Here is a 64,081-nt window from a genome sequence, read left to right as displayed (position 1 = left end):
GGCTTGGTCTGCAGGCCCTTGACCATATGAGTGGCCCTTCTCTGGACCCTCTCCAGGTTATCCGCATCCTTCTTGAAGTGTGGCGCCCAGAATTGCACGCAGTACTCCAACTGCGGTCTGACCAGCGCCCTATAGAGGGGAAGTATCACCTCCCTGGACCTATTCGTCATGCATCTGCTGATGCACGATAAAGTGCCATTGGCTTTTCTGATGGCTTCGTCACACTGCCGGCTCATGTTCATCTTGGAGTCCACTAGGACTCCAAGATCCCTTTCCACCTCTGTGCCACCCAGCAGGTCATTCCCTAGGCTGTAGGTGTGCTGGACATTTTTCCTCCCTAGGTGCAGCACTTTGCATTTCTCCTTGTTGAACTGCATCCTGTTGTTTTCTGCCCACTTGTGCAACCTATCCAGGTCTGCCTGCAGCTGTTCCCTGCCCTCCGGCGTGTCCACTTCTCCCCATAGCTTTGTGTCATCTGCAAACTTGGACAGAGTACATTTGACTCCCTCGTCCAAGTCACTGATGAAGACATTAAAGAGTATCGGTCCAAGGACCGAGCCCTGCGGGACCCTGCCCACACCCTTCCAGGTCGAGACCGACCCATCCACCACGACTCTTTGGTTGCGACCCTCCAGCCAATTCGCCACCCACCGGACTGTGTACTCATCCGCATCACAGCCTCTTAACTTGTTCACCAGTATGGGGTGGGATACCGTATTGAAGGCCTTCCTGAAGTCTAAGTATACGACATCCACCCCTCCTCCTGTGTCCAGGCGTTTCGTAACCTGGTCATAGAAAGAGACTAGATTGGTCAGGCACGATCTGCCTGCCACAAACCCGTGCTGGTTTCCCCTCAGCATAATTTGCCCTGACGGGCTCTCACAAATGTGAGCCTTGATAATTTTTTCAAAGACTTTACCAAGGATGGAGGTGAGACTGACTCAAAGACTTTACCGAGGATGGAGGTATTTTGACAAGGTATCCCATACCATCCTTGTAAATAAGCTGTGGGGATTTGCCTTGGATGATTATATGGTAGAATGGGTAGCAAATTGGCTCAAGGGTTGTGCTCAGAGGGTGGTAGTGGATGGGTCAGTGTCAACCTGTGGGCAGTGGAGTCCCTCAGGGCTCAGTTCTGGGTTCAGTGCTGTTCAACATCTTCATTAGTGATCTGGATGAATAGGTGGGAAGCACCCTGTCCAAATTCGCAGACGACACAAAATTATGGGGTGCAGCTAACACCCTGGAGAGGAGGAACCAGATCCAAGCTGACCTAGACAGGCTGGGGAAGTGGGCAGAGAGTAACAGGATGCGATTCAATAAGGACAAGTGCAAGGTGCTGCATCTAGGGAGGAAGAACTACCATCATACCTACAGGCTGGGGGGCGACCTTCTCAGCTTCACTGAGGCAGAAAAAGATCTTGGAGTCACTGTTGACTCCAGGATGAACATGAGTCACCAGTGTGATGAAGCAGTTGGCAGAGCCAATCACACCTTGTCGTACATCAGTAGGTGCTTCACAAACAGGTCCAGGGAAGTGATCCTCCCCCTCTATGCAGCACTGGTCAGACCACAGCTGGAGTACTGTGTCCAGTTCTGGACACTGCAGTTCAAGCGGGATGCGGACAACCTGGAGAGGGTCCAAAGAAGGGCCACTCGCCTGATTAGAGGCCTGCATGGAAGGCCCTATGAGAAAAAGTCAAGGGATCTTAACCTCTTCAGCCTCTCCAAGAGAAGGCTGAGAGAGGACCTTGTGGCAGCATACAAATTCATAAGGGGAGAGCAACAAGTAGGCAATGATCTGTTCACCAGGGCACTCCCTGGAATGACAAGGAACAATGGCCATAAGTTACTAGACAGAAGGTTTAGGTTGGACATTAGGAGAAAGCTCTTCATGGTCAGGGTTGCCAGAATCTGGAATGGGCTCCCAAGGGTGCTCACCCCATCCTTGGGGGTCTTCAAGAGGAGACTGGACAGGCACCTGGCTGGGATCACATGACCCCAGGGTTGGTGACTCTTTTCTTGCATGCTAGGAGCAGGGGGTCGGACTAGATGGCCCACTGGGGTCCGTTCCGACTCTATGAATCTATATCGGTTGCCAAATTTGGGGCCAGAGTACATGGACTGTGAGGGTTTTTGCCTTTCTCTGTAGTGTGGGGCATAGTCCCTTTCCTAGGATCTTCTGAGCATATATTAACCAGCTACTTTCCTGTGGCTGGAGCAGCAGGACATTTCCCCTGCTTTCCCCAAGGGTATGTCCAAGGGTGTTCTTGGCATTCCAGCTACTGTTGCTTGCAGTTGTGGGTGAGGGTTTGCCATGGGGATTTTGAGGACACTTTTGGTTAACAACTGACTACACATGGAAGGAACTTGATGGTCAAGGAGGCCCCTTCCAGTTCTATGTTCCCATACTGCTGAGAAGTGCTGGGGGTAGGGTGCAGTGGGAGGCTGGCACTGTGACTAACATGTGGCCCACCCTTTTGCACAGTTGACCCCAACAAGGAGCGTCGTGAGGCTGTGAAGAGAAAGATCACACAGTACCTCAAACGTGCTGAGGAGATTTTCAACTGCCACCTCCAACGAACCCTGGGGAATGGGAGCCCCAATGCCACGGTGAGGAGCTGGGGCCTGAGAAATGGCTTCCCAAGGGCTCACCGCATGCCTTGGCTGGATCTTCAGGGTGCAACACATACAGTATACGCGGTGCTGTCAATCCTCGAGAGCAACTCTATAAGCAAGGTTGACTGGGATGAGTGTGAGGCAGGCAGGCTGGGGATGGGACAGAAAATGCAGCAGATTTCAAGTCCTGAGAATACAGACACCTGTAGGATGTTATCACTGCCTTTCTGATCAGGGAAGATATACAAGGCCTGCTGGTGGGGGAGATCAGAGACTAGTCAACCTAAGCAAACATCAGATGTGGGCCACCTTGGGTACTGCATTGGGACGAGGTTTAGTGAAACGCTTTCTCAGCACCTTAAGCAACTGCTTCCTGGGATAGCCATTTCTGGAGTGCTCCAAAGGAGTGGCTGTTCCTCCTCACTCCTGCAGTCTGCAGCAATAAACTCAAGGAATAGCTGCAGTTGAGTTAAGTAAAAGGTCTTGTCTAAACTGCCCTACCATTGCAGTATCTCAGGTGCAGCATCTCCATCCGTGGGATGACAGCTGTGTGAATGGAGGTCTGGGCTGTGCCTCTGTCAGGCATGAAGCTAGACAGAAAAGATCATTATTATGTTGCTAGCCAGGAAAGCGGGGGAGAAGTTTAGCAGCACAGCTGACTCAGGACAAGGTTCTGCAAGGAGATTGCCCATGAAACCTCCGTATTGAGTTCCCAGAGCCCTGCAGGTTCTCCACTCAGCCTGGAACCAAAGGCTTCTGTTGAACAAGGCTAGACATCAGGAAGCACTATTTCACTGTCAGGGCAGCTAGGACCTGGAACCAACTTCCAAAAGAAGTGGTGCTGGCTCCTACCCTGGGGGTCTTTCAAAGGAGGCTGGACGAACATCTGGCCGGGGTTGTTTGACCCCAGTACTCTTTCCTGCCACGGCAGGGGGGTCGGACTAGATGATCTCCTCAGGTCCCTTCCGACCCTACCAACTATGAAACTATGAACAAGCCCAAACTAAGCCTGAATCCAGTGCCAGCTCAGAATATTGTTGGCATCTTGGAGAGAGAGAGAGAGAGAGATGGTGGCTGAAATAGATTTGATCTCATCCAGCTTCAGAGGTAAGGATCTGAACTGGTTGAGACTGACTGTGTCATTAGCAAGGCACTCTGCATTTTAGGTGCTTTAGTTTAAACCTGGATTTTATCTTGATTTTTTTGTCACGACTGAAAATGGCTGCAGTTGCCTGTGGTTCTCAATATGACTGAAACCACAGGGTGCCCTTACTTAAGATGACTGGCCCTAGTAAGTACAGGCTGTATTCTTCATTGTTCCCAAAGGAATTGAAGCTAAGCTTCACTAAGCTAAAACAGTGATCCCCATCTCTTTTTGTGAACCAGATGAAAGGCAGAGTCAACTGGGAAATGTGTACAAGCAGGAAATGAAACTACAGGGCTGTAGGATCGTGGGGATGAGAGGAGAAGAAAGGTCAGGGGGATGTGAAGAGCAAAGGGACTGGGACAGGGCAGTGTGAGGAGGATGTGGGGAGTGTATGGGGTAGAACAGCAGTTGGCAAGAGTTTTGGAGCTGCAGGCTGTACCAGCCTAGCTCAGACCCCAGGTGGGTCAGTGCTTCTGACCTAGCCTGCTGCTGCCACTGCTGCTTCTGTCAGCTGCCTGGCCATGGTGTGGGCAAAGCCTCTCTGCTGCCTGGCCATGCGAGTGTGCAAAGTGCCCTGCTGCCCACCTGCAGCCTACCCTGCCTGGCTGCACTGGTGTGGTGCAACACAGGCAAAGCTCCCTCTCCACCCTGCTCAGTTCATAGGCTGAATCTAATGACTCCATGGGCCATATCCTTCCTCTGGGCCATATGTAGCTGACCCCTGGGATAAAGCAAACTAGAGTGCATAGAACAGGAAGAGTTGGAAGTTCTGTGCAAACTAAAGTACAGAGACCAGGGAAAGCAGAAGACTGTGGGGGAAGTGGGGAAGGAGAGCTTGGCAGGATTTTGGGTAGGACAGTCTGATAGCTTAGGCTGGGGCAGGAGAGAGAGAGAGGAAGAGCTGGGTAGATGGGGATGTGAGGTACCATCTTACCCCAACCTGCTATTTTGTGTGTGCATAACAGGTTGCCTTTACTTCTCCTGGGATGTGGGAGTCTTGTTCCTCAGGGTTTTTGATCTCCGAAAACATCTCCCAGTTCCTCATTCATCTTTCTTATTGGCTCTCAGGGTTACAGCAGCCTTCGCTTTCGGCCAATCAGGACACTCAGCTCACCAGTGGAGAACCTGAGGCGCTGTAAGGTTCTGGGAGTGATTGAAAAGGTAATGAAGTGCCTGAGCCAGGATCAGCAGGTCCCCACAGGTCCTGTCAGCCAGGACCATTGGAGACTACAAGCATCTCACATTGTGCCTACCAAGTTGGGTTGGTGCAATTTGCCCACAGTCCTCCCATCATAGAAACCCTAGTGCTAAGATGGGGGTGACTCTGTGAGAGGGGGGTGTCCCTGAGTAGTACTGGAGGGCAGTGTGCTCTGCACAATAACAGTGATGATTTGGCTGAGTGCATGCTCTCCTTTGGGCTAGTGCTGAGCCCTAGTGCAGACGTGACGGAGGCTGTGTTGCTAGGAGCTCTGGCTGTTAGCTGAAAGGTCATGCTGGTGTCTCAGTGACTTGTGGTTGTTAGGAGACCTAAGATATTTACAAACCAGGCAGTCAGTTGCCCTAATTCCAACCTGGCATTTCACTTCCATCAACTGAAGCCAGGGCACCTGGATGATACCTGTTAGCTACCAGAGATGGCAGTAGAAGTCCCTCTCATGGGAAGATGGAGCTAATTAGTTCCTTGCACCCTCAGCAAGTCATCCTCTTCCCACCCTGAGTGCTAGAATTTGGGGTGATGGGTTTTGCTCCTTTCTGCCTGCTCCTCATCCTACTGCAGTAGGGTGAGGACATTCCTCTCAGCCTCCCAAGGCCCAGACCTTGGATGGAGAGTGCAAGGGAGTCCAGAATGAGGAATGTCAATAATGATTGATAAGTGGAACATGCTGTGGGATTCACTTTGTAATCTCTGGTTCATGACACTGTATCTGAAACCACTGGTCAGCAGTATAAGTACAGGGGCTGGAAGAACACCAAACTGGTGCAAAAAGAGACAACTTCGAGACTCAAATGACTCTTTAAATGTCTGTCTGAGCTGTTTGGGTGTGGGTGACAGAGGTCTGATCTGTATTGTCTTGAATTGCTTGCAGGTGCAGCTAGTTCAGGATCCAGCCACTGGTGGAACTTTTATACTTAAGGTGGGTGTTTCCTGCTCATCCCTCTCCCTGCCTTTAGGGAAATCCTCTGGTAGGGGATAATCCAGGATAAACCTGACCTGAAGGATTCATGGGAAATGCTTTTCAGTACTTTGTTTGGGGCTTTTCATCAGAAATGAATTATATAAACATGACCAATGAACTTTCTCTGAAGTCTCTCCCATGCTCCGGCATGACCCCCACCCCCACCCCCCTGTCCTCCACTCCCACATCATCTGCAGTGAGAGGGGAATTCATCCTCTTTCTTAAAACTATCCTTGTCATGGAACTCAATTTGGAGCTGAGGGGGCAGGGGTTATGTGGATTTGGATTGAAACACGGAATGGATTACAAATGCCATGAGCCCAGGGCATTTAAACAGGACAGTTGGGAATGATTGTCAGCAACTGCCCATTAAGAGCCCAGGACTGTAGTAAGAGGGGGTATAGAAGCAGGGGAAAAGTGAGAGGTATCAGCCAGAGCAGAGAAGGTGGAGAGGACTAGAGTAGCAGAAAGATTTCAGAATCAGCTTGAGGTAGATGGGCAGAAGTTCGGCAGGGGCCGGTACTGGAATAGCAATGGGGGTTACAGACCAAGAATAATATGTGTTGTCAGAGCTTTGTGGTAACCCAGGCATGGATAGGAAGGGGTATCCTGGGTATTGGACAGAGGACTATGAAGCTCAGCAGATGGAGAGCTCCATTCTGTATGATGGTGGTCATCAGTCCATGAGGCAGAAACAGGGCATTTGTCAGAATGGGAGGGATCAGTCTCTCCAATCTGGTCTCCTGTCTTGGCGAGGAGCCACTCTCCAGGGAGGCAGTGATATTTCTGAGCTGTAAAATTCCCAGCTCTGTGTTCTCCTCCAGAGCCTCCCCAAGTCCCACGTGGAGACCCGCGAGCGGCAGACAATCATTCCACATGGTGTCCCTTTCATGGTCAAACTACTGCGCTACTACATGAGTGAGGATTCCATCTTCCTCCACCTGGAGCATGTGCAGGGTGAGTGCAAGAGCCAGTGTCCTGCACTGTCTCCATCCCCCCCATGTCCTTGACCCTATATCCACCAACCACCTCCCCTCTGTTGAGCTAATCTAAGCTTCTCTGTTTGTCTGGGGTTATTTTCTGCAGTGACTATAAAGTATAGCTTTCCCTTCGCAAGGGTGATGACCACAGGACTCAGAGAACCTACAGCATGAACCACTGAGCATCACCAGCAGCTTGAGAAAGGGGCTGCTGAGATCCATGTGGCTGGGGAAATAGGATAGGGATAGGTCCATGGAACATGTGTGAGGATGGGTCAATATGTAGTAGCAGCAGGGTTGTTGGGATCATGGAGTCCAGGGGAGGGAGTGGAAATGGTCAAAGGGCTCATGGAAACACAGAAATGTTTGGAATAGAGCAGACCATTGATGTTCTAGTGTCTGTTGTCCCACTGTGGCATGGGAGACTGGACACACGATGGGGACAAACTAGCAGGATGCCTGTAGGGGACAGAATTCCTGGGATGTATCAGCAACATCATGATGAGGAAAAGAGAACTAAGTGAGGCACGTTATGCAGATTAAAAAAAAAAAAGCTTTGACAGTCTTACAACAGTTTGTTAAGAAAGATCATGGGAAGACGGGCAGAGTTCTGTCAGAGACTGGCTAAGTGACAGAAAGTAAAACACCCAGTTTTTGGGAAAAATAAAGTGAAAGGATCCCTCTAATGTACAGTACAGCTGAATGGACCCAGGGATTTACTGATGGTCTGGAAAAGGGGCAAGCAGTGAAGTGGTAACATTCACAGCTAACAAGACTTTATGTAAATGGGTGCAGGAGAAGAACAAGGTCACTCCCAGAGGACCTAGCAGGGAGAATGGGCAACACAATGGCAGATGGAATTTAGTGGTGACAAGCACATTGACACATGTTGGAAGGAATAATCTGAATTACTCCCACATGTTTCTATAGCACCAGTGAACTGAATCTGCACAGTTGCTGGTTAAATAAGAGGTTGCACATTCTTGGTAGAAGATCTGACAGAAGTCTTTTGGCTGGATACCATCCTGGCCTAGTCCGTCCCTAGTATAGTTGACCAGTTTAGTCAAGCATCCCTCCTTTTCAGTCTTCAGTCTTGGACAGTGCCTCTCCTTCATTCTGTAGGGCTGGGAAGGCCGCCTGTGGCAGAGAGCAATGAGGATGCTAGGAGTGTGGACTGAGGAGAGGTGAAGATGGGGTTGGGCTGGGGGATGGAGACAGATTGGGTGAGATGAAGGGAGCCAGGCAGTAGGGATGGAACTGGAACCTCAGATAAAGACACAGGAATGCTGCTACCTAGGGACCAGAGGGAGGAGTAGAGAGGAGTACTTTGGGATGGTGAGGTCAGGGCATCTTCTGGGTGGATTTGAGCTGCTCAGTATGAACAGCTCAGATTTGAGGCCTGCTGACACTTTGAGCCCTGCAGGCTAGAGGCCAGGCAGGATAGCTAGTGGCTGGAGTCTCAGGATTGGAGGTGTCTGTAGTGGGCACCTGGATTTCTGCTTTGCTCCCTCTCACACTTCCTTCCTTTCACTCTCCAGGTGGGACACTATGGTCCCATCTCCGCTCTCGGTCTCATTTACGGCGAAGTCTCTCCTATGGCTCTGGTCCCCTGCATCCAAAGCCCAGCTCAGCTCTGGGAAGCTACAGTGGAGAAGGGGTGGTAGGAAACATTTGGGGGCCTGGCTCTGGGTCCAGCCAGAGCTCTAACCTTGGCCTTGGGAATGGCACTGACCTCCTGAAGTCTGTGACTCAGGTCCCACTGGAAAACTCTGACCAGGCTCCTGCCCAGGAACAGTCACCTGACCCCTCCGACGCAAGAGCAGGGACCCGCCACATGTTCCATATGGGACCTGCCAGTGGCCCCAGGGTTGTCATGGCAGGGAAGGATTTAAGTGCATCATGCACCCTGCACAGTGACCCCAATCCTGTTGTCATGGTGATGGCCAAAGGACACCGTGCCTTGAACAGTCAGGAGTTGGCCTCCCATCCACATGACTTGCTAACCAGCAGTGAGGGTGTGAGCAGCCCACTGGAAAGAGAAGCTCCCTGGCAGGATCCAAAGCTGCTGGCTAGTGGGAGGCTTCCCCAGATCCCTGCTCAAAACCTGAAGGCTGTGAGAAATGGCAGCCTGGTACAGAAAGAGCCTCTGTATCAGCAAATGTCTAATGGGCCCCAGGCTCAGCCCACATGGTCCCCACGAGCTCCCCCTGGACAGAAACAGGTGCCTGGAACCACCTGGCCCAGCTTCAGTGAGCCCCACAGGCCTGACTCTGGGTGGCAGGAGCCTGTGGGGGGCATCTCAGGAGTTCAAGATGGAAAAGGCCAACACAGGGAGAAGCTAGCATCAGCACAGCAGAGACCTGCAGGCTGCTGGGCCTGCCAAGGGGATAGCCAAAGAGCCTGGGCCGTGAATGAGGAGCAGGTCCAGCTGTGGGCAGCAGAAATGCTCCTGGCTCTGGAAGGACTCCACCAGCAGGGTGTACTCTGCCGAGACCTCAATCCTAGGAACCTACTGCTGGATGCTGCTGGTAGGTGTATTGGCAGGGGAGGTTTGCCCCTCAGCAAGGGGACCTAACTTGAGCCCCCACACAGTCTCTCTCCCCAGTGTTTTGCTCTGTGGAATCTGGACACCTCCAGCTCAGGCCCTGCCTCTGTGCTCTAGACCTTGGATCTTCTAAGAAATATGGACAGCAGGGGCAGAACAAGGTTATGCAGCAACATTGGCCATACAGAACATCGATAGCTCATTTGGGAGATCCCTCAAGAGATCCCTGGGAGGGGATGAGATCAGCTGGCCTGGTTAATCCAGCAGTCCCCAGGGTTGATCAAGAGCTGAAGGCCTGGATTCTGCAGTTCAACCCTCTGCAGCAACCCCCCCTGCTTGATTTATCCACCCGCTCATTGCTCTCCAGGTGCCACTTGGGCCTGGCTTTCCTCAGGAGAGTAGCAGGGCTGTGCCAGTGCCATGGTTGCTTGGATCTCCTCCCACAACACCCTTCCATCAGATGCAGGCCTGTCACACCCACTGCCCCTTTCCCAGAAGTCTGCGCTGAGGGACCTGGCTGCTCTCTATTGCACTGTTGCGGCTTGGAGCACAACTGCCTTGCAGGCCATGGGGGCGGGGCAGGGGTGCTGGTGTCCAGCTGTTCCCCTCCCATTCATAGGGACAGGGTCCAGGAGGGAGGGGTGAGGGCCTATGGTTCCTGCTGCAGTTGCTGGCCTTGCCCAACACTGGTGCTGATTCACAGGTCACATCTGTCTCACTTTCTTTGGGCAATGGACGGAGGTGGAGCCGCAGTGCTGCAGCCAGGCCCTGGAAGAACTGTATAGTGCCCCAGGTAAGGCACCCATCCACTGCCTGCTCCTTCCCCTCCATCAGGCCCTGTGGGAAAGAATCACCAGGAGATTCCCACCAGGATCTTTCCCAAGGGTGGCAGCAGACAGCCCCCATGGGATTTGGATGTGCGTCACTGTCTCTCTCCTTTCATCCTTCGTGGCTTTTGACTCTCTGCAGAAGTGGGTGGGATTTCTGAGCTGACTGAGGCCTGCGACTGGTGGAGCTTTGGGTCACTGCTATATGAGCTGCTGACTGGAATGGTGAGTGGTTTCACGTCCCAGTCCTGGGGCAGGGGCAGGGGTAAGGAAGGGTAGTGAAGTCATAGAATCATAGGAAGTTTGGGTTGGAAGCGACTTCAGGAGGTTGTCTAGTTCAACCCCCTGCTCAAAGCAGGACCATCCCTACCTAGATCATCCCAGCCAAGGCTTTGTGTAGCTGGGTCTTAAAAACCTCCGAGGATGGAGAGTCTGCAACCTCTCTGGGTGACCTGTTTCAGTGCTTTACTACCCTCCTTGTGAGAGAGTTTTTCCTAATATCTAACCTAAACTTCTCTTGCTGCAACTTGAGCCCATTGCCCCTCGTTCTGTCATCTGTCACCATTGGGAACAGTCTGGCTCCATCTTCTTTGGCACCCCACTTCAGGTAGTTGAAGGCTGCTATTAAATCCCCCCTCAGTGTTTTCTTTTCCAGACTAAATAAGCCCAGTTCCCTCAGTCTCTCCTTATAAGTTGTGTGCCCCAGCTCCCTACCCATTTTTTTTTTTTGCCTTCCGCTGGACTGTCTCCAATTTGTTTGCACCCTTTCTGTAGTGGGGGGGCTCAAAACTGAACACAGTACTCCAGATGTGACTTCAGCAGTGTCAAATAGAGGGGAAGAATCGCCTCCCCTGACTTGTTGGCAACACTCCTACTAATGCAGTCCAATATGCTGTTAGCCTTCTTCACAACCAAGGCACAGTGTTGCCTCATATTCAGCTTTTTGTTCACTGTAACTCCCAAGTCCTTTCGTGCAGAGCTGCTGTTAGCCAGTCAGTCCCCAGCCTGTACTGGTGCATAGGACTGCACTTGTCCTTATTGAACCTCATGAGATTTCTTTTGGTTCAAAAGTCTTGAGGGTCTGTAGATCGTGAGGGAGATGGTCCTAGTTTTGGTACTCTGCTCCCCACAGAGCACTCCAAGTGGGTGTCCCATTGCTCTCCTTCTTCTAGTGCCTCTGGGAAGAGGCTTTGGTGCTGAGGGTGGTAAACCTGGAACCTCACAGCCTCCTGCCTACCCAGGATCTCCTCCCACCTGCCTGCTGCTATGGGGAGCGAGTCTATCAAAAGGACTCCTCAGCTCAGCCAGGGAGCCCCAGGATATGGACTGGACTGTGTGTCTTAAGTATGTCACTCCTCCCTGAACCTCAGGAGGGGCTGGCTGAGGGCCTGGATGTTACCCACTGAAGGGGAGTGGCTGTAGGGTCAGGAGGCTGCCAGGTCACTGCAATGGGGATAGGAGCAGTGGCAGGTGAGGCACAGCACCCACCACCTGCTTGCTCAGGACTCTGCTTACTGGCTCCGTCTGCATCCCACAGCCACTGTCCCAGTGCCACCTGTCAGGGATTCATCCTCACACCCAGCTGCACCTGCCTGAGGGGCTCAGCCTGCCTGCTGCATCACTGCTCACTGAGGTGAGGATGCCCAACCTGCTGAGGGGGAGACAAGGGGCAGCAGCTCCCATCCTGGGTGCAAGGTGCCTGGGTGCAGGGGGTACTGGGCCCAAGGCCGGGCTTCTGCACCTCAGCCTATGCCTGCTCCTAACACACGGTCCCTCTCCTTTCCAGCTGCTGCAGTTTGACCCCAAGCGGCGGCTGGGCTCTGGAGGAGATGGTGTTGCCAAGCTCAAGTCCCACCCCTTTTTCAGCTCTCTCCAGTGGAGCACACTGGTAGGCTAGCTGTCATCACCCATGGAGCGGTACACTGAGGATGTCACCACAGACTTGGAACACAGGGTGGCACTAGGACCCCTGGTCCATGGGACTTGTGATCCCAGGCAGTGCCTAGGGGAGGTCCCCTGCTCCTGGGGCTGTTCCTGTGGAGGAGAGTCTGCACTGAGTCTGGTTTTGCAGACTTGATTATTCTCCTCTGCCAGCTTCCCTCTGTGTTTCAGTAGTATCTTCTGGTCTGGTGCCTGAGCTGGGCTGGGGCCTGAGGACGGTCCTGTAACCCATGCCCATGTCTGTTATGGAGAGAATGGGGCAGTAATGTAACCAGGAGTGGACGACCAGGCACCAGTCCCAAGCACCCACTTAGAGGAGGCACAATAAGGGAGCTGCTGCTACTGCAGACCAGCCACTGGAGGTGCCACTGCCCAGGGCACAGCTTGGTACTTCTGCCCCTGGGAAGGAGTACTGGTACTGAGGTCAATAAACCTGGGACCTCAGAGCCTCCTGCCCCCTGGGTAGTGGGCAGGTCCCTCCCTCCACCTGTCTACTGCTATTTGTGGGGAGCCAGTTTATCAATGAGACTCCCCAGTTCATCCAGGGAGCCCAGCTTTGTCCTATGGGGCAGCCCCTGCCAGTATCTAGTTCTCCACTGCCCCATCTGCTCCTGCCTCTGCCTGCCCTCCTCCTGGTGGGTCCACAGCATCCCAATGCCCCACTTGTCCCCACTTCCTCTGCTGCTGCCTTGCATTGCCCCTTGTGGCTTTCCTGTTGCATTTCCAGTGGCCACTGCTAGATGGGGCCTGGGGTCCCATGTTGTGCATTTCGCTGGCTGCACGTGCATTTGCATCACCTGCCATGGCTCTCTGCAGGCACAGGAAGACACTCCTGCTTTTGAGTGCCTCTCTGTGGCTGTCTAACCTCAATAAACTTGCCTTTGTTCACACAAGCTTGTGAGTCTGATTTACTGGGGGGGGAAACGACATGACACTTAGCTCAGAGTCCCAGCCCAGGACAGGATCCTGGAACTGAAGATCTGGTCCTGAGTCACACGCATCCTTGAGAAGCTAAGGGCCAGCAGGACCAGGGTTCATTCCACAGGTGGAAAGTCTCAGGCTTGGCCCTTTCTCTCATAGGTCACAAGGGGGGGCTCCCCTCATCAAAGACTGGGATTGGAAATTGTAATAGAGTTTGCTTAATGCTCAGTGCCTGGGACTTTCCTAGTGCTGCCCCTGGCTGTTGCCTGCCTCTGGTGCCTGCTTCTAATTCAGGCTCTGTAGGACACTGGCTGCAGCGCTGGAGCACATTCCCTCTGTAAAAAAATTGCTACTTCCCTCACTGGAGGCCGTACCTTTTGCCCCAGGCTCCCTACTCAGCTCAACCCTCCTGCTTGCAGCCTTGGCACCAGGATCCATGGTTTTATCCCTCCCAAGCAGCAAGCTTGTTACACTTGGCACCTGTGCTCCCCTTTGGGGGGTCCTGCCCTTCCTTCCTACTGGTCCTAGAGGCTACAGGCAGGAAGAGGTTGATGGGTGCTTCATTGTGGGGGTGGGGGGGAATAGTTTGGGCCTGGACAGGGCCTCAGCTGCTGCTTAATTTTTGAAAAGCTGGCTGGCACTGTGGAGGGCTTTTAACCACTGCATAAGTAAATTCAGTGCAGGAGGGAGCCAACAGGGAGTGGAGTGGCAGGGGCTGTTCCCCTGCTTCGGGTAGCTGTCGTGCTCTGCAGCTTTCTCCACAGTTTGTGCTGAGTGGAGGTAGCCTAGGATAAAGGGAGAGGAACAGGAGGGCCTGAGCCTGGGCAGCAAGTTACCATATGCCCCCTTGGTAGATGTATTTGTTCTGCACTGTCCAAGAGCCTGTGTGGCATTTGGAGAGGGTTGAACCCCTGTTGGGGGTCACAGGCCCAGGGACAGGGGGTTCTTCACTACCATTAGTTGTTCCTAGCAGCCTAGAGGTGGGACTGAGGGATAGCAACAGGTGCTGCTGTGGTAAATGGCAGCTAGTACTGGCTGAGAGCAGAGGCTTGGGCTGGACAATGGAGCAGGTGCTGTTGTCTCCTACCTTTCATACATTTTTTTGTGCTAGCCAAGAGCCCTAGTTGCTTTGGATGAGCTGTTTGCAAGCCTTTCCTTCTGCCATATTCTGAAGCTGTGGCACTGAGGATCCAAAGGGCCCCATGCTTGCCTTGAGAGTCCCTTTTCTTGGCTCTTGGGCACCACCTAATACACACTCAAGTGGCAGCCTAGAGTTAATGGGCACCTGGGCTGCTCCTGCTAATACCCTCACACCTTCCTCCCCTGCATTGGGGCTTGTGTTTCTCAGCCCTCCCTCTCCCAACCAGAACAATTCCTAAATGGGTGGGAGGTGGCACAGGAGGTTAAGGCCTGTAGGTGCCAAAGAAACTGCAGCAGCTAGCTTCCCTGCTCAGAGTATGGCCAACAGCACTAAAGGGTTTGTGGGACTGACTCTCCAGTCTCCATCTGTAACTAGCAAAGCCTCTTTGTATGACTTCATGAAGATACAGCTAGCAGGAGGTTACTAGACTTGTTTTCAAAGCATTTTCTTCTGCTGTGGGGCTGTTGACCAATTAGAGAAACAGATAATTTACAGGCCAGTTTCTAGCATGTGGAAGGCATATTCCATTTGTGGTTGACTTGAGGTGCCTATAACACAAAAGGCAAAGTGCTGAGTATTAGCCACAACTAGTGTTGATATTCTTCTCACTTGCCTGCCAGCCCCAGGGGATTAAATGGAAGTAGAAAACAACGTGGATAAGACACAGGTGATGGCACAAGTTAGATGTGTATAGGTAAGCCAAGGGACTTTATCCTCCAGCCAAGTATTGCCACCCAGCCTCATCTAACTAAGCAATTGCAGCTGCCAGCATACCCTTGCATTCATTTATCCACAATTGGTCAGATACAAGGCCCTTTCTTTCCAAATCAAAACATGACTGCTATGGCTTCCATATTAGTGTAGCATAGTACAGTGTGCATGGGGCTTCGCACAGAAGCCAGAGGAAAACTCCATCAAGTGCAAAAATGGGCCTATGTTGCAAGTTAACATTAGATTCCATCTGCCTGTGGTTAGGAGACAGTGCTGAGCTCAAGAACCACAACAGGAACAGATGAAAGCAGCTGAGTGGAATGAAAAGGTATACAATTTATTCTGGTCATCCACACCTCACCTTGCTCGGAGGCCTGGTTTGTTGAGCCTCCACCTGCAGACAGAGCTAAGATCAGTCTGTTTCCAGGGTCCTTATACACAGGGAGCGCTCTTTTTAGTTTTAACATGTACATACCATGTCAGGCTATGATTCTGGACACATATACAGCATCAGGAAGCAGAGAGTGCTGGTCCATGTTCATTCTCTCCCCCCAAAGCAAGATATCTCAACTTGTGGAAAGGTATTCGCATAAACCGGAGACTTCCTGACTGTAGCCAGGAGCAGGCTCTGGCAGCAGAGCCCTGCAGGCACATCTCCCAAACTCCTTTATTCCTTCTGCATGTTCATAGAATCATAGAAGTAGGGTCGGAAGGGACCTTGTAGATCTTCAAGTCTGTCCCCCTGCCTGGGCAGGAGCGAAACTGGGCTCAAATGACCCCAGCCAGGTTGGCATCGAGCCTCTTCTTAAAGACCCCCAGGGTAGGAGCTAGCACCACTTCCCTTGGAAGTTGGTCTCAGATCCTAGCCGCCCTGTGAAGTAGTTCTTACAGAGGTCTAATCTAAACCTACTCTCCAACAACTTGTGGCCATTATTCCTTGTTATCCGGGGGGGCGCTAGGGGAAACAAGGTCTCCCCCAAACCCTTCTGGTCCCCCCTAGTGAGTTTATAGACAGTCACAAGGTCACCCCTCAGCCTTCTCTTGTGAAGGCTGTACAGGTTCAGGTCCCGTAGCCTCTCATTGTAGGGTCTGCCCTGCTGCCCCCGGATTATGCAGGTGGCCCTCCTCTGGACCCTCTCAATGTTGTCCACATCCCTCTTGAAGTGGGGTGCCCAGAACTGGACACAGTACTCCAGCTGTGGCCTGACCAGTGTCGTGTAGAGGGGGAGGATCACCTCCTTGGCCCTACTTAAGATGCACCTGTGGATGCACGATAAGGTCCAGTTAGCCCTGCCGACTGTGACCTCGCATTGTCGGCCCATGTTCATCTTGGAGTCAGTGATGACTCCAAGATCCCTTTCTGCCTCCGTGCTCTCAAGAAGGGAGTTTCCCATCTTATAAGTGTGCTGCGGTGACTACTGCCCAAGTGCAGCACCCTGCACTTGTTCATATTGAAATGCATCCTGTTTTTGTTAGCCCCCCCCTGCAACCTATCCAGGTCTTTCTGCAGTCTTTCCCTCCCTACTAGCGTGCCCACCTCACCCCAAATTTTGGTATCATCAGCAAATTTGAACGGGTTGCTTTTCACCCTGTCGTCCACATCGCTGGTAAAGAAATTGAACAGTGCGGGCACAAGGACCGAGCCCTGGGGGACTCCGCTGTCCACTTCCCCCCAGGTCAAATATGACCCGTCCACCACCACCCTCCGAGTATGATCCTTCAGCCAATTTGCAATCCATCTGACTGTGTACTTAGTCAGGAGTGACAGGACTCTTTGGTAATAAATGGCTATTCCACACTCATGCCTGTGAAACAGGCAAGTAAATCAATCAAAGGTTAGAGCTGGAAAAACTCCATTAAATCCCATCCAGTCCAGGAACCATTTTCTAATGTTTTGGACATAGGGGTTTCCTTCCTTAGGAGGTACTGCTCCACCTCCAACAGCAGGTTGCACTAGCCAAGGTCAGCTGCTTCCACTTTTAGATTTAATTCTATTTTTCTAGACCTGGTTTTCCTCCTTTGGCAACCCTTAATATTCTTCCACCCCTCCCCCCACCCTCCCAACCAAAATCTCCATCTAGCTGCAGGAAGAACTAACAGTATCCCCAAGCTGCAGAAATTACTTTTTCAAAGCTTCTCCATAGCCAATGACTCCAGCTCCCCCATCTCTTAAGACCTTGCTTTGTCCTCCCCTATTCTAGCAAGGAAATGCCTATGAGCAGCTATCCAGTTACAGCAGTTCCAGTGTCAGAGAGGGGGGGGAATAGGCCCTCCCTGTTTTGTGACAAAAGACCTCTGCATTTGCAGCCAATTTCCATTAACTCACGTCTAGTTACCTAGGGTCTTTTCGATGCGAGACTGCTGCAAGGCCAGGATTAAACAGATGGGAGGTCTCAGCCCCCTATTAATGACCATAATAGAATCAAACCAATTTCCTCCATCCCTCACTCCCATACAGAGAAGGTAAAGCTGTGGCCCTGCCATAGCGAAAAACAAAACAAAAAACCAGGGAAAAATAAGGGCAAATACTTCAAAGAAGGCAGCAAGCAGAACTCAGTGCCTGAAAAAAACCTCAGTGCCTGAGAGGACAGAAGTGACGTAACTTCAACCTAACAGCTAGAGACACCCTCCACCAACAGCAGGGAAGAGGTTTAGTGAACCAGTTCCCTTGAGTGCAGAGTTCAGGCAGGAGAAAAAAAGTTTCAGGCCACAATGGCAGCAGATGTCCAGGGGAGGGCCCACCACAGAGCCCACCCTGAGGACAGCTCTCTTCTGCTCATGCTGTGAGCTGTTCCAGTACCATGGAAGCTCCACCCCAGTGCTGAACTCCTGTTCCTCTCCCCAACCCCAAACACTCCCCACCTTTTCATCACTTCCCACTTATTTCACTTAATCCGTTGAGTTAAATACTTTAATTACAAGTTCTGTGTAGAGGGTAGGAGTAATAGACCCTGCAGGCACTAGCAACCCCCTCACTCACCAATACATGTGCGTGCTATTGGACTAAAGGTATTTCCTCCCCCTTCCCCTCCACCCCCATCCCCCCATCAAACCAGCAGCTTTGGGCTAGGATACGCATTTTTTCTTGGGGACTTGGCCCTGCCCCCGACAGTCTCATGGCACAGGGCAAGCCAGGCCCTTGTACACAGGGAGTCAACAGTTTCATTCATCAATACTGGGCTGTAATCATTCAAGGACAGATGCAAGGGCTGTTTATATAATCAGAACCACTGGTAGGTAGTGGACTGAGGGATGGAGCTACCTGTGCAGGTGGTGGTCACTAGTCCTGGTAGGTATTAAAAGCCCAGGATGGACAGACATCTTGCATCAGAGAGACCAGGCTAGAATACAATGAAGCCTCAGAGGGAGGGGACAGCACAACCAGAGAGGGAACAGGAGCCCAAGTCCTAATGGGTGCCTTTAACCAAGATGGCAAGGCCCCCTGCAAGCACCACAGCATGGCTCCAATCACCAGAGCAGAACAGAAATATGATCCAAACCTGCCTAAGACAGTGTGGGGACCCCACACTGACTTGGCAGGGCAGACCAGTGGGAGATGCTGTGTCCCTGTACATTGTAAAGCAGTAACCTCTTTCCCTTCACTCTCAGTCACTTCAGCACTGAGAAGTAAAGCTGAACCAGCAGAGGGACAGTGAGGAAAGGGCAGCCTAGCACTGCCATCACCAGCAGGTTCTGTTCCCATCTGCTGGGTCAGGCTGGAGGCGATTACGTGGGTGCTGGGGGGGTGGGGGAGACTACAGAAGTGGTACTGGGAAGCTCACGATATTTGGTAGTTTGCTCTCTGTGGCAGCCCTAGCAGGTAGACAAGGAGGTAGGAGCTACACTCAAGGTTCCCTCTAAGATGCCTCCAGCCACAGGGGAGGGAGGGAGACTGGAGAGCCCCTGCCAATCCCTGAATGCCTGTTATTGCCCGTGCTGGTGCTGCGTCCCTGCCCTGCTTGGGTCGTACGGGGGTGCAGCTGCTCTAGAGATCCAGCAGCAGCACACGGGGATCCTCCACTGCTGCCTTGATCTTGCGCAGGAAAGTCACTGCCTCTCTGCCATCAATTAGCCGGTGATCGTACGTCAATGCCACAAACATCATGGGCCGCACCTCGACCTACAGAAGAGAAGTAGGGAGTGAGAGCTCTACCCTCCCTTCGCAGACTTCCAGCACAGAGGGGAAGGAAACTGCTTTTCCTGGGGCATAGCAAGGCACAGGCCTCTCCCAGAGGGGTCAGCCTAGTAGGCAGACATGGCTCAGCACTGCAATCTCTACGATAATTAAGCACTAGGCTCTGGGTGGGTCTGTACAAGACATGGGAGCATGCTGTCCCTCTGTCTCTCTAGGGACCTCAACTCTACCCTGAGATTGCAGCTGCCCTCTCCCTGCAGCATGAGCGGCACACCTGATATCCTTCCAGCAACCCCTGGATACTTCTGCTCCATCTGCTTCCCAGCTCTCCAGCCACAGGGAGAAGAGGGAAGCCATGCACCTATCCTCTGGACATCACTAGATCAGCACTGTTAGCTTCACAAGCAGGAACCCACAAAAGGTCTGAGCACCATTCTTCCCTGCAAGTCAGTACACAACAAGCTTCTGGGAGGAGGACTGCTGCCCAGCTTGCAGCTCATTTTGATACTCATTTTGAGAGGCTGCTGCTGCCAGGGTCCCTCCCACCACAGAACCCTTCACTTCTGCTCAGGTCAAACTTTCCACACAGCTGCACCTACTTTGCCTCCAACAGCAACAGGCCTGTCAACAATGGCATGCATTCCTAGTATGGCAGACTGAGGGGGGTTGATGATGGGTGTCCCAAAGAGCGACCCAAAGACTCCTCCATTACTGATAGTGAAGGTGCCGCCATCCATGTCTTCAATGGCCAGTTCATTTTTTCGGGCCTAAAACAAGAACACAATCTTAGAAAATTGCTTAGACTGAAGTCACACAGGGCAAGGGATGCAGATCTGTCAATATGTTCCCTATGTTCTCAGTCGAGACCTGTTCTCTCTGCATCCTTCTTAATGAGAGACAGATGCAGACATTTGGATGGAATTACTAGAAAACATATCCCTTTAAATTTAAGGGCTAGTGAGAGACACCTGACTTTAGGGCTAATGTTTCACCCCTGTGAAACAGGCAACTGGTTGAGAAGAGGTAACAACAAATTACAATCATCGCTAGTAGAAGAGGAGTCATTATGCAAAGGAGGCACTGAACTGCCAGCTTTCAATATGGTCACAACTGTGATCAGGTCTTGGGTACTCAGGGAGGTGGGGTCCATCTGTACATCAGCTGACTCTGAGCCAAGACTGATGCACTCAAGGGACCGATAGTCACTAACGAGAGCAGAAAATAAACAGGCTCTATCCCCATCTGCACTTACTTGCAGGGAGATCCACCATTTGTTCTGGAGATGGGATTCTCTTCCCTTAATTCAGAGAACCTGCTTTGATTGCAGGCTGGTCTAGGGAATTATGTCCCAGGAGAGGAAAATAGGCCTCAGTCTCAAAGGCAAGGGGAGCAGTGGCTCCGAGGAGTCCAAATCTGTGTTGTTTTAGAAGGGGCTGCCCATAAAGTATGATCAGAGCTAAGGCAGGTACAACACCAGAGGTGTTTAAGTCAAGCAAAAAGTTGAAGGGCCAGAGACCAATCCACATGTATCCACTCAGAAGTCCCTGCCAGAAATTAACTTCCCTCTGGAAGACTGTCAGCTTCTCGTTCCTTTCCTTTTTGTCCTCCTGGCTAAAACTATATACCCAGCACATGCCCTCCAGCCCCAACTCCATCTTTCATTACCTTCTCTCCCAACTCATTGATGGTTCGCTCAATGTCAGCAAAGTTCATAGTTTCTACATTCCTGATGACGGGGACCACGAGACCCTGTGGGGGCAGACAACCTAATTCAGAAAGTCCAATGCAGCAGTGAACACTTTACCTAAGGCTGGGGCCACCTGCTTTTGTGAAAGTAGTCACTACTCTTTGCTTACAGCATAGCAGAATGGAGAATGTAGAGACCCATCTTCTGCCAAAGGCTGGATACCCAGCAATGTAGCCCAGGGCATGAGGCAAGAAGACAAGATGCTGAGTTAAGACAGGCTGGTGGTTTAAACTAGTGACTTATGTGACAGGAGTATGGACACTTCAACCTGCCTGGATCCCAACTTTATCTTCAAAACGAGGGGGGTGAGGTGCAAAGGGGAGCCAACTTCACCTCCTGCCCTCCTGGACAGGAGAGCTGGTAACATGAGGAGAAAGGCAGGGTGCGTACTCATCTCAGATCCTGGGAGAGTCCAGAGCACCCACTGCCACTTTGCTTCCTGATCTATAAAGATGTGCTGCAACATTCTCCATCCTTTCTTTTCATACCTGGGATCTGTGGCATGCCCTGCTCAAGGACAGCTATTTCTGAAGTGACAGCATCTGGGTTTACAGAAGTAGTGATGAAGTACAGTGTGGTGAGGCAGTTTTCTGCCTTTCTCTTGCATCTGAAGGCTCATCTCTAAACATGCAGCCAGAATACAGTTTCTTCTACCTCATGGCCTGGTGGGCCCACTTCAGTGAGGCCAAGGCAGTCTGGCCTCTCCTGTTAACCCACAAGATCTGGGGTGACCTTTAATCTCTCTTCTGGGGATGAGGAGAGTGGCAAATAACATTTCCTAACCCCTACTGTCAGGCCAGGCAGTTTGGTTGGGGCACCAGAGTTTCACTGGAATAGCTAGCACACTAGAGAGCCAGGACTTAGCCATGTAGTTAACTATATCCCCCCAACAGGACCTGGGCTGCAAGCTGGGCCAGGGAAGAGAGCCCCCATTGCCTACCCTAGGAGTTGCCACAGCAACGCTGATATCCACATAGTCCCTGTACACAATCTCTTTGGTTGTGTCATCAATCACTAGGAGAGACAGGAAAGGAGTCAGTGTTACACAGAGAATCTGAGACCCAGAACTCTGCAAGCAAAATAAACCCTGCCACAGACAGATAGCAACTTGCCCATCTCTAGTTCCTATGCTTTAAAATGTAGCTCCAGCAGAGGGGTCCAACCCTTTATAGCAGCACAGAAAAGAAGGTGGCTGGAGACAAAGGGAGCTGCACAGATTTGGTGACCCTCTTATGAAACATGCTTACAAACCCGTGTGTTCCTTGGCCCACAATTCTTTGCCACATATCTCCCCAAGTGCTTGACTGCTGCCAAAGGATGACAGTCATCCCAATGGGATACAGAAGGATTGGGCCTCTGGACAAGCTAAGCGACACATATTAATACACCCTGTTCCCACTCAGTCAGTCCTGAAAGCCCAGGCTGGGATTGTGGTGAAGGGGCCCTCCTAGCACACCAGCAAGATCAGCCTTCAGCCTTCTCCAGTGACCTAACCAGGGTGGGGCAAATGGGGCAACTGCCACAGGCAACGACAGGGGGAAGGGATGAAATCACATGGCTGCTGCTGGCAGCCACATGATCACAACTGCGTGGTAACCAGAAGTCGGCAATGCTCCTGTGTCCTGGGTGCCCAGCTATGTCCCTCCACTACTGGCCTTTTCCTTCTCCATTCCTCACGTGTTTTAAAAACTCTAGAACCTTTTTATCTACCTAGGGGCTTCTGAAGCATATAGCCTGAAGCATAGTATCAGATCTCTGCATGCTACTAGGAGGGGCTGTCACTCACCTGCATTCACAACAGGCTGATCTTGCAGGGCAAAGGCTGTTGCTTTCACAAAGGCTGACATAAAGCCGAGTTTCATGTTGTGCTTCTTCAGGAAGGAGTCTCTGTGCCGGGCTCGCATCTCCTGAATGTTACTGCAAGACCCACCACAAGAACATTACCACCCCTCACTTCTGTGCTGGGAAGAGGAAGTTATTTATGTGCTACACAGCTGCCAGACTTCCTGTGTTACCCGTGGGCCAACAAATCTCCATGGGAGTCTGATAGACCTACAACAGCCCCTCTATTCACAATCTGCTGAAAAATTCTCCCAAGCTCAGTAGACAGGGTTACTTTTGGCTGTTGGAGAGTGTGTGTTAGGAATTGCCCCAGAGCCACAAATCCAATAAGACGGTGAAACAGCTCAGCTCTGCTCAATACCAAGGACACTGTCTGGAAGGGAAGCAAGAACAGGAATATACGATGTTCCAGGTCTGGTGTTGCAGAGACCACTGCTGAGCCCCTAGGGTCACAGCCCCTCTGTCTGATGTTCAGGGCAGCAGTTACAAAGGAGCTATTTGCCTTTTTGCCCAGGACTGCCTTGATATCACTGCAAGAATGGCAGACTAGGCAGCAGAGAAGACTTAAAGCGAGCAGGGCAACAGGAGCTTCAACCCTTGTGTCCTGGGACCCCAGCCAGCATCAGTGTGCCAAGTGTACTGGGACTCAGCACAGGCTTGAGGGCTGCCAGGGTGCAAGTATACAACACTGGGTCCTCCCCACCCCACCTCCCAGATGGTTATGGAGGTGAGCTAAGCAGGTAGCCCAGCATCTGTTCCACTCCATCCAGGATCAGAGAGGAGGAAACAGCCATTCCTGGTATTTTTGTTAGCTGGAATTAAGGCAAGGTGCACAAATTAAACAAAACTGCCTGGCTTTGGCTCTGCCCATTCTGGGACAATACCAGAGGTTGTGGAATTGTATAATTCTGCCCTTCCCCCCACCCTGGCTGGTGCCTTTAATGAGGCAGTTTTAGGAAGGGGAGGGGGCCCAATGGGTTTAGAATGCTTGTTTTCCTGCGCTTAACCTTGTTTAGGGCTAGGATTACGGCCCAGAGACATTAGTGCCTCCCAAGACACAAGGGCTGCAGAAATGAAGAGGAGGTTTGCTGTGAAACCTGCTCATTATAGCTTCCTCCTTTCAGACGCTGACCCCAGTAGGGAGCAAGAGGCTTCAGTGCAGACCCTTGCGAGTCGGCAGCATGGCATACGACTGGATGGGAGATCAATCCAAAACAGATTACTGGCTGCAACGAGAACCCGAGGCCAGCGTAAAGCGACACCTCGATGAGCCTCTGAGAGGAGATAAAGCTGCAGCACTTCCCCTCCAATCAAGACTATTTTGCCAACCTTATTGTTCCGAGACCCAAATATTTACATGTTTTGTCTTAAGGAGCAGAGTAGGATTTCACAGAGCAATTTGATTTGGGCACAATTTCCCTTAATGCACTGTAACATAAGCTGACCACCCTCCAAACCCATTAGTGCACTCAGTCAGTCCATGCAAGCCCTTGAGCCTAGAGACCCTCACAAAAGCAGAGCACAGGGATGGGGGAGGGTTGTTAGACCATCTTAGAAACCTGTGCTGTAAGACAGCCAGAACCATATCATTGTGCAGGGCTCAGTTGGGGGAGGAGGATGGGGGGTGGTATCTAGGCCTGGAGGATGAGCTACCTCATGGACACCACCTGCAGTCAAACAATCACACATCCCTGCCTCCAAGGTAGGCACCTGGAGGGTGAAAACAGAGCTGATGCTGCCTTCAAAATTTCACGACAAGCAAGAACATAAGCTGTTCTAGCTTTTACTGCTATATATCACCAGGTCCCCAACCAAGAACAGCTCTGAAGAACAGACACAATAAAAGTTCTCTATATTGGAGCCTAAGGACTTTTAGCAAGCTATGCACACCTCATGATGGGACAGTAGGATGGCCATGCCTCAAGGGAATTGCACAGATGGGCATGGTTTTGTTACAATGTGCCTGAGCTGCATGGACTTTCTTGCCCAGCTGTGCACTGGGGGCAGGCCCCAACCTGTTTGGGCAGAGGAAAGGGCATGGTCCTCACCTCATATCAATTTCATTAAAGGTGGTCAGCATGGCACAAGTGTTCTGAGCCTCTTTCAGGCGCTGAGCAATGCGCTGACGCATCCTGTTCATTTTCACCTGAAATCAAAGAGACCGTGAGCAAAAGCAGCCTTAGGTTTGGCAGGGAGGACAGAACGAGGGCACTGTGGCTTTCCTGTGCCTGCTAAGTGTAGCAGCCTGTGCTGTGGGCCAAGCTGCCCAAGTGCTGAAGGAAACAACAGGCCTGGAAAGCTGCTGCAAGCTCACTAGAGGCTTCTCAGATCAGGAAATGGTTTGGTTGAAAAACAAAACACTGAAGCGTGTCAAAGGCAGGAGGTGGGTCAGAACCAAACCCCACTTGCAGCTCTGCTGAAGGGAAAGTTCCGAAAGCTGGGCAACGACTGGGCTAGCGTGAGAATAGTCAACTGCTAGGAAAGCCACAGACCAACAATGCTCTTGGGACTGAAATTATTGTGTGGGCTGCTCACCCACATTCCCTTGAGGTTTGGCACCAGTGGACCTGGCTGCAGCAGCCGCACCAGCTTCACTGCTAAGGACTCCTGGATAGCACAAGCAAGCACCCACACTCAGCCATCACCTAGGAGTGAGACACCACATTCTGTCTTCCTGTCCTAGAGCCTGTTCTTCCCTGGGAGCTGCAAGCAGGCTCTTCCCGAGTCCCACTCCTTTATGTGCACAGGCTACATGGAGCACTTGGGTTGTAAAGTTTGTCCACCCACAACAGTCACTGCCTGATTTGTAGGAACAGTCTCCCAATGTACTGGGGTGTAAGCATGTCCAGACTATACTTTATCACTAAGCAATGAAAGCCATTCCAACAGCCGGGTCCCCTGAAGCTTACCCTATGCTCCGATCTGGCACCTTTGCTGGGTCCTGGTTCCACAGCAGGAGCTGCAGTCGGCTTCACTGAAGAAACTGAGACCAAAGAAAATGTGTCAAAGGAATCTGAAGAACAGGTCCTGGCCTATGACAGCTTGATGGAGGCCCTTTGTTCAGTGAGACATGTAGAAGCAAGCCTCGGACTGCTACTGAGGGGAGGTCAGGCGTTGAGCTGAACTAGAAGTCTCATGCTTGGTACATACAGGGCATTAAGGAAGAGAAACCTCTAACTCTACTTCTAAGGTTGGTTTACTGCATTTTAGTTTTCTTCCCTCTTCCACAGGAAGGTAAGGCATACACTAGGAAAGCTGGAGGGGCTGTAGTCTCACCCGGCTTGCTCTCAATGGGCTGGGTTGAAACAGGTGGCACTGGTGGCATTGCAGTAGGGATTGGTGCTGCAGGAGGAGCAACAGCAGCTGCCACAGGTTCAGGTGCAGGGGCTGCAGCAGCAGAAGGGGCTGCTGCTGGTGTGGCCTTGGCAGGAGCAGCTGAAAGACAGGGAGGAATAATGCTTATAAGCGCAAGTTACATGCTGCAACAGCTGAAAGTCTCCATCTCAGGGATCCCCATCCCAGCAAGCTCTCCTCTTCAATGCCCAGCCTAATGGAAAATATCCACATCTATCCTTTGGACTCTCCAAGTGCATTTCAGTAGCACAGAGATGTCCCTGTCAGTCAGTGATACCTGGGGCACAGGGTGAAGCCAAGGCCTCACACATTTAGCTCCCATCCACCAAGGGCAGGCTGTTCCATGGTTTAGTTGTGTTTTTTTATCCTACCCAGATTTGCTTCTTGTACCCTACTTGAATGCTCTGGGCCTTGTTTAAAGATTGGAGGGGGAGGTGACAGAAATACCACTAGGCCCGGAGAATGGAAAAGAAACAATCTGTACTTTATATCCCAGGTCTCCCCCCAACACCAACTCGTGCGCACACATCACAAGAGACTCCCTACACCACAGAGACTCCCTAATCCTGGGTCCTCTCTCTCCATTCTCATTGCTTTATTTCCACTCTCCCCTGCTGGAAGAGACAAGGCAGTTGAGAGAACAACCACTGCATTGTGCAGCACCTTGTTACATTTCAACAGGGACTGCTATACAGTCTTACACTCTTCCTTTGAATGCCAGAGGCGAAGGTATAAATAAGCTCCTACCAAGGAGGCAAGAGGATTTTAAATGCTCTACTCTGTCTCTAGTAGAAGACTGGGGAGAACAGGAAACCCTACCTAATTACATGACCCCTGACATACCTCCAGTTTTCCTGAGTTTGAATAGAGGGGTCCCTCCTTCTACTTTCCCACCATCAGGTACCAGAAGAGCCTCAATCACACCAGCTGCTGGGGCTGGGACCTGCACCGATGTCTGCAGGAAAGAAACAAACAACCTCCCCTTTGACCACTGGAAGCAGAACAGATATTTAAGCAGAAGACCATCTCCTTTCATGGGAGAGAGACAGCATGTGGAGATGCGTCTCAGGCCCCTTTGAAGGTGGGCACCCTCCCCACCCCCAAGTATTTCAAGCTGTTAGAAGCAGCCTGATCCTTCTGCTCAGCTCCAAAGGCACAGCACAGAACAGAGCTGGAACACAAGAAGCTGCCTCCCTACCAATGACACAGGAAACACAGCTCCCACAGACACAGAGAAAGGCAAGATTACTTGATTTCTTTCCGCAGTGTTCTGCAGAGACTGCCAGCTTTGGAACAGAGCTCCAGAGAGAAGGCCTCTGGGATGCTCCAGAAGAGGGGAATAGATAAATCAGGATGGAACACTCCTACCTTGTCTGTTTCAATCTCACACACCACTTCGTCTTCTGTCACTGTGTCTCCAACAGCTGAACAATATAAGAACCACTGTGAGCATAGAGCTGTGCTCTGACCCCATTCCTAACCCACAGCAGTCTCCCAGTAGCCCAGGATTTATATACCCTAGACCTGGGTAAGGCTAAAGAAGCCTGGTTTACATTATATAGCTCTGCCAGTGGAATTGTGTGTTCACCTCACAGCTGCTTTGCAGAAGCAACCCCCTTCTTTCTGCTTGCAGAGTAAAAGGAGAATGCAGCCACCCAGCAAAGGGCATGTGTAGAGACATTCATGCTTTCTGATGTTTGCTGTGGTCCCATAAGCAGCTGATGCCTTTCCAGGGTGCACTTCACCCCTGCCACCACAGCTGCTATGGTGAAGCCACGTGGATATGAAATCGCTGACAGCTTCTGTGGCAACTGTAGCCAGACAGAGGTGCACCAACAGTTCATGCTGCTTGTAGAAGTGTTGTCAGCATGCAGCTGCGTCATGCTCTCAGTCTTAGGGATGTTAAGCAGCAGGACTTCAGCCAACTAGCTCTAACCTGTTCCTAGGACTGCACAATAAAGTGTAGAAAACCAAACCACTAATGGTGTCAAAAACCCAAGAGGAGGGCCACTTCTTACCTTTTTCCCACCTGACATCTCCCTCTGTGACTGACTCTGCAAATGCTGGAGTGTTCACTGTAACCACATCGTTCCCTGTGGGAGAGACATGGATGGAGTGACAAACACAAATGCTGCCCACTAGGATTCCCTAGAACTGGTAATCAAGAGGAGTCAGATGAAGCCAGGAAGCTGGCCAACATGTCTGACAGTCAGGCATAGCAGCAAGCTGCTCCCAGCAGACAGGAAGTTACACAGTTCTACAGGGTAGATTTGATTTAAATCAAGACTTAAATCACAATTTAAATCAATGGTCAGGAAGCTTCAATTTACTCATTGTTTTCTACAAAAAGCACATTCTTGTTTGATAAAACCTTAATACATATTATTCACAACTCAAGAAATAAATGTAGATTTCATTTTTAGAAGGTACATACTATATATTTTAAAACAGTGATTTATTTTGATATTTTTCAGATTAATTTTGAGCTACATAAGAAAACTGAATTATGATTTGGTTGTTTTATTTACCAAAGCTAACTGAAGCACATGTTTGTGAAATCACTGGAAGGTGAACCAACTCTAATTCACTAGATTAATCATGGCTATTTGGGGGATATTGCCACGCCATATTAGGACATCAAATGAGCGCTGCAGTCATATGTTATGAGCTTGGGGCTTTTTTCACTTTCTTCTAGATTTCATCTCATCTTTGATTTCTTTTCTCTTACAGTCTGGCAAGCCTGCTGCCATGATAGGTTTTCCCTTCTATCAAACTCCCTCACTAGATCTCAAATCAATGGAGAGACTATACTTAGAAACGTATCCCTCATGACTTCTGGAATCTTCTGCTCCAAGTGTTTCTCTTTTGTTTCTATTGCCCCTCCCTCCCTGCATTTATATCCAGACTCCTCCTCCTTGCCCAGATCTACTCCACCCCCACCAGTCCTCTTATTCATTTAACTTCTTGAAGCTTTGCACTTTTAGAGAGAGGTAAGGGCTTGACTCTGTACACAAACTTCCAGAGAGACAACAGGGCTGATGGGTAGGTAAACAGGCCTGTTATCTCTCATCTCTTTCTTGTGCAACTGGAGTTACAGCTAGCAAGAGATGTGAAGGGTAACAAGAAGGGTTTCTAGAAGTATGTCACTAGCAAGGGGGGATCACAGAAAGTGACTGGGGGAGGCAACCTTGTAACAGAGAATGCAGGAAAGGCTGAAGTGGCTCAATGCCTTTTTTGCCTCAATTTTTACAGGCAAGGTCCACTCCCAGACTATTGCACTGGGCAGCACAGTTAGGGCTGCTCAACTCCTCCCCGCAGTGGTAAAAGAATAGGTTAGGGACTACAGAGAAAAGATGGACATGTATGGGTCCCTGGGGCCGATGGGATGTACCTGAGGGTGCGGAGGGAGTTGGCTATGTGATTGCAGAGCCGTTGGCCATCATCTTTGAAAACTCATGACAATTAGTAAGGGTGCACCAATAGAGAATTTAGGGGCCGATATGACTCCTTAAAAATCTGCTATCTGTATTGGCCGATCCCAATAGGCAGCCAGACAGCATGGAGAGCAGCGTCCTGCTGGTAAGTTTGTTGTGGGGGAAGGAGCAAGGAAAGGGGTGTGGGGGCAGATCAAGGTCCCTGCAATGAGGGAGTGGGACTGGGGCAGGGACAGACACTGCACAATGGGGGTGGAGTATAGGACAGAGCCATGAGCGGTTCCAGCCACTGCGCACACCCCAGAAGGGCAGGTGGGGGCGTGTGACCCCAGATCTGCACACAGGGCAAGGGCAGACTGCTGCTGCAGGCTGGGGCAGCACTGGGCTTTCCTGGCTGGGGGCTGGGTCAGACTGCACTTGGGATGGCGGCACTGGGAATGGGTCATGGGGTGGGGGGGGCTGCAGCTACCCCAAAATTTACTGTGGTCCCCTTAAGATCTCCTCCCAGTGCTACCACCACCCTTCCCAAGCACAGCCCAAGCCCAACCCCTGCTGGGAAGTACCTGACACCAGCGCCGGGCCCAGCCCAAGCCTACGCCCACAGCAGCAGCCTGCCCTCTCCCTGCATGCAGATTCAGGGGCACATGCCCCCCTCATGCCCTCCTGGGGTGCACACAGTGGCAGAAGCTGTCCCCCCCACCACACAAGCTGCTTGTGGCTCCATCCTGTGCCCCACCCTGTCTGTGCAGTGCCTGCCTCTGCCCCAGCCTCACTCCCTCCCTCACTGCTGGGGCCTCGATCTGCTCCCCCATGCCCCATCCCTCACAACAGACTTACCAGCCAAACCTGGCTGCTCTTCACGCTGTGGGGCTGTGCTCCTGGCTGCCTGTGCGCTGCGCTGCGGTTGCACACATGCATGGGGGATTTACCAGTGACATTATTGGTCACATCAGGCAAAAAAAAGCCAATTCACTCAATTTTCTTTATATCGGTGCCAATCCAATGTGTAGATGTGTACCTCTAGCAATCAGGAGAGGTCCCAGATGATTGGAAAAGGGCAAACATAGTGCCCATATTAAGAAAGGGAAAAAGGAGGATCCAGGGAACTACAGACCAGTCAGCCTCACCTCAGTCCCTAGCAAAATCATGGAGCAGATCCTCAAGGAATCCATTTCTAAGCACTTGCGAGGACAAAAAGGTGATTAGGAACCATCAGCATGGATTCACCAGGAGCAAGTCATGCTTGACCAACCTGATTGCCTTCTATAATGAGATGACTGGCTCTGTGGATGCGGGGAGACCAGTCAATGTAGCATACTTTGATTTTAGCAAGGCTTTTAATACCATCTCCCACAACATTCTCCCAGGCAAGCTAAGGAAGTACGGGCTAGATGAACGGACTGTAAGGTGGATAGAAAACTGTCTGGAGCACTGGGCTCAAAGAGTAGTAATCAATGGCTCAATATGTAGCTGGCAGCCGGTATCAAGTTGAGTGCCCCAAGGGTCAGTCCTGGGGCCAGTTTTGTTCAATATCTTCATCAACGACCTAGAACATGGCATAGAGTGCACCCTCAGCAAGTTTGCAGATGACACCGAGCTGGGGTGGGGGGAGGGGAAGAAATAGTAGATTTGCTATAGGGTAGCGCTAGTGACCTAGACAAATTGGAGGATTGAGCCAAAAGGAATCACATGAGCTTCAACAAGGACAAGTGCAAAGTCCTGCAATTAGGACGGAACAATCCCATGCACTGGTACAGGCTGGGGCTGACTGGCTGGGCAGTGGCTCTGCAAGGAAGGACCTTGGGGTTACAGTGGACAATAAGCTTTTCAACAGCTTTTTAATTATTCCCCTCTCTTCAGCACTGGTGATGCCACATCTGGAGTTCTGCAGCTACGTAAGAAAACTGTTCAGTTTTGGGCCCCCCACTACAGAAAGGATGTGGACAAACTGGAAAGAGTTCAGTGGAGGGCAACAAAAATGGTGAGGGGGCTGGGGAACATGACTTATGAGAAAAGACAGAGGGATCTGGGTTTATTTATTTTAGAGAACAGGAGACTGAGATGGGACTTCAACTACCTGAAGGAAGGTTTGAAAGAGGATGGAGCTAGACTGTTCTCAGCAGTGGCAGATGACAAAACAAGGAACAATGATCTCAAGTTGCAGCAAGGGAAGTTTAGATTAGATAGTAGGAAGAATTTTGTCACTAGGGGGGTAGTAAAAACACTGGAACAGGTTACCCAGGGAGGTGGTGGGAGTTCCATCCATGGAGGTCTTCAAAACCTGGCTAAACAAAGCTTTGGCTGGGGTGATCTAGTTGTGGATGGTCCTGCTTTGAGTAGGGGGTTGGACCAGATGACCTCCTGAGGTCCCTTCCAACCCTAACTTTCTATGATTCTCTTGCCATATACTGGTGGTAACAAGGATTTTATCTCTGGAGACACAAATCCACAGTTCGAAAACTAAACCTCAGCCTCACACAGATTCATAGATGTTAGGGCCAGAAGAGACCCCCATAGATCAACAAGTCCGACCCCCTGCATAGCCAGGAAAGAGTGCTGGGTTCAGATGACCCCAGCCAGATGCCTATCTAACCTCCTCTTGAAGACCCCCAAGGTAGGGGAGAGCACCACCTCCCTTGGCAGCCCATTCCAGATTTTGGCCACTCTAACTGTGAAGAAGTTCTTCCTAATGTCCAGTCTACATCTGTTCTCTGCTAGCTTATGGCCATTATTTCTTGTGACCCCCAGGGGCGCCTTGGTGAGCAGAGCCTCACCAATTCCCTTCTGTGCCCCCAAGATGAATTTATAGGCAGCCACAAGGTCGCCTCCCAACCTTCTCTTGCGGCGGCTGAAGAGGTCCAGGTGCCCTAGTCTCTCCTCATAGGGCTTGCCCTGCGAGCCCTTAACCATATGAGTGGCCTTTCTCTGGCCCCTCTCCAGGTTATCCACATCCCTCTTGAAGTGTGGCACCCAAAACTGCACGCAGCATTCCAACTGCGGTCTGACCAGCGCCGGATAGAGGGGAAGTATCACCTCCTTGGTTCTGTTTGTCATGCATCTGCTGATGCATGATAAAGTGCAGTTAGCTTTGCTGATGACTTCATCACACTGACGGCTCATGTTCATCTTAGACTCCACTAGGACTCCGAGATCCCTTTCCACTTCCGTGCTACCGAGCAGGTCATTTCCTAGGCAGTAGGTGTGCTAGACATTTTTCCTCCCTAGGTGCAGCACTTTGCATTTCTCCTTGTTAAATTGCATTCTATTTAGTAAAGATCTAAACAACAGATGTTATTGTTTTCTGCCCATTAAATTAGTAAAGATTAAAAAAAACCCAAAACCTCTACCCAATGGGATCTTCTAGACTGAGCACTGAGTCCCATTGGGTAGAGTATTTTTTTTTAAATCTTTACTAATCTGTAGAGGAGCCTCTGGGAACCCTATAAGATTGGGCCCATAATATAGTCCGTTGCCTGTTGTGACCTATTCATAAAACTGTTCTAAAAAGGCTATGTGAAAATATTGTCTCAAATAGTGTATCATTAGAAGTTATAATCCTTATTCCTTGATGACATCTTTGATCTTTAACATATCCTAAATTAAAACTATCTTAATATAGGGTTTTTTAAAAAAAACATCTTAACAAAGAAAGTGATTAAATTAAAAAAATCCAATTTAAATAAAAAAATCTGATTTTGTATTTATTATTTTTTTAAATAGTTGATTTTTATCCACCTTGCAATCCTACCACCACCCAACACCAGACCACCACTGATACATGCCAGTAAGGGAGAGCACAGCAGTTAATCCCAGTGGTTCCCAACACATAGCTACTTACTACATGCAGCAGTGGTTCTGAAGTAACGGACAGCGAAGATACTTGAGTTGTTTGCACTGGAGAAAGAGAGAGAACACATAAGGGAATAAATTTGCTCTCTGTGGGTAGCCAACCCACATCTCCCATATAAACTGGACCAGGCACAGACTCTACACTGGCTTGTAAAACTGGTTTGAAGGTTGTTCAGCTGCCAGATGATGCATATACACTAAAGCCAAGGGTCACTTTCAAGCTAGTCTATGTGGTATAGATCTTATGGAGGTACCCAAAGGGAATTCAACAGCCAACTATACTTGGAGAACTCAGCAGCATTCTTCATAACACCCTGTAGTTCCTGGACCACAAAAGCTGGGGTGCCCATATTTCGCTGAAGCCAGTTCTGAGCATCATAAGGATTTAATGACAACAAAGCAGACACCACTAGGTATCAAGGCTAAAGCAGCTCCTCCCTCTGACATGCTGCGGCAGACCTCCACTTTCCCATGGATACTTACACAAACTTCCTACTGTTGGCGCAAGCCAGCCCCTGGCCTCGAGGAACACCTGCAAGGTAGAAACCATTTAAACGAAAAACCTTGTTACCCTCTAAACTACCCAGTCACACCCAGCAGGATAACAAGAGCATATACAGTTGGAAACAACTCAGATAAATGTTTCCAAGCATGTTTCCAAGGAACACCTTCCCCTGCCACACCAGCCCCTTGGGATACAGATCTTTTAAAAAGGAAAGACACAAACCAGCAGCTTCCCCAAAGCCAGAAAAATAAGCAAAGTCAATTAAAGAGAAAAATAAAGCCAAACCAAATTTCCCAACATAGTAACCTGCTGGTATGACCACTGCTTGGGGCTGTTACAGTCTCAAACAGTCCAGTATTAGCAGCAAAAAGTTTCAAATTAGGACACAGCAAGGACCCATTTACTTCCAAGACACTCTCACAGGAAACCCAGGAGCAGCAATAATAGGAAAGGAAACAAATACCATTCCAGCAGTGCAGCAGCATTCCCAAGGAAGCTGCTTTCTGAAATATTTACTGGAAGAGAAATGTGTTCCCTTCCAAAAAACTCCTCAATAATACGCAGTACCAGAAGGCCCTGCTATGCTCATGTTCTCTGATTTGACCCTGGAGACTAGGTGACTTATCCAAATTAAAATTTTGCCCTTTGCCTTTTCAGGGGTTCTGGGCAAGTTTCCAGCTTGATCTTCAATTAGAGAGGCTAGGTATAAGAGTCTGACAACATACAGACTTCCTTAGAGATACACAAGCTCAGGAGGAAGAACCATTTCCAGCTAGGCAATGCTTAAGGAGGTGGATTAAATTTACCCACTGAAGCAGAAAACAAAATTTACTCTCACTAAGCAAATGTCTCCACAGAAATATGCAGCTGGTTTTCCTTCCAATTTAATTTTTAACCTATTGTTTCTTTACCAATTAGCTTTATGGAGGCTTGTCTTCAATTACTCCAGTTTATTGTGACCATCAAATCTGATTAGTTTGTCTTGCTTTGACTATTGTTTGAAATGAAAAACAAAATACAAGTTAATTCCAAGTACAAGACTCACCAGACAGAGAGCATCTTGCCAGAGTGCAGTTTCCCTGTCAGAGAGAAGAGGGACTATCAGCATTGCAAACAACAGGCAGAACCAGCTCCAGAGGGGATTCTGCCATCTCCCATACTCCAGGCTTTGGCCTAGATTAGGAAGTGGAAGGCAGTGTTCACAGGCCTCTATTTCAAGCATATTGCTTCATTGCACAACACAATCTGCAAGGCAGAGGAAGTGGCGAAAGACTTTCAGGTCCCCTTTTCCATCCCCACCCCTCTACTCCAACACTCTTTACCACAGAAAAGCACCTTGGAAGCAAGTGAATTAAACTCTGATCCCTGGCTTTACTTGCAGCTCCTGCTGCTGTGGGAGGGGAATGCCGATATAAAAAGAACACAAGGGACAGTTTTCTGAAAGCCCCACTCACCTTGAGTTTGTCACTGTGCAAGAAGGCCAAGGGTAGTTAGGTTAGGACTGTTGGAAGCAGTAGTTCCACACTGGAGCTGTTGAGTCCCACAGCCTCTGCAGCTCCAATTTGCAGTGTCAATTTTACTTAAAGGCAATTTGGGGGTTTAAAAGAACTGTTGAATGAAAACCTGGCTCTAGTGAAGTCAGTGCAAGACTCCTATTGACTTCAATGGGGCAGAATTTCACCTTTTCTGACCTTCATCTTAATCCTCAAAGTCAAGAGAAGGTTTATAACTCAGTCCAACACTTCAAACCAAAAGCAAAATTTGAGACAGTTATACCAGATCCTCCATCTCACAGGTATCTTACACAACACCTTTTGACCTGGAGGAGCACCAAACAGTTGTAAAAAGTAATATGCTACTCAACACTGCAATAACTCTTTCTGGAGTGGAACATGTTATTTGGCAATTCAAAGTATCACTGTACACGAGTCAATACAGGAAGAAAAAACAATCCTACTTTGGTTAAATCTCAACTTCTGAGGAAAGAGCCTGTATATACAACTTGCCTTCACTTTCAGCCAGAACTAAGAGCTCAGCTGTAGCTGGTATCTTGGACTTATTTGTGAAACACATTGTGTATGTGCTTCTGAAAATTCATGTACATCAGACAAAGGGAACTGTTAGGGATGATGCTAAAGACAGTGCAGGGACACACTATTTAGAATATGGAATGTACACAAAACATTTGACTTTGTGAAAAACTGGAGGAACACAAGGAAACTCAATTTAGGGTTCTGGAGCTCTACTGACTGCGCCTTTTGGGCACTAAAACTCCCAAATGATTTACAGCCACATGTCCTCTGGTTCTTTAGCTATTCATTCAATTGTACAGTAGGGAGCTAATTTCACTTAGCCTTCTGATGCTTTTTTTAGGGTACTTTGTAAAGAGGCAGGGGAAATCCTAGCATACCAGACATCATCTTGCTGGGGAAACAGGATATGCTGTACTAGTTTCTGGAAGGAAAACAGGCTGATATGTTTGTTTGTGGAGCCCCCGCACTGCTAGGATGTGGCTCACTCTGGGAAGCCAACTAATAATGAACGTCTGGGGAAAAATAAACCCACAGAAAAAGCACTTCCTATGGGAGCACAGTCTCTGTGGAGTGCTATAAATCTAAGAGCTGGCATACCAAGAGACTGTTTCATGTAGTCAGACAACCCCAGGGTTGAGAAACTAAAGCCTTACATGAGAGGAAGGTAGAAGAGAAAGCTCTCCTACGTAGTCACACAGTAGAGGAAGGCACAAATAAGATGGTGAGGGTCTCTAAACATATTACTAGCCCTTCCCAGTTTATTTTTAGCATGCAGGAAATGGCACTCATATACATAGCCTTGGTAGAGGAGATGGCAAACATCCCACTTACAGAGCATATCTGCTTATGACCACATCTCTTCCTGGGGACATCTGGCATTAAACCTCAGGAAGTGGTGTGGTTAAGGACCTTCACAGGCTGAAGAAGCAGCAACAGCAGCAGCAGTTTCAGGTCCAGTATGCCAACATGAGCATACTTTAAGAACCATCCTTAACATGGAAAAAGTAGCAACTGACAAAAATTGACCAATACCTCCCTAGAGTTCATTATCAACCTACTACTCCTCCCCCTGCCTCCCATGATTTCTCAAGAGTGTTCAAACATGCTGGAACCAGCCCAAGGTCAAAGTGACCCTAATGCACAGCCTCCAATCTCTACCTGCTTGGGAACTGTCACTCCTTGAAGCACGTTTGAAATCATTCTCTATGGAGACATAACTCCTGAGGTGGGCATGGGCATACTGTCATCATTTGCGAATTTCTACTTCAACCCTAGAAACATAGAATTATAGAAAATTAGGGTCGGAAGGGACCTCAGGTGGTCATCTCATCTAGTCCAACCCCGTGCTCAAAGCAGGACCATCCCAACTAGATCATTCCAGTCAAGGCTTTGTTGGAAACATGGGGCAGTTTGAATAAGAAGATTGAGAGAAGAGAAACATTCAGCATGTAAATTAGTTTTGCAGTCAACAAGTGATGCAGATAATCTAAGGGCTGGACATCATAGGCACTGACATGATGGGGTAGTGATAGGGTGAAGGAACACTAGGGCAAATCAGCCCTGTGGGAAGGGCCAGACTTTGGACTGCTTAGAACAGAAGTCACTGCATTGATAGCCAGGTCCTGAATAACCCACTGCTGCACAAGAGACTCAGTGTATTCATACACCTCATTGGTTTGTACAGCCTGTTTTTTATATGTAACATTGGGTAGGAAAAAAAGACAGGAGTCAGATAGGACTGAGGCAGTAGAGCCAAAGAGATAGAGAACACTGTTAGTTTGCTAGCATGGTAACATCCTTAGCTCCCTTTGATTGCTTCCACTCACTAAACAAATTATACATTAACTTTTCCCTGCCTAGTGAAATCCAAAGGCCTCACTGTCATCCTCCTGCTGTCAACTACATGCCCCTTTTGAAGAGCATCTTGTCTGCAGACTTCTGAAGTCCTACCTGTGCAACCACTTCCTCAGTGGTTGCCTCTCCTAGTCCAAATCGCAAATGTCAGTCCTGTCCTCTTCTGCCCACACACTCACCACTGATGCTCTCCCATGATTCCTAGTTTGATGACTCACAACTCTCTTCCTCCAGGACAGAGTTCTTGAGTTTTAATTCTCTTCTTCATATATGTCATAGCATCATAGTATCATAGTATTTAGGGTTGGAAGGGACCTAAACAGATCATCAGGTCCAAACCCCTGCCCTGGGCAGGAACGGGTGCCAGGATCACATCACCCCAGCCAAATATCTGTCCAGCCTCCTCTTGAAGACCTCCAAGGTAGGACAGAGCACTACCTCACCTGGGAGTCCATTCCAGATCCTGGCAGCCCTAACTGTAAAGTAATGTCTCCTGATGTCCAGCCTGAACAATTTGCTCTAGCAATTTGTGGCTGTTATTCCTAGTAACCCCCAGTAGTGCCTGGGGGAACAGAGCCTCCCCCAGTTTCCACTGGTCCCCCCTGGTGAGTTTGTAAACAGCCACCAGATCCCCCCTCAGCCTTCTCCTGTGGAGGCTGAATAGGTTCAGGCCCTTTAGCCAATCTTCGTAGCGCCTGCCCCGCTACCTCTTGACCATGCGAGTGTCAAAACCCAAGCTTCCCCCTTTCTCCATTCCTGCTGACTTTGCTACCCTCCCAGCTGCCCAAAGCCACAACTCTGAAGTTCACATGCTTGACCTGTTTTCACATCCCGGTATTTCTTTCTCAACCACCTCCAGAAATATCCTCACTTATCATACTTCTTCCCCACTCTCAAAACTCATCATCCATGTTCCAATTCTCTTGTCTAGACCTCTATGACTAGGGTTACCATACATCCTGGATTGGTTGGGACAGTCCCAGATTTCATAGGTTGTCCTGGGTTGGAGAAAATTGAAGTGAAAGTCCTAGATTGGCAGGAACCTGCTTGCATGTGCCCAGCTCCTGATTGATTATTGATTGAGCAAAAGACTGCTCACAGCCCAGCAGAGTTCAGACTACGGAGCAGCTCACTGGCTGGGCTCTCTAGAGAAAACTGAAGCAAAACTCCCAGACTGGTGTGAACCCACCCGCATGTGCCCAGCTTCTGACCGACTCTACTTGGCAAAAGACTCATGGCTTGCAGCTCAATGGATTCAGGACTAGGGAGCAGCCTTCCAGGTGAAGGCGGGGGCTTCTGAGGGGTCCCTCTGCCCTCCCGGCTGCTGGGGACCCATGTTTGGGGGGCGGGGGGATGGCTCTGGGCTCTGTCCTGGGATTGCAGCCCCAGCCTGCTGGGAGGCATTGTGCAGCTGCGCAGCATGGGCTTATGGAGCCCAGGGGGTGCCCCCAGCTGGGTCCAGCCTCTGCAAGAAGGGGATAAAGGCCAAAGGTGGGCTTCCACACCATCCTGCCCAGCCCTGCTCCTGGGAGCCTTGAGGCTGAAGTGGGGGGGGGGGGGTTACACCCCCTATCCCAGACTTCCTTACCCTGTCCATAAAATTATCATGGTCACCCTATCTGTGACCACCTCTCCTTGAACTCCCTACCTGCCTGTCTCTTCCCATTCTGTTATATTCAACATGACAACCAAAATTATCTTCCTAGCCCAATGCATCTCCCTGCATGTAATCAACTGACTTACAGTCTCATTTTATGTACAGTAAAAATACTTTATGCTTGTTCTTCTGGTTTTCACTTCTCTACCTGGGGTCCTACCCACCACTCTGAAGGGTGCATACCAATAAAAAGATACTTAAGAAACTCTTTGATTTTAATATTTTTAAAATATAAGCCTGTCTGAAATTAATTTTGCAAGTTGTGACCACCCACATATTAAGGCCTACACTTATGTTTATCTATTAAAAGAATTTAAGTTGCTTAAAACATCTGAATAGCACATGGCGACTACTGAAGTTGCACCAAGAAACCAAGGACTGGGTGGAAATCACTGCTGAAGCAGGTGGAGGTGGAGTCTGTTAAATAAACCAGTTTGACAGCAAGAGCTGCTTCTGCAGGTGCAGAGAATGCTTTCGTTCCCAAGCAAAGTCAATTCAAGGACTAGCTCGTTTTGAATTGGAAAAAAAATGTTGGGAGATGAGCAGACAGTAAAACAGCCCCTTTGCCAAGCTGTGGGCACCAAGTAATTGACAGGTCAAGATCAACTAGCTCTAAAAATCTTGAGAAACAGGATGCTGCTGCTCCAGCAGCTGCCAGCGCAGCTGGCAGTGCAGCAGGGAGTGAGTCCAGTACAACGAGAACTAGCCTTTGCACTGCTCCAGGCCGGGAAAACTTTAAACACAACTTTTTTCTGGGCGGAGGTGCAGCAGGAGCTTCCCCTGCCCACCCGGCTCCGCTGCCTCCGGCCCCTTCTAGCTCCCGCCTGTTCTTCCAACCCGGTGCCGGGCCAGGCCGCACAAGCCGAGGCCGGTCCAACGCCCGAGCGCGCGCTGCGGCTCCTCGTGTCGCGCCAGTGCCCAGCGCAGCCGCGTTGTGCTGAACACGGACCCGGCGGACAACCCGACCCGCTGCCGGCTACCAACACAGGTGCGGCGAGGCCGCGACCAGGCCTCAGGACCCCGACCCGGCCCCGGCCGCCCGGGCGGCTCCTCCCGTCCTCAGGCCCAGTCCCAGTCCCGGCCCTCCTGCCCCCCGCTACGGGGAAGCGCTACGTGCCAGGGCGGCAGGAGCCCTTGCGAGGTGGGGCGGGGCGCTGTGTCCCTCCCGCCCACCCGAGGGTCTCTGGTGGCGGCACCGCCCCCACCCCAGTGCCCTTGACAGGACTATGCCGTGCCGTGCCGTGCCGTGCCGTGGCGTGGCTTGGCTCGGCTCGGCTCGTCCCGCCCGTACCTGCCGCAGGGCATTGAGCGCCCGGCTCAGACAGCGGGACCGGGACAGCAGCGGCAACATCGCGGCGGCGGCGGCGACGTGAAGGCGAACACCGGAAACAGGCCCCGGGCAGGCCGGAAACGGAGCGGACCGAACCAAGCACCCTTCAGCGCAGGGGGAGCCGGGAGGGTCGTACCAAACATGGGGGAGGGTGAGAAACCGAAACGTCCTGACGGGACAAAACCACCGGGAGGAGGAGAAAGAGGACTCAACCACCTTGAAGGGCGGCTGCGAGCCCCGGTGGGCCTGCTGAGGACTGGACCACTCTGAGCAGGACAGGGGGGCCTTGATGTTATCTGGCTTGCGCTCCCTCTCCCCCGCCAGGCGTCTTGGTACTGGCTGCCGGTCCCTGCCCCAGGCAACCTTCAGCCATGCAGGGCAGGGGCAGGTTGTGAATTAGCCCATGGGCACCTGACTTGAGGAGCTTGATGCTGCCCACGGGAGCTGGGGAGCCCAGGGTGAGCAGGGATGGGCCTGGCAGCAGTGGTGGCAGTGCAGACACCAGCAGAGGTGATGTGGAGATCTGGCAGCACAGGGCAGGAGGCTGCACTCCCTAGCCAGGCTGTGCCCTGGCTTCCCAGTGGACAGGAGGCCCCTGAGTCCTGGCTCCCAGATCTGGGGCTGTAGCCAGAGACTGGGGGTCCCACGCCCCTCCCTAGAGCACTAGTGCCTGGGTTCCCCCAGCAGGCTGCCTCCAGGGAGCTAGCAACGCTTGGCTCCCACCTGCCAACACTGCCCTAGGGCTAGCTCACCCCAGCGATGTTCCCGCCATGAGGCTGGAGTTCCAGCGTGGCTGTGACGGACACTGGGACGCCACCAGGCCACAGGGCAGGCCCTCCACACAGCTGCAGAGGGAAAAGAAATGTGCAGCAAGCTCCCACCTTTATGCAGAGGGAAGGGTGGGATTCTCTCACCTGACCATGGCTCTGGCTGAATGCTGTGCTCCTGTGCAGGCTACGCTGTGAGATGCCCTGTTGCTTTCAGTGTACATGATGTTGCATGAGTTGAGACAGAGCCTCTGTTCACATCATAAAGGGCTGTATTAGAATTAGGCATCTGCAGAAGGGAACAAGAGTTAGAACTGGGTGCTGCGTTATCTTGAGCATTTCCTACTTTTTTTAAGTGCTCAATGGTGTAATGGCACTACTAACTTAATGTCGTTTTGTAAAGAATTTCCTCGAGGAAGGAGTACAGGAAAGGGAGAAGAAAGCAAAAGGAGGAGGTGGAACCTTTGAAACCTGTTTGGTGTGTAAAAAAGAACTAAAAAGGAATAAAAACAAATGGAACTGATACAGCTTTTGGAGCAGTGCATCTCTAGTATGCTGCTCTCCTTGAGCACAACAAATAGAAACCAGCTGCCTTGAATCGAAGACTGCTGCCTAGTAGGAAGAATGCATATCATAGCAATTGTAAAGTACCTGGATACAAATGAATGAGATAAGAGTTTTACTGAGAGATTTAATTCAGTTGAGCTCAAATAAAACTGCATGAGCCATTGTATTTTGTCTGGCTCCTTGTTCAAACTGTTCAGCAGGTAGCAGGTAACAAATCCAACAGGCTTTTTTGAATGAGATATGTGAGAGACTTGGGTTACTCTTTGGAGTCTGTTCCTCTGGTCAGGCAGATTATTTCTCACAGTTTATATATTAGGGACTTGTCCAGTGCTGAGGGGAGAACACTTACCTATCAGCTATGCTGAACAGCTGGCTCTAATGCAGGGGTGGGCAAAATGCGGCCCACGGGCCAGATATGGCCTGCCAGGTCGTTCTATCCAGCCCGCAGGGCCCCTAAAAAATTTAGAAAATTAATATTTATCTGCCCCTGGCTGCCTGACATGCAGCCCTCGATGGCTTGCCAAAACTCAGTAAGTGTCCCTCCGCCCAAAATAATTGCCCGCCCCTACTCTAATGGCTAGAGTTTACATCTGAAAACATACAATACTAAGTATTATTATTTAGATGATGTTCCTTTTCTAGGTGTGTCATACAGTGTTGCCACCTCTCATGATTTTTGTCATTCTTAAAGTCTACGCTATGGGAATGTGAAAAACTTAGCTCCTTCTTTTATATTATATATATATATATATATATATATATATATATATATTGTGTGTGTGTGTGTGTATGTGTGTGTATATATATATATATATATATATATACACACACACACATATATAAAAGAAAGAGCTTTTATATATAAAAGAAAGCTAAGTTCTTCACATTCCCAAAGCATATACTTTAAGAACACTGGCAAAAATCATGAGAGTTAGCAATACTGCACATACACCTCAAAGATCTAGCTGCAGTGAAGAAAAGAAACCTTCATCATCAACACATTAGAAACCACTGGTAACCTATGCTGTGTTCCTTAAGGCGGCGGTTTTTAAACTGGGGGGCATGCTGTCTGGGGGCGGGGAGGGGGGGCGCAAAGGAATGTGGGGGGCACCATGTGCAAGGCATATTTTACTTTTAAAAATTATTATCATCATTATTAGTATTATATTTGACAACATCACACACTGAAATAGTATGAGTGAACTTTTTGCAACTGATTTCACAGGTGTTACAATGCATTTAATTAAACCAGTGATCATTTCCATAGCAACATTTCCCACCTTCCAGTTTAGTACACCTATCATATCTACTCTTACAAGACAAAAAAATCACAACAAGCATTTTGCAGTGCAACTTATTCTGCCGGTGAGTTCGATATTTTCATACTATTGAGGTGAAACTGGATCGGTACTTATTGCCAAAAGATACTGTTACGAAACGGAAGGCAGAAGCTGAAACGGCTAAAGTCGTTAAGTATAATATCTGTGAATATCAATTTCAATCTGTGAACTAGAAACCTACAGGTGTAGGTAATTTAATTAAGTAAGTTAAGTTGTGTTTGTTAAGTTTATGAAAGCATATTTTGCATGTCTGTTTTTGTCTGGGTTGGGGTGGAGGGGGGCTCAAACAAAATTGTGACTCTTATTAAACTGAGCCCCTCTGTTTGAAAACCACTGCTTTGGGGCTGTCTACAATGTCTGTATCCTTCAGCTTCCCCTTCCAGCACCATTTTTACTAGCTGCAAAGAGGCCCTACTTGCTTCTAGCACTGGTGGATCCATCATGGATGGTGGGACAGTACATTTCCAGACTAGGTTCAGATTCCAAGTCCTGAATAGAACAAAGTGCTACTGGGCCCTGCTTTACAGTAACTGCGGTCCTTTACCATTTGGCATTAACTCACTTCCCCTGCCCAGCTTCACAGTCTCCTACAAGTCAGTTCTGCCTTACGTCCTGCTGTTCCAATCCTCACCACCCCTAACACATCCCAGCCAACGCATCTCTCTCCTGATTGCTTCTCAACCTCTTGTGGGCTAAGATCAAGTGTAGTCGCTGCACTGGTTAGTTACCCAAACCAACATGGATTTAAATGGCATTGTGTAATGGAGGGTGCATGCCTGTTCAATGCACTGTGGACAGGATGCCCTACAAGAGTCTTGTAAATAGATTCCTGCTGGCCAGCTTCCAGTGGGAGGATCTTGGCTGCACACCTACTTTATGGAAATGGGGGACTCCTCTCTAGCTTGCTTCTGTGCTATTTGGTTAAGGACAAGTGGGACTCTGTGGCATCCAAACCCCAAGCTTCTGGGCTTGGGCCTGTACATAGGATGCCCATCAATGGATTTAGGAGTATCTGAAGCCCGAGGCTGAAAAGTCGGGGGTGGAGGATACTTGTCAGTTGTAGCACCACATATAGTGTTCAAATGATTGAGAGTTGCTCAGTCAAGAGGATTTGGAACTGATTTGGCTAATTTGACATGGAATATGAAAATTATTCCTCCCCCCAAAAACTTCTCTCCTGATGTGCAACAAGATAGAACCCAGAAGGTTATACGCAAAATTATTCTATCGGTACACACAACCCTGCGTGGTTAGCAGTGTTGCCATTTACAGACCCTCTGAGCTTGTTGAGTGGTCTGTGTATCTGAGCATCCCAGCAGCAGAATGGAAGGTGCCCTGATCCCTATTACTGAACCTGACCCTTCTCCATCTGCATATTCAGAAGTACCTTGAAGCTGGTTGGCTGCTACTGGCTTCCCCACCCCATTCTAGTAGGGACTGAGCTCAGATAGAGTCTTCAATGCCAGCGTGACTGCTTCAGTGCCCCTTCCCACTCAGCACTTTCTCTCCAAAAAACCCTGGGAACACAAGGTACTCTGCGGACAGCTGCATTCCTGCTGTAGCTAAGGTAAGTGCACCGTCTTTGTGGCTGGGTTTTTGGTTGTAGCCGGGTTGGTCTAAGGACATAGGCAGGCAAGGCTCTTTGGGTAGATGTGATATCTTTTATTAGACCAACTGAGTAGCTGAGGGGAAAAAGTTCTTTGCAAGCTTTCAGGCACAATTGCTATTCTTCAAGCAGAGGAAGTCTCTGCTGTTCTGAAACTCCAAGGAATGAAAGAAACATTCCCTGGAGTCTCAGAACAGCAGAGACTTCCTATGCCTGAAGAGGGGTGATTGCACCCAAAAGCTTGCAAAGAACTTTTCCCCATCTACTGAGTTGGTCTAATAAAAGATATCACATCTACCCAAAGAACCTTGCCGTCTCTGTGGGGCACCAGGCCTGCTCTGGCTGTTCACTGGAAACTGGGAAATCTAGAAGTCGGGGGGATCTCTTGATAGCAAGGTTTTGCAGAACCTGGTTTTTCTGAGGAGGATTAGGCTGGAGAAGTTTATGGGGAATGTCTGTTTGAGAAAAACAATTCTGAGATTTTGGGGGAAGTCAGGATGTCAGGGTTTGGGGGAGTCTGGCTCTGGAGAGTCTGTTCTCAGAGAAGGTTAGCTTGCAGATTTCTGAGGAGTCTCATTCTGTTTGTTTGTCTCTTTCTTCTTGTAAAAGAACCCTGGCTCCTTTTTAATGGTTCTGAGGAGGCCACTGATGATAACTGCTAGTAACGCTCAGCATGGATCAGGTCTTTTACAACATTCACTAATACATCTGGCAAAGGAGCTGAGGGCTCAATGAGATGGTACCTGAGAGCTCACATGAGAAGATCTCTATTGCCATAAACTGACAGGGGCAGAAGTGACCGCTAACACATTGCTGTACACCTTATAGGAGCTAGGGGCACTGGCCTGAGACTATTACTCTTTACTCCTTACACAGCATTGCACTTATCCCCTGGTACCTGAGGCTGCCTTGATAAGCAGAGCTGATGAGGCCATCCATTGCATCAGTCAGGGGAGCTCATGGATGCAAAAGTTATCCTGGGCTCTGAAGAAGCAGCATTCTCTACTAAGAAGCAGCATGTCAAGGAGGGTGTGCATTAACTGCAAGTGCCTCTGTCTGTCAAGCAGGGTGGGGCACAGAGCACATCCTGTCTCTAAGATCAGATGTGGTGCATGCTGCACCAACAGCTGCCGTAGAGGGGGCTGAAAGTTCTCATCTTGCCTTTTAAACATAGGGATTTGCCAGCCCCTGGATTCATCCCTACAATGCAGCTCTGAAGGAATTTTTGGTTCCATTTACCTATAAGGGGCAGGGTGCAGATTCACAGAGCTGTTTAATCACAGAGTGAAATGAGGGCAGGCTTTGTGGCTCTAGAAAGACGGAAAGAAACAAAGGATCCCAGCTAAAAAGGGCCCTTTCAGACCACTCAGCAAACACCCAATCCCCCTTCCCCCCAAGCCAGTGCTCCTGGGATGCAAAGTGGGCTCAGAACACAGCCCTGCCCCATCTATTCATGGATCCAGCAAGTAAAAGGTGACTACTTCAATTAAGAACACCTTCTCCCTTCCAGAGGAACACAATGTAGTTTGAGGAGCCTTCCAGGAGGAAGAAAAATGGACTGAAATCAAGCCCTTTGTTTCAGTCCATCTGAATATCTGGGGAGCAAGAGCAACTTGGGTACCCAGGAAAAGCTGGCATTGTTGGTCAAAGCTTAAAGTTCATAGACAAGCCCACATCTACCTGCTGCAACTAGGAGGAGTTTATCACCTTGGTGTCTAAAGCTTTAATCTGGAGAAATCCTTCAGCTTCACTTTTCTCATGAAAAAGATGAGGCATTCTGAGAGAGCCAAGTGCCAAAAGGAAACACCAAATATGTTAAAGAGCAGGTTCCTAGTGCCATCCAGAGCTTCAAAATGAAATGGCTGAAATAGGCATTATATACATCTCCATTAAAACTAGCTGCTACCCCAGAAGAATGTTATGTCACTGGGGCTAATCCTATCTATATAAAGGGTGAAAGTGGACATCCTGGGAAATACAGATCAGAGAGTCTCACTTCCATCCAGGCAAACTAACTGAAATGAGAACAGATTATAGATCTACATGATCACATTATGGGGACAAACAACCAGAGCTTCTGTAAAACCTTTCCAATCAATAGCCTACTTTCAGAGTATTGGAAAAATAGTGCAGGTCAGCCTGGGGGGAAGGGTAAGAGAATGTGGTGGTGTCATTTACTCAGACTTTAAAAAAAACAACCTTTGACAAAGTCCCTCACAGGAGGCTGACAGGAAAACAATATAGTAAGAGAGTGAAAAGTAGAGTATTTTCATGGATTGCTTAGAAACCAGCTTGGAGACAGAAAACAAAGAGTACAGATAAATGATCAGTTTGTAGCATGGCAAAGGGACTCCCAAAATAATATATTAGAATGGCTGATGCATTTATTAATGATGTGAGGTAGAGGGAAGGCAGAGAAGTGTCATCATTTGTAGGTGATACACATTTTTTTACCACAGGTTCCTCAAGACTCGAGGAATCTGAAAAATTACAGAGCAGCCTTTTAAAGGCAGGTGACCAGGTAGCAGGAAGGCAGATAAAACTGACTTCTGACAAAGGCAGTGTTGCACTTTGGAAGGAATGACGCAGCGGAATTACACACATCGGTGAATTCTAAATGAACTGTCAACACATAGGGAAAAAGGCCAAGGTGCCATTGCAGATAGCTCAGTAAAATCCTTGTTCACTTTGTAGTGCCAGGTAACAAAAGCAAATAGCTTTTAGTCTGCATAAACAATTGGATCTAAATCAGGCGCTTTCCCCCTCCTAGGACACTGTGCTGTTTTGGAGTACCATATCCCAAAAGCATAGAATGGAAGCAGAAGATGTCTAACAAAACAACAAGGGGACAGAATCAGACTTCTGTGCGGAGACATGGAAATGATGGGGGCGTTTAATGTAGAGATGAGATAAATAAGATGGGACATGATGGAGGTGTACAGAATAATGCCTGTATAGAATAATGACAATGAACCCCTGGAACTCATTACTACAAGATAACATTGAGAGCAAAACCTTTGCAACATTTCCAAAAGCATAATAAGAACAATCTCAGAGATATTAGGCATGATTTAAGCATGTGCAGAGGAGATTTGAACTCTCCTGCTTCAGAATATGATCTAGCCATTAAATGATGAGGGTTAGAAAGGAACTTCCCCAGCCAAGGTTTATTCCATGATAGTCTATTACAAGGTTTCTTGCACTGGCTGTTGTCAGAGACAGAGTATCAGACTGTGGGACATACTACTCCCAGTTCTCCTGTCAGCCAGTTCAACAGCTTGTGCTTTCCTCAGCTAACCCCCAACCCCTTCCTTTTATTTTTCTGTAAGAAAAAACGAACATGTAAAAATAAACTGCAAAATACTGCACAGACCTGTCAGTTCTAATTTATGCTGATGACAGCAAAGAGTATTCAAGAGTTTCATTGCTCTTGCACCATTGAAACCTTTTGCCAGCACTGCCAGCTCTGTAACTCCTCCTTGTTCCTAGTTATCAGTTACATTCCTCTACGTATGCCAGATGCCAGGAAAAGCCTTGCTTATGGGTGTGTAGTAGGCTTTATGCCAGTGATTCTCAACTAGGGTGTTATGGCCATGTGATCCTCTTAAGGGTGTTGCAGGTTGCCGCATTGTATTAGCATTGTTTGGTTTGCCAGCATCTACACATACTACACCCAGACATTTCAAATAGGAATCCATAGCATCAGAACCACTCTGACCTGCTGGTCTTTCTGAGTACTGTGCACCAGAAGAATTGCTCTGTTATTTTTCTATTGTAAAAAGTGAAAGGAAAGAGCTGGTATTTTCCACGGGGTGCCTTGAGTCTATTGCATTCACAATTATCCTACCTGGGCAACAACTGTGTTCCTTTGTGCTCCAATGCCCAGTGTTGGCAGAAGCAAGCAGCCGAAGTGCCCAAACCACAGCTGCTTATCTGTGCTGAGGAGCAGATGAACGGAACCGCTAATCCTTTTTATTTTTCAGGCAGAGCTGAGCCGCCTCTGCTAGATAATGTGGATGATAGTGCACATGCACCTAAAATCCTCTAGGGGTTGCTCTATGGCATGGGTGGGCAATTTGACTGGCAGGCCACTTAATGAGTTTTGGTGAGCAGTCAAGGGCTGCACAATCTTCAGAAGATATAATTTTAACAAATTATACATAAAAAATAAATCATATACTAAAAATCAAACATCTACTATAACCTAATTATATTTTTAAAATATTTTTGTCCCGATTTATGTTTTTTTGAGTAGTGTATATAGAGGTGATTGCATAATAGCTCAAGATAATGTCTTACTCTCTTATATTGTGTGTGTGGGGAGGGGCATCGGGGGGTGTGGAGTGTGTGTGTGGAGGGAGGGGTGTGCATGCGTGCTAGGTCCTGGGAGCTGGCCAGGGGTGGAGGGGCAGGGGGTGCATGCAGCAGAGCTCACCCGGGCAGTGCAGTGCAGGCGCGGTCCATCGCTCCCCCCATCTGACCCACGGCTGCCCCGTGGCACTCCACATGGGGCCAAGTCCTGCCTGGGGCAGCTTGTGCCATGCTCCTGCCTGCACCCACCCAGCACCCACTGACAGCACAGCCCTGGCCCCAGCCCCAGCCAGCATGCATAGCTTCCCAGTGGGGCTGCCTTCCACCCACTCAGCCATGCCCACAGGTGGCTGCTTAGCATGCAGGGCAGGAGGAATGGATGGAAGGTGGCTGGGAGCTGGAGTTGGAGCAGAAGCTGCCCAGTTGCAGCCCCCTCCACGCCAGTTGGGCATGGGGAAATACCATGACCACAATGGTGGCAGGGGAATACACTGACGAAGGTAGTGCAATTAAAATGGCACTGTGTAATGGAAGATACACCCTCGTCTGCTTGAGAACAGAAAGCCTAGGAAAGCCTCATAGGTAGCTTCCCACTGGCCAGCTTCCAGTGGGAGGATCTCAGCTACATGCTGACTTTATGGAAATGGGAGACTCCTCCCTAGCTTGCTTCTGCAGCTAAACGGCTGAGGGCAAGTGAAACTTGGGGGCATCCAAACCCCAAGCCTCCAGGCTTGGGTCTGTATGTAGGATGCCTGCCAAAGGACTTGTAAGTATCTGAAGCCCCAGGTTGGGGTGGAAGATACTTGCCAGTAGCAGGGTCACAAACGGTTCTTGCATGATCAAAATGGATTTGGACCTGATCTGGCTAATTTGACCTGGGACATGAATTTTCCTTAAAAAAATAAAAATAAATGTGGTACCTGGCACACATCCCCACTGCTTCCTCATGCTACCTGCTGCCCAGAGCAGTGCAGCACGGACAGAAAGATGAGGAGCTGCTGGAGGCCAGGGGGAGCTGTGCAGTACCTGGGCTGCTGTACCAGCAACATTGTGTGTGCTGGCTGGGGCCAAGGCCAGAGCTGTCAAGTGCAGTGTGGGCTGTTCTGGGTGGGAGAGGTCGGGGCTTGGCCTCATGCAGACCACTGCAGGGGCAGCTGCAGGCTGGAATTGGATACAATCAATTGGTGGGCTGGATTTTGCCCACTCCTGCTCTATGGACATCAAACAGGAGTATACCTCCACTACTCAGGTCTGTAGGGGGGCTGTTAGAAAAGCTAAGGCAGATACGGAGCTAGGGCTAGCATCAAGGATCAAAGATAATAAAAAGTCCTTTTTTAAATATATAGGGAGAATGAAGAAGGCACCGGGTAATGTGGGGCCCCTGCAGGATATGCTTGTCAATCTGGTGGGTGCACCAGCAGAGAAAGCAGACCTCTTTAACAAATTATTCACCTCCGTTTTCCTGTGCAGGGACCGGGACTCCCCAACCAGGACTCCAGACGGACTCGGGAGAAACGCCGCCAGGCCTAAGGTCAGGGAGGACCAGGTTAGAGAGCTTCTGGAGGGGCTGGACGTGTTCATATCAGCAGGTCCAGATGCTCTCCACCCCAGGGTGTTGAGGGAATTGGCAGGGGTTATTGCGGGGCCCCTGGCATGGCTTTACAAGCATTCGTGGTGCTCTGGCCAGGTGCCAGATGACTGGAAGAAAGCCAACATGGTCCCCATCTTCAGAAAAGGGAAGAGGGAAGACACTGGCAACTATAGGCCCATTAGTCTTACTTCAATCCTGAGGAAACTCTTTGAGAAGATCATCAAAGAACACATCTGTGATGGGCCAGCAGCAGAGATGATGCTCAAGGGCAACCACTATGGTTTCATTAGGGGCAGGTCCTGCCAGACCAACCTGATTGCCTTCTACGATCAGGTCACAAAAGCATTGGATGCAGGTGTCGCCGTGGATGTAGTCTTTCCGGACTTCAGAAAGGCCTTTGACACTGTCTCCCACCCCATTCTCATCAAAAAACTAGGTGACTGTGGCATTGATGCCTACACAGTCAGATGGATTGCAAATTGGCTGAAGGGTCATACTCAGAGGGTGGTGGTGGATGGGTCTTTTTCAACCTGGAGGGAAGTGGGCAGTGGAGTCCCTCAGGGCTTGGTCCTTGGGCCTGCACTGTTCAATTTCTTTATTAGTGACTTGGATGACGGGGTAAAAAGCAGCCCATTTAAATTTTCTGATGATACCAAGATTTGGGGTGAGGTGGGCACACTAGTAGGGAAGGACAGATTACAGCAGGACCTGGACAGGTTACAGGGGTGGGCTGACGAAAATAGGACGGGTTTCAATACTGACAAGTGCACGGTGCTGCACTTGGGCAGTGGGAACCAGCAGCACACTTATAAACTGGGAAACTCCCTTCTTGAGAGCACGGTGGCAGAAAGAGATCTTGGAGTTCTTATTGACTCCAAGATGAACATGGGCCAACAATGAGAGTTCATGGTCAGTAGGGCTAACGGGACCTTGTTGTGCATCCACAGACGCATCTCAAGCAGGGCCAAGGAGGTGATCCTCTCCCTCTGTGTGACACTGGTCAGGCCGCAGCTGGAGTACTGTGTTCTGTTCTGGGTGCCGCACTTCAGGAGGGATGTGGACAGCGTTAGGAGGGTCCAGAGGAGGGCCACCCATATGATCTGGGGACAGCAGGGCAGACCCTATGAAAAAAGGCTACAGGACTTTAACCTGTTCAGCCTTTACAAGAAAAGGCTATGGGGGGACCTGGTGGCCATTTATAAACTCACCGGGGGGGACCATCGGGGTTTGGGAGAGGCCCTGTTCCCCCTAGCGCTCCCCAGGGTAACAAGGAATAACGGCCACAAATTGTTAGAGAGTAGGTTTAGATTAGACATCCGAAGGTACTACTTCACAGTCAGGGTGGCTAGGATCTGGAACCAACTACCAAGGGAAGTGGTGCTGGCTCCTACCCTGGGGTTCTTTAAGAGGAGGCTTGTTGTCATTTGAGCCCAGTTTCTCTCCTGGCAAGGGCAGGGGGTCGGACTTGATGATCTACAAGGTCCCTTCCGACCCTACTTCTATGAATCTATGAAACCTAGGCTTATGCTTGGGTAAACAGTGTTTGGTTGCACAGTCTATCTGGATACTTATACTCCATGTATCACCACTGTATGGGAGTGCAGTGTGGGAATGTGTAGTCTGACCAATGTTGAGCTTCGATTCCATTTATTACCATCTTCTCTCTCTCTCGAGGCATTACACTACATACATTCCCTTGTCTTCTCTTCTCTTCAGTGGGAGATAAAGGTGTGCATTGTATTACAATTATTATTGGGAAGATCTGGAAACGAGCTGCATCTTCATCTTGAAGACAGAGGCAAGATAGGCTTGCAGTCATTCTAACTTCTTGAAGGAAGACTAATCAAAGCCACAGACTGGCTCCCAAGAAAGCTCTGTCTCCTGCAGCCAACAGCTCCATAGAAAAGTAGGCACTACTGAAAGTCCTGGTTGCAGAGAGGATGTGACCTCAAACCATTTGAATTTAGGACCATTGATCTGGTTCTGAATGGAAACCACTTCAGAGTCCCAGGCATCAGCACAGTGCATTCACGCTGTCTTAGGCTGTGTAGCAAGTATGAGCTGGTTGGAAGATTTTCAGCACCCGTCATTCCTTGATGTGGTGGGTTTCAGGAGATGAGCAGGGCTGTCACAAGGAATCTAGGAAGAAAAGCTATTTCCACGTAAATGGAGAGCTGATATATTAGAGCTCAATGATAACTTTTCTTGCTCTTTTCTCAGCTCCAGATCTTTGGGCAGCAGGAACACAAAACACCTCGTGAGACTGCAATCTCCAAATCCTGCCTTGTTTCTGTCTTGCAATACTGTCACCCAAACAGTCCCTGTCATTGTTGAGTGTTGGCTCTTCAACTTCAAAAGCAGGCAACAAAGGCTATGAATGGGAGCAGTGTCTCTAAGCAGGATGGAGAAATTACTAGTTTAGGACACCCAGGTGGGCTGGAAAAAGAATCCAGTCTCCAAAGAGACTCTTTGTTCTCTTCTCCCAGTGTGCCCAACCTATCACAGCTCCTCAGCCAGACAACAGGCAACAGGATACAGGAACCAAAAGTCATTTGCCCTTCTTCCCAGATAATGGAATTACTTCATCAAGATGGGGAAGACTCATCTTCTAGGGAAGGAACACAAGCCCTCGCTCCTCCCTTAAGCCACACCCCCATCTTCTGTTTTGGTGACAAAGACCAGTTTGGCAATGAACACCTACGTGCCAAGAGGGCCAGAGTGGAAAGCATTATCCAAGGCATGAGCCTCTCACCAAACCCTATAGCACTTGGCGCTAGTGCAGAAAGAGACAGAGAACATAACACAGAGAAAAGGAGAGAGAGCTGTAGAGAGAACAAAAGAAAGCAAAAGCTGCCTCAGCAGCAGAGTCCACATGTGGCACAACTGGTGGGGACTAGCACCAATGCAGAAGAGCACCACTACCTAAAGGAACAGCTTCAAATTCTGCAGCAGCAGCTGAGGCAACTCCAAGAGAAATTCTTTCAGGTTTATGAGCTCAATGACTCTGATCAAACCCAAGAAGGGACAGAGCAGATTATGCACTTACTGACGGAGAAGCACGGAGACAGTCTGGAGAAAAGCATTCAGGCTCTCACCAGAGACCAGCACAAAGTTCTTTGCAGGAGCACTTCAGAGATGGAAGGCCACAAAGTGCTAGAGGAAGAAAGCAAAATAGTCATTAAAGGTGACCTGTCCTCTGAAGAAAGAATGCTTTCTGAGACACTAAAGGGTGAGCTGGCCAGAGTGGTGTCACAGGCAGTGGACTCTGTTTTGAAAAAGATCTTGTCCAGCTTCCCAGGCCATCTCTCTCAAATGCATGATAGCCTCCCCATGGCGACAACAGACAACAGAAGAGAGCATCTTGCTTCTGTAGAATGCTCTAGGAAAAAACAATTTCCTAAAGCTTCCTCCCAGAATTTGGTGAATTCACTGGCTGAAGCTCAGACTGAGGCCTTGTCACTTGTCTTAGAGAAGTCTCCAGACTTTCCAACTTACCCAGTCAGTTTAAGAGGGGTAAGAAAACCCTGCCAAGTACCTAACATGAGTTACCCCTTGCTCATGTCATCTCAAGTTCAAGAAAACCAGATTCTTAGCCAGTTGCTAGGGTATGGTCAAAATGGCCACTGGAACAGCAGGATTGCCTCTTCTCCAGATAGGTCTTCCCCAGCATCCCTAGACCAACCATGGGGAGCAGTCAAACTGAGGTCATCAGTCATGAGACAGCAGCAATATCCTACATCCCCCAACTCCACTCAAATGGAAAGTTTGGCTTTTCTTTCAGCTGGCAAAGCAGAATGCAGGGATCTGCAGAGTATCATGGATGGGATGTCCTTCTCCTCAATCCATATATCCTTTAATGACCATCAGAAATCAACAGCTACAGCCTCTAGCGCCAGTTGCTGCTGACAAACACATGGGTAATAGTCTTCTGTTTTACCTGACCAAACTAAGAGCTCTGGTTTTATATATTAGAGCAAGAAGCTAGGAGAACATGTCCAAATTTCACATAGTATTAGGAAAGGGACCTGGGTAGCCTATACACATCTGAATCCTTATGAAGGCCTAGTATGTAAACTCTCTCTTTCATTCAAGAAGTTAGTACTGTGCTCTGTTCAGAGCTCAGCTCTCTTTTTCTGTGGCTGACTAGAAAATGGTTTTGTTAGTTGGCATTGCTCACCTAAAAGGGTCCAAGGAATATCTTTCTGTAGCACAGGGGTCAGCAACCCCCAGCACAGATGTCAGGTACATGAAGACATTTGGCTTGGCATGCCAGCCCTCGGGGCAGATGGCAGGGGAGCTATGAGAAGCCCAATCTCTCTTGTGGCAGTACAGCCCAGGCCCCTTCCCCGCCATCTGCTCTGAGGTGTCTGCACGCCTGCCACCAGCAAATGAGCCAGGCTGGGGCTCCGTGGACCTTGATGCAGCTGCTTGCAGCCTCCCCACCACTTGCTGTGAGCAGCCTAGGCTTTGTGGTAGACAGCAGGGGCCTGCCCAGAGCCTGGGTTGGCTGTGGCTGGCAGCCAAGAGACTACAAGTGGCTGTACTGGTGTCTGCAGAGCCCTGGCCTGGCTCATTGCTGGTGGAAGGTGCAGGTGTGCCTTGGAACAGATGGCGGGAAGGGGGCCAGGGCTGCACTGCCACAAGAAGGATTGGGCCCCTCGTGGCTCCCCTGCCATCTGCTCCTGAAACACCAACATTTTACAAGTAGATACTGAGGGTTTTTTGGCACTTTGCCCCAAAACACTGCCAACCCCTGCTGTAGCATCTGAGTACTGGGCCTGAAGGAGCCTGTGCTTCAGCAGAGAGCCCAATAGTGACCACTTCTCCCTTGAGATTGGCCCAGAGGCTGAAACTCTCTGTCTGTTCATAGAGGACCCATGGGAGAACATAAGGCCTCCTTTGAGCTGCTTCTCAGCATTTACAGCTTATACCACATTCCCAAGTGCTTTACATACATTGATTCCCACAAGCCTTTTGCAGAAGAATACATGGATGTTATTGTCTTTATTTTACAGAGGGATGGCTGGGACATAAAGGTGATACGAGTTTCTCCAGTCCAAAGGGAAGTCAATCACTGAGCTTGGTTGGATCCCACAAACTCCTGGCTCTAACCCCATTCTCACACCACATCTTAAATGTTGATGGCCCCGTAGTCCTAGAACTAAAAAAACTATTCCATGGAAGTCCCCATTACAGAAAGGGAGAGGGCTTCCCTCAGCTGGGATTCCTTCCCCCAGCTGGGACTGTTGAAGGAAGGAGTATTCAGTAATTAAGTCTGTATGGGTGTCAGATAGTTAGAGGACCTCCCTTAGACTGCAGCTCCTTGGGGAGCACTTGTCTTCCAGTCCCATTGTCAAGCAGCAGTGACTACGGTATCTGAACAGAGAAGATCAATGCAAGGAGCCCTTGACCATCCCCAGGGGGACATTCAGTAGATCTTTGCATGTGTACAGAAACAGGAAAGTTTTTCCTTGACTCCAGGATAAATCCAAGAGGCTCTGACCCCTGGCCACCTGAAGAAGGCCAAGCTGATGTTCTTCTTCACTCGATATCCCAGCTCCACTCTGCTAAAAACCTACTTTCTTGATGTCCAGGTAAAGATACCTGCCCTGGCTTTGCCACCTTACAAGGGTCACTAGCTTATTCAGTCTAATACCCAGGGTTATGCTGCATCTCCACCACAATCAGGATGGGCACAGGGAACTGTGCTCATGCTCACTTTAATTTAGCTAGCTCAACTACCAACAGCAGTAAAGACATGGCAGCATAAACTCTCTGCAGGCTGGCCACCTGCCTATGTACCCAGAGGCCCTGGCAGGCTTTTATGGTCTGCACTGCCAAGTCTTCACAGCTGCTGGTACCTGAGCTACCTAAATTACATTGTAACTAGCTATACTACAGTTACATCTCCCACATGTCACATAGGTACTATCTGTAGAGACATAGGTACTGCACTGTCACAGGTTCCCATCTGATGTTTTAGCAACCCCTAGTAGCTGGTTATGAGCACATTATTTTCTTTGTGGGCCTTCTGTTTTGCCAGCTAAACAATGAGCAGCAGCTATTTCAAAAAGGCCATGCATGTGCATGGATAAAACCAGGTGATGGAAAGAATGGGAAGGAACATTAAGTATGGACAAGTGTCCAACAGCCCCACCAGCTATGGTATATTTGCACCCTTGTTCCTGATGATGGGCTTGGGGTTTAGCTTGATGGAAAGTTTTATCCAGGGCTGATGGGTAAAGGAAAAAAAATCCAACCTAAAATCTCTGGGCATCATCTGTAGTCCATGCATTTGGACTGAAACTCCCTCCCAGTTTGCTGATTAACTCCCACATTGAACCTCTTTGCAAGAACCATGAGGCTCAGGTATAATGCCACATTTCAGTGCTTCTTGTAGAAAACATCCAGGCAGAACCTTTTCCACTCTGTTAGCAAAAGAACATTTGATTTCTCTCACTCATTCCATCTGTGAACTTTTCCACAGGCAGGTATAGCAGCTCTAGAGAGCTGTTCCCATATTGGTGCAATAAGGTCTTTCCCTTCTTTGGTGCCTTTGCTTCACTAAAATGTGGTTTCTTCTCACATTGTTCAGCAGAGCACACTTAACCCCTGCCTGTCTGGTGTCTTTCATTACACAGTTCAACCGCTGCATCACTTCCCAGCTCATCAAGTGGTTCAGTAACTTTCGTGAGTTTTACTACATCCAGATGGAGAAGTTTGCCCGACAAGCCATCCTGGAGGGAGTCACAGACTGTAAAGACCTGATGGTTTCCCGAAACTCCGAGCTATTCCGGGCTCTCAACATGCATTACAACAAAGGGAACGACTTTGAGGTAAGATAGAGTTCAGCTAGGATGGAGTGACCCAGAGTGCCTTCAGCCATTAGGCCCCTCACTGTCATCCATCAGTCCCCACTACAGAGCAAAAGAAGAGAAAGTGGGAAGCTGTTTCTGGCTAGATTTACAACTAGAAAAACTGAGTATGAGGGCCTGAGCCTAAATCTAGACATGCATGAGCAGCTGCAACAGCCCAGCTTGTGTCAGAGCAGTTTGTTGTGGTTTGATTTTGGGGCTTGATGGTAAAGGTCAGGATGCAGGAATTCCTGGTTCCCAGTCCTATGGTTCCTCTGCTGACTCTGCATTTCCAGTTAATTCTCAAGGCTCCTATGCAGTGTGTCCATCTCCATGATACCCAAGTCTCAGGAGTGATTGGCTGCTCCTTTGTGACCAGATGAAACCCTGACCCTCAGAACTAGCCTGAAAGAAGTGGTTGCAGGACCAAAAGTTCATGTGCCATCTTGTGGTCCCTGAGAGAAATTACTCCAGACTTGGAGCGGACTGAGCTGTACATCCTCATATGCTCAGTCATAAAAACATAAGAACCACCACTAGGTGAGAACAATGGTCCATCCACCCCAGGATCCTGTCTCTGACAGTGATAGAAATGGATGTTTTAGAGGGAGAGCACTGAACAAGGTGTATATAGAGTGATCTATCTCATCATATTCTCCTTCGCATCCACCATCAGCCGTTCAGAGATGTTCAAGGATACATCTCTGACTGTTCTGTTTAATAGCTATTGTTAGACCCTGACTTCGTGCGGCGCCCAACGACTATGGAGACAATGATCCAATTGCTCACGGATCCTGGTACTCATTAGCCAGAGCAGACAGAGTGCAAACACCAGCACACATTGCTCGCAACAGCTTTATTCAGAATGGAGACAGCTTCGGGCGAGCTCCCTCACAGAGACAGCCTGTGAAACCAGGGGAGCAGCCCTGAACAATAGTTTTTTCCTCACATTTATACCCTTTGGTTCGTGCTCATTGACATTCACTCCACCTCCATCCCTCCTTCTGTTCCACCCATTTTTCCTTGTATCTCAAGCTCCACCTCTGTTTACTGTTTGCTTCATTAGCATGGAATTGCCTATGCATTTCATTAATTTACACGCCTTTTTGCTATGAGCGCATGTCTAAGTCCATGAACTCCCTTCTTTCAGTCAATGGGCGGACTCCGGGGACTTCTTTACCAATCACTATTCATCCTTTTGCATATGTTCATCTTGGATTCTGTTACCCATTACATGTTGTTTTTCCACATTCCAGTCTGTTTTCCTGTCCCATGTTGTACCATCTCCACCTTTCTTGGGCTCCATCTGCTTGGGCTCCCTGTATCTTATCTCATTCCTCACTGTAGCTGGTTCACAGCCCACAGACTGACTTGCTGCTTTTTTCCAGAAAAATGGTTAACACAATTAAGATGGTTAATAAGCACTCATATGCAAAATCTTATACATAAAAACTATATCTCTCTCACAACAATACTATTATATGGTTAAAGAACTACTTGCCTAAGCATTTGCAAAGTTACTTTTAATATACATCATTCTGCCTTGTGGTCAGCAGCTCTTGCTGGGCCACAGATTAAAGCCTTTATTCAGCTGCAAATCCAGTGCTCCCAAAGATCCAAATATTGCCACCCTAACAGCTATTAATAGATCTTTCATCCATTAATTAGTGTAATCAGGTTCCAAAAGGGTGAAGACAATTTGCCTCCACAACCTGCTGTAGTAATGAGCAGGGATCCTAGTTTTCCATTCGACACAGAAAACCACAAATCTGTTTTTTTCCCCACCACCTACTGAAAGTATGGTGGCATCCCACAGTGAGCAGCACCATTTCTGCTTTTTTATTTTTGCTGCGGTTTTGCCTCTCAGCCAATCAGCAGTGTACCCCTTTCCTCCCCTGGTTGCTGATTAGCAGAGGGGCAAAAATTGTGGCAAAATTTGAGAGAGCAGAAATGGCACCACTTGCCACAGAACCCCACTGTGCTTTCCATACGTTGTGGAAAAATGCAGATTTTTGTGTTTCTTAAACAGATTTTTTTTTGCTTTTTTTCCCTGTGGAAAATTAGGATTCCTGGCAATGAGTTCTACAAGTTAACTGTGTGCTGCGTAAAAAAAGTTCTTCCTCTTGCTAGCTTTAGACCTGTTTCCTGCTACTTTCAATGGATGTCCACTAGTTCTAGGATTCTGGGACTTGGTGAATAACTATCCCATATTAACTTGATCTACACCCTTTATGATTTTACAGACCTCTATCATATGCACCCTCAGGCTCCTTTCCAAACTTAAGAGCCCTAGCCACCTTAGTCTCTTCTAGTATGGCAACTGCTGTATACCCCTGATCAGCTTGGTTACCCTTCTCTGTACCTTTTCCAATTCTACTACATCCTTTTTGAGAGGCAGAAAGTAAAACTGTGCATCATGGATTTGCATAGTGGTATGATGTTTTCAATTACCTTCTTAATGATGCCCAATATTATATTAGCACACAGGTGCACATTGAACCAATGCTTTTAGAGAGTGGATTTAAAACTTTATTATGAAAACGTTAAAATTATAGTTGTTACGTGATTTAGTATGGCTGGAAGACAATACAGAACTCTGCACACTGTAGCTTCATAGGCACATAGTTGGTGTATATTGACACAATCTAGGACATGCCATTAGTCATGCAGCCTACACTAACAGTTAGAAAATTTCAATGCAGTGCTATGGAAAGGGGAGAGACAGCACCCTACACAAGGTAACCACATTGGTACAAAGTTTGTAATGATTTCCAAGTAACTGACTTTAGCATGTGATGTACAATTTGCTGGGGTGGGGAGTCATCTATAGTGACTCCATGGTCTTTTTCTGACTTGTAACAGCTAGTTCAGCTTGTCCTCTTATATCAGGGATGGCTATGGGAGCATAGTGCTATATAGCAGTGGTTTCTCAACCTTTTTTGTATCAGGACTCATTTGTAAACACTGATGGCCAGCCTTGGCCCAGTGCCCTTAACTCCTGACCCTCTGCCTCCCCAGCCCTCAAGTGTGTGGGGCAGGGGAGGGAGGAAGAGTGTGGGGCATCAGGGCCCCAAGCAGCCCCTCACAGCCCAGAATTCTGCCAGCCTGCAAAGGAAAAGCTACGGTTTCCCTGTTTTTCTCCTTTAAAGGAGAACCCATTTTTAAAGTTTATTTGCAACCCTTTCATATATTCTTGTGACCCACTTTTGGGTTGCCACTCACAGGTTGAAAAACGCTGCTATATAGTACCTGCCAGAGAAAGTTTAACATATGCTACCTTATTCCCTAAACAGGGAAACGACAACAGTTTTCTGCTCTGACTGTCTGGACTATGGGAAGATGAGGCTGTCCCGGCTGGGAGTCCCCATGTGGGGAAGTGGTTGAGCTAATGTGGGGGGGAACAATGACTCTGTTAGCCCAAGTGAGCATATAGGAGGCTTGTTCGGGAGGGTAAATAAGAGACAAGTTCAGCAGCTGGTACTGGGAAGTTGTGCATCTGCCTCTGGGAAGCTCAGGAGGGTGGCTGGGTCTCTCGGCTTATCCCTACCAGGTGAAAGCCAGAACTCCCTCTTCTCTTTGCACGGTGCGAAGCACTTCAGCATGCTCCCTTGGAACTCCTAGCACGACATGCTCTTCACTGAAGTCTCTCTCTTTCTCTGTGTGTCTGCAGGTCCCTGATCGCTTCCTGGAGGTTGCCAGCTTGACCCTCCAGGAGTTCTTCAGTGCTGTCAAGGCAGGAAAAGACTCTGACCCTTCCTGGAAGAAACCCATTTATAAAATAATTTCAAAACTGGACAGCGACATCCCAGAAGTATTTAAATCTTCCAGCTGTCCCCAGGAACTGCTTCAGAGCTAAATCTCTTGGGGAGGATGTCTGAGACAATGGTATATTGCAACTAGGTAAGGGGGAGGCTGGCTTGATCTAAGCAGTTGTTGCACCCACCCTATATTTTGTGTATAGCACTCTTAAGAACTGCTTTCAACCTGCTCTGTAACACAGTGTTTTTTGTGGATTGTATTCAGACCTCTAAATAACCAGTATTTTATATAACTTGTCATACTCTGTAGCTCAAAGGAAGTAATCTTGTAGAGGGAGGACAGTGATTAAGACATTAGGCTAAGAGCTGTGTTATATTCCTAGCTCTGTCTGATGTCTTCTGTGCCCTTAAATAAGTGATCTCTCTGCTATGTTTTTGGTTCCTGCAAATGTCATTCCTGTTTATGAATTACACAGAGGTTCTTCAATGGAAGTGTCCAATTATGACCAAAAGACTACTGATGGAGCAGAGCACAGTCCTAAGGAGACTGTGGCTGTGTATAAGGCATCTGGCTACAGCTCCAGAGACATGAATTTGAGTCCTGCTCCAGACTTGTGCTGAAGGCTGCCCAGTCAACCCAGCTCTAAATGGCTTTCTGGCCATTCAGGTTGGGAGTCAAGTGGCCAGACATGACACCAGTCACATCACTCCCCTGTGTCCTGCTATATACAGACAGGAGAGCTTTAACCATGCTAGCTAGATGAGCCATTCAACTCAGGCAAACTTCTCACTTGACTTGGAAGTCTCAGCTCAAGGGGATTTTTTGCCCAAACTTATTGTTATAACTTCTGAATGCGACTGCTGGCCATTTCCTGAATTTCAGACACCTCAGATCTAGAATCAAGGATCAATGGGACAATTAATATGTCCTGCATGAGAGGTAAAAGGCTGACTTCTTCACTGGTGTTTATAGTTGAACACACAGAGTGGACAGATGATATGAGAAAATGCAGATCCCTTTCTTAATTCCCTGTCTCCTCCTATAAAAGCAACGTCAAGCCTTTCCCACCAGACCTCGTGAGTGTATTTCTTAGCGTGCACTTCAGAAATAAAGTCCACCAGAACAATTTGTTACCCAATGGCTTTCTCCTTTGCTGCCTCAGGAGATTGGGGTGCCTTTCCACATTACTAGGTTAGCTTATTCATCCCTCTTTTTTACTGAAGCCTCAGGTAGCCTGACTACATTTCTACTAGCTGGAAGGGGTAGTGAGCAGTCTCTTTCCTCATGATTAACTTTATGGCTCATTTGCCAAATTGTTTCTGAGTAGCAATTCAAGAAAGCACACCTCCTTAGGCTCAAGAACATCCACAGTGTAAAGCACTCAAATGCCACCGTAACTGGAACCAAAAGACAAAGCCACTCCTGTCACAGGACCCTCAAGACCTGCTTCAGTGAGTAACTGAGGCACTTCAGTGAAAATAATCTTTTTCATAGGTGACTGACTCTGTGGATGCAGGGAGACCAGTGGATGTGGTATACCTTGATTTTAGGAAGATTTTTGATATGGTCTCCCACAACATTCTCAAAGGCAAGCTAAGGAAGTATGGGCTGGATGAATGGACTGTAAAGTGGACAGAAAACTTCCTGAAGCATCAGGCTCAGATGTTTATTCCCTTCTAGTGATTATTCCCCTCTATTCAGCACTGCTGCAGCCACATAGATTCTTAGATGTTAGGGTCAGAAGGGAACTTAGTAGGTCATCAAGTCTGACCCCCTGCCCTGGGCAGGAAAGAGCACTGGGGTCAGACGACTCCAGCTAGGTGCTTGTCCAAAGCAGTACTACATCTGGAGTACTGTGTTCAGTTTTGGAGCCCCCACTACAGAAAGGATGTGGACAAATTGGAGACAGTCCAGTGGAGGGCAATGAAAATAGTGAAGGCACTGGGGCACATGACATAAAGAAAGGTTTAGGGAATTGGGCTTATTTAGTCTAGAAAAAAGAAGACAGAGGGGATTTAATAGCAGCCTTCAACTACCTGAAGGGGGTTTGAAAGAGGATGAAGGAAGGTTGTTCTCCATGATGACAGAACAAGGAGCAATGGTCTTAAGTTGCAGCAAGAGAAGTTTAGGTTAGATATTAAAAATAATTTTCTCACCAGGAGGGTAGTAAAACACTGGAACAGGTTACCCAGAGAGCTTGTAGACTCTCCATCTTCGGAGGTTTTTAAGACCTGACTAGACAAAGCCTTGGCTGGGATGATCTGGTTAGGGATGGTCCTGCTTTGAGCAGGGGGTTGAACTAGATGACTTCCTGAGGTCCCTTCCAACCTTAATTTTCTATGATTCCAGGAAAGGTCCCAGTCTCAGTTGTCATTCTTCAGAATTTGAAGTGCTTGAAAAAAAGTCCCACCTATTCCCATAAATAGAAACACCCCAGTGACTATGAATAATGATTGGGCTGTAAGGTACCTAGACAGATGAGTACAATGATTCCCTTATGCCTGTTCACTTCCCTGGCTGTGGAGATATAGGCTGAG

The 64,081-nt window shown here is 49.0% G+C and overlaps 4 protein-coding genes and 1 long non-coding RNA gene across 11 annotated transcripts in view; 4 read left to right on the top strand and 1 right to left on the bottom strand.

Annotated features, from left to right (window-relative positions):
* The window catches only part of RPS6KL1 (ribosomal protein S6 kinase like 1), a 17,339-nt gene extending 4,214 nt beyond the window's left edge, over positions 1–13,125 (top strand). For 4 of the 5 annotated variants that reach the window (XM_019499250.2, XM_019499248.2, XM_019499247.2 and 1 more), the window contains exons 3-12: positions 2,489–2,613; positions 4,835–4,927; positions 5,854–5,901; positions 6,768–6,900; positions 8,462–9,451; positions 10,172–10,261; positions 10,438–10,520; positions 11,468–11,639; positions 11,833–11,928; positions 12,082–12,168. In XM_019499250.2, coding sequence (XP_019354795.2) covers positions 2,489–2,613; positions 4,835–4,927; positions 5,854–5,901; positions 6,768–6,900; positions 8,462–9,451; positions 10,172–10,261; positions 10,438–10,520; positions 11,468–11,639; positions 11,833–11,891 — 1,793 coding nt within the window. In that variant the 3' untranslated portion in view covers positions 11,892–11,928; positions 12,082–12,168. Of the gene's footprint in view, positions 1–2,488; positions 2,614–4,834; positions 4,928–5,853; positions 5,902–6,767; positions 6,901–8,461; positions 9,452–10,171; positions 10,262–10,437; positions 10,521–11,467; positions 11,640–11,832; positions 11,929–12,081 lie in introns of all 5 variants that reach the window. The other variant, XM_019499251.2, reaches the window with a different exon arrangement.
* A 4,781-nt stretch (positions 13,126–17,906) lies between these two features.
* On the bottom strand, positions 17,907–40,793 carry DLST (dihydrolipoamide S-succinyltransferase). 2 transcript variants are annotated; one of them, XM_019497125.2, is made up of 16 exons: positions 40,711–40,787; positions 37,067–37,179; positions 34,921–34,954; positions 33,854–33,902; positions 33,360–33,415; positions 28,106–28,180; positions 27,456–27,511; positions 26,931–27,042; positions 26,010–26,168; positions 25,643–25,716; positions 24,782–24,879; positions 22,678–22,808; positions 21,832–21,905; positions 20,810–20,893; positions 19,744–19,911; positions 17,907–19,129 (listed from the first exon to the last, which is right to left on the bottom strand). In XM_019497125.2, the coding sequence occupies exons 2-16, from the start codon at positions 37,106–37,108 to the stop codon at positions 18,995–18,997; spliced, it is 1,347 nt and encodes a 448-aa protein (XP_019352670.1). In that variant the 5' UTR covers positions 37,109–37,179; positions 40,711–40,787; the 3' UTR covers positions 17,907–18,994. The 2 variants fall into 2 exon arrangements, with proteins under 2 accessions (XP_019352670.1, XP_014466810.3); XM_014611324.3 differs by lacking the exon at positions 37,067–37,179 and having other exon boundaries at positions 40,711–40,793.
* Positions 40,794–40,914: 121 nt separating this feature from the next.
* Positions 40,915–42,249, top strand: LOC109285608 (uncharacterized). The gene is made up of 2 exons (XR_002093388.2): positions 40,915–41,207; positions 41,920–42,249. It is a non-coding gene; the product is annotated as an uncharacterized LOC109285608 (long non-coding RNA).
* Positions 42,250–44,789: 2,540 nt separating this feature from the next.
* LOC132248802 (prospero homeobox protein 2-like) lies at positions 44,790–55,493 on the top strand. 2 transcript variants are annotated; one of them, XM_059723092.1, is made up of 3 exons: positions 44,790–44,990; positions 50,811–50,871; positions 53,152–55,493. In XM_059723092.1, the coding sequence occupies exon 3, from the start codon at positions 53,305–53,307 to the stop codon at positions 54,835–54,837; it is 1,533 nt and encodes a 510-aa protein (XP_059579075.1). In that variant the 5' UTR covers positions 44,790–44,990; positions 50,811–50,871; positions 53,152–53,304; the 3' UTR covers positions 54,838–55,493. The 2 variants fall into 2 exon arrangements, with proteins under 2 accessions (XP_059579075.1, XP_059579074.1); XM_059723091.1 differs by having other exon boundaries at positions 50,811–50,886.
* Positions 55,494–55,815: 322 nt separating this feature from the next.
* LOC102560779 (prospero homeobox protein 2) lies at positions 55,816–63,723 on the top strand. Its single transcript, XM_019497126.2, has 3 exons — positions 55,816–56,525; positions 57,573–57,767; positions 61,456–63,723. The coding sequence occupies exons 1-3, from the start codon at positions 56,463–56,465 to the stop codon at positions 61,639–61,641; spliced, it is 444 nt and encodes a 147-aa protein (XP_019352671.2). The 5' UTR covers positions 55,816–56,462; the 3' UTR covers positions 61,642–63,723.
* The last annotated feature ends 358 nt before the right edge of the window (positions 63,724–64,081 follow it).

The sequence above is a fragment of the Alligator mississippiensis genome, chromosome 2 (assembly GCF_030867095.1).
Source record: "Alligator mississippiensis isolate rAllMis1 chromosome 2, rAllMis1, whole genome shotgun sequence".
NCBI classification, from domain to species: domain Eukaryota; kingdom Metazoa; phylum Chordata; order Crocodylia; family Alligatoridae; genus Alligator; species Alligator mississippiensis.
The sequence above is the reverse complement of the archived record's forward strand: the minus strand, read 5'-3'. Positions and strand labels throughout refer to the sequence as shown.

Bases quoted from the DNA above. Each gene is read 5' to 3' on its own strand.
- DLST (XM_014611324.3), bottom strand. From the start codon at position 40,770: ATGTTGCCGCTGCTGTCCCGGTCCCGCTGTCTGAGCCGGGCGCTCAAT. The intron at 27,512-28,105 runs GTAAGAAGTGGC...TATATTGTTCAG, and splicing joins AGATGTCAGGTGGGAAAAAG to CTGTTGGAGACACAGTGACA. The intron at 27,043-27,455 runs GTAGGAGTGTTC...TCTTTCCTGCAG, and splicing joins GTGAGATTGAAACAGACAAG to ACATCGGTGCAGGTCCCAGC.
- LOC132248802 (XM_059723092.1), top strand. From the start codon at position 53,305: ATGAATGGGAGCAGTGTCTCTAAGCAGGATGGAGAAATTACTAGTTTA.
- LOC102560779 (XM_019497126.2), top strand. From the start codon at position 56,463: ATGTTCTTCTTCACTCGATATCCCAGCTCCACTCTGCTAAAAACCTAC. The intron at 56,526-57,572 runs GTAAAGATACCT...TTCATTACACAG, and splicing joins CCTACTTTCTTGATGTCCAG to TTCAACCGCTGCATCACTTC. The intron at 57,768-61,455 runs GTAAGATAGAGT...GTGTGTCTGCAG, and splicing joins ACAAAGGGAACGACTTTGAG to GTCCCTGATCGCTTCCTGGA.